This window comes from Centrocercus urophasianus, unplaced genomic scaffold (genome assembly GCF_019232065.1).
Source record: "Centrocercus urophasianus isolate 14NV4802_14NV808 unplaced genomic scaffold, USGS_Curo_1.0 seq_12, whole genome shotgun sequence".
Classification (NCBI taxonomy): domain Eukaryota; kingdom Metazoa; phylum Chordata; class Aves; order Galliformes; family Phasianidae; genus Centrocercus; species Centrocercus urophasianus.
This window is the reverse complement of record NW_024884364.1, coordinates 39,090,207-39,157,033: the sequence shown is the minus strand read 5'-3', so window position 1 is coordinate 39,157,033 and position 66,827 is coordinate 39,090,207. Positions and strand designations below refer to the sequence as shown.

Genomic DNA, 66,827 nt, shown 5'->3' with positions numbered 1-66,827 from the left:
CCTGTGCCTGCTGCTCTCCGTTTTAAAAGAGGACCCAAAATGAGTAGCTCTGATGTAGACATCAGTTGTGCAGCTATCCAAGCTCAGGTGAGATAAACGATACCATTAATGTAATAAAACAAGCAATGCCATCCCCCATTTCTCCATCTGCACGTCCCTTCCTTACCTGTTGCTTTTCATTTTTTCAGTCTTCCCACTGTTTCCATCCATAGGAAAGCAAAGCGCTTCCTGCAGAGACCAGCAGAGTCTCCTGCCTCTCGGTGATCTGGGGAACGCGTGCTCAGATGGCCATTTCAGAAGTGACAGGACTTGGCAAACACTTTGTTTCTTCAGCAGTACTGTAGGCTGACCTTATGTGGACTCCCTACCAGCTGTGGGGGCAGTAACCTCAGATGCACCAAACAGCCAAAGCTGGTACAGTGCTGCAGCACCTGTCCAAACAGAGTTTTTCTGCCAGTTGTTCCTGGTTCTGTTCTGGTCCTCCTTTTACCTGTAAATGAGCCGTTATGCATGAACCAATACATTCACAAACATAGGGCCATGGTTAGTGGGCACAGTGATGATGGATCAATGGTTAGACTAGAGGATTGTGATGGTCTTTTCCAACATCAGTGATTCTGTAGATCCTGTGGAGACTAGAAGGTATGCACTGCACCTTCATCACCACTTCGCATGAGAATACATCTGAAATTCATTTTACTTCTTTGTAGAATGTTTATGTTGTCAATGCCTGAGAAACATAAACCCTAAACTATCAGAAAACTAATTTGGTTGCAGTCTGTACCCATTCAGGTAGGGGGAAAAAATGAAGAAACTACAGTCAAGGTGATGAAAGAGAGAGTCAAAATAAGGTATTTAAATTGCTATTTATTGCAAATTAATATTAAAAGCAGATCCAAAAATTCTGTTGTGTGCAGCAACAGTCAACTCTAATTCTTTCAGCTGATCTCTCCTTCCCTGTATTTTTGTTTAGTAAGTAACCCGTCAGCTCTGATCAGGAGTGGGATTTGTTAGTGCTGAGGCAACAAACAGCCCCACAGCTAGTAGCCCTATGGGGAGAGGAGTGGCAAGCTGCCAGAGCCTAGCACTCTCTGGCCAGGCCTTTTCAGATAGTCCACACGTGGAGGGCTTAATGTTTCAATACTCATTTTACCTGCTTGAAGGTATTTGATGAAACAGAGGATCTTCACGTAGCAGATAAACTTACCCTAATCACAACTCAGTATAGCAATTGCAGTACGGATGAGTGACAGTAAAAACATGATTCCCATTACTGACCTCTATACACTCACTGTCAGGATGTCAGGCATCCTAATTGCCAGGAAGGAGCAAGTTGCTTGAAGCCAGCTCAAGCCTGTTGCTTTCTTCCAAGCTAATTTTGCAGATTGCTTGGCTTCTGCACTCAGTGTTGGGCTGAACCACGTAGCCACTTGGCCCATGCTGGTCTGGCTGTCACATAAAGACATTCATGTTCTTCTGGTGAACTCAAGTGAGGTTATTCACAGCCCATGAATAACTCAACTGACAGAGATACTTGTCTACACAGAAAAAACAAGCCACCTTCCAGTCCCCATGGTGCTAAGTTCGTCTTCCTTTACAACAGATGTGGTCGCTCCCTATAGTTTACACTTTACACAAGGAAAAGCACATTTTCCTTGCCCATATCCTGAAGATTCTCCATTGTAGAGGTTTGTTGGCCATTCACATAAACCTGACATAGCGCAGAGAAGCAGGGCAGATAATTTGAGTTCTTCAGATAGATGACAAGATTAGGAAAACATAAGATAAAAACTCTTTTATCTGTCAAGCTGTGCGTTTGGTCTTTGGTACAACGACTGGGAACAGCCATGCAGTTCTACCAGGCAAAGTGAGAAAATTAGGAGGAAACAAACAACATAAATTAAAATAAATAAATAAATAGTAAATATTTCAAAAACAAAACCATTTCTTCCATAATATAAGGAACATTCATAGAATGGTTTGGGTTGAAAAGGACCTCAAAGCCCACCTATCCCAACCCCTGCCATGGGCAGGGCTGCCCCCCACCAGCTCAGGCTGCCCAGGGCCCCATCCAACCTGGCCTTGAGCGCCTCCAGGGATGGGGCACCACAGCTTCTCTGGGCAGCTGTGCCAGCACCACACCGCCCACTAAGGAAAGAATTTCCTCCTTGTGTTTAATCCAAATCTACTATTTTTTAACTTAAAGTCATTACTCTTTGTTGCTACATTCTCTGAAGAGAGTCCCTCCCCAGCTTTCCTGTAGGCTCCTTGCTCTTCTTTTTGAGAGGTGTGTTTTTATTAAGAAGTTAAGCACAAAGTCTCGACGTCAAAAAGAAAAAGAAATACATCAGGGAGATGTAACATTAAAAGTATGATGAGCTTTGAGGTTGCTGAATTCATACGTGAATCACAGACTTGTGCACGTTAACCATCTCTTGTGAAAGGTCCTATATTGGCCCTTTCTCTCTGGCACCACCACAATGATGACTCTGGTCACTGAAGAAACTGAACCTCTACCTCTCTACTCCCAGAATTTGGGAAAACAATGAAAAGAGAGAATTTTAAATGCACTTGCATGAAGTGTTCAGCATGTTATTTGCTGTTATGACTGAAGAGTTAGGATTATGTTTTTCAAATGCCTTTAGATGTACATTTGTTGAAAACTTTGTGTGTGTGTGTTTGTGTGTGCGTGCGTGTTGTCATATAAAACAGGAGACAATAAGTTATTTCCTTGGGGTAAGACACAGGTCCCTGGATAGAGAACTTCTTTCAAAGTGGTTTCTCTCACTGAACAAATTTGATGTCAGCAGAATTTGTGAGCCAGAGAAAGAGCAACACAGTTATCTTTCACTTCCAGCTTTAAGGAACAGCTTTGAAAACCACTGGGAAACATTTATATTCCCCACATTCACTGCTGCAATAAACCCAGTTTCATTTTCAAAGCCAGGCAACAGCATGTGGGAATTTCACACCCTGGTGATTTTTATTGTTCATGAAAACATCTGTATTTCCTCCTTTGGTGGTTAGGTGATTTCTGTCACAACCAGAATACACTTAAATAGCTTAGCCATATTTAATGTAATGTTGTGCTATTACTCTGTGGTCAATGTTATCATTATGCCTCTTTCCCAAATTTTATTTGCAGTGCTCTTCCTGAGGTACTGTATCTTCTGATGTGCATTTTCACTGCTTTGTTACCAGCAGCCCCCTGGGGCTGCCAGACCCACAGCCTGGCAGAGAAGAGAAGCAGTGCTTTCATGCCCCAGATCTGCCCATGAAAGGCTCAGACACTCTGCAGCAGAAGGCCAGGACAGCTGCACATTTGCCTAGCACTTCAGTCAGTGTTTCTGCATCCTTTCTGATGGGTGCAGGCACCCTGGCTCTCAGGTCAAGAGACCTAGACAGGCTTCAGCAGCGGGGCCCAGGTAAACCTCATGAGCAAATCTAAGTGTAGTCTTGCACCTGGATTGTGGCAAGCCCCACTATAAGTTGGGGGATGTAAAGATGGAGCACAGACCTGTCAAAAAGAACCTAAGAGTGCTGGTGGAAGGCAAGCTGGACACGAACCAGCAGTGAGCCCTCACAGCCCAGAAAGCCAACTGTACTCTGAGCTGCGTCCAAAGAAGCATGGCCAGGAGGTAAGGGAGGTGATCCTGCCCCTCTACTCTGTACTAGTGAGGTATCACCTGCAGTACTGCATCCAGATGCGGAGTCCTCAGTACAGGAGAGACATGAACCTGTTGGAGTGCATCCAGATGAGGGCCACAAAAATGATCCAAAGGATGGAACAACTCTTGTATGAGGACAGGCTGAAAGAACTGGGGCTGTTCAGCCTGGAGTAGGCTCTGGAGAGACCTGAGAGTTGCTATTCAGGATTAAAAGGGGGCTATAAGAAGAAAGGGGACAGACTATTTATGAGGGTCTGCGGTGACAGGGCAAGGAAAAATGGTTTCAAACTAAAAGAAAAGAGATTGAGATTAGATATAAGGAAAAGGTTGTGTTTTTTATAACGGTAAGGGTGGTGAGGCACTGGCACAGGTTTCCCAAAGAGGTGGTAGAAGCCCTTACCCTGGAGACATTCAAGGCCAGGCTGGAGGGAGCTCCGGGCAGCCTGATGTAGCTGTAGGTGTCCCTGTTCACTGCAAGGGGACTTGGACCAGTAATCTTAAAGGGTCTCTTCCAACTCAAACAATTCTATACCATGATTCTCAATTCTTTATTGAAAACATGCAGCTGGTGTTTGAAACAACCTCACAAAAACAGAATTCCTACTAAGGATTTATTAGAAAAAAAGTAATAGATACTGTAAAGAATCTTAAATGCCAGAAGTTTGCACCACATTCTCACTGATTGAAGAATGGAATCTTTCAAACCAAGGAACTCACTAGCCACCTAAAAAGGATACAGTCAAAAAAAAAAAAAGCACAGTGATGCTGCTAAACTACTCTGCTTTTCTAAAGGTTTTAACTGGGAGAGGGAACCACACGTGACCTAGATGAGAAGATAGATGCTCATCCAGATAGATGCTTATGCACAAAACTACAAGCTGCCTCAAGCGTTACCACCGATGGAATAACGTCACAAGCATAACATTTCAATGGTGAAGAGTATTCTTCATGACAAATCCTGTATGCGTGCAGCTGTTAAGTGCTCAAATGCAGAGTTAGCAGATAAGGGCAACAAAAGTTCACAGTTAATCTAGCTGGACTGTTTCTCTTCCCCATCCACTTCAGTTACAGAAGTATTGCTCACAAGGTGATCATTTGCCCTAAGAAGTGTTACAGACTTGAAAAGTGGAAATTTGGAAGATTTTTGAAATCCAGAAAACAAGATCAGTCAAGGAACCATCAAATACCTGGGGAAACTGCTTCGTCAAAGGATATATTTCAGCTTGGAGTAGAACTAGAGGGCAGTGAGCCAGGAAAACATGATGGAACACTGCTATGAACATAGCATCATGTTTGGTAAGCTCATTATTGCTACAATTTAACATAAAAAGGTTCTTGTTACCAGTCTCTTGAAAAATCTGATGGTTGTCTGTTTTAATACTGTAATTAATGCATGAACAAATAGATGAGGACATTGTGCAGGCAGATTACACAGTATTCTATTTAATCAAATTGTGACAAGATCATTAGTTTGTTTTTTAAAGTACACATTATTTCATGTATTTAATGCCAGTTCTACAAGATAAGCAAATTTTGTTTGGCATCTAGTGTTGTACCTACGATGCCAATTCTTACCAGTAGCATTGATCTGAGCTCTTTACAAAGGCTACAGCACAGCCAGTCAGTCTGCTTCTCAAATAGTTTCACTTAAGTAATGGTCAAGCCTGAAGCAAGTTTCAAAAACGTGCTTATAAAGATTTACCTTGTGGGTTTGTAATTTATTTTTCTTGATCGTTCTGTGTGGTACAACAGTGACCTGAGGTATCAGTAACTGCAAAGAGTATCAGTGTACACTTACAGAATCACAGAACGGCCAGGGTTGGAAGGGACCTCAAGGATCATGAATCTCCAACCCCCTGCCACAGGCAGGGCCACCAACCTCCCCATTTAATACTAGACCAGGCTGCCCAGGGCCTCATCCAATCTGGCCTTCCATACCTCCAGGGACGGGGCATCCACAACCTCTCTGGGCAGCTGTTCCAGCACCTCACCACTCTCTCTGTAAAGGACTTCCCCCTGACATCCAACCTAAATCTTCCTTCCCTCAACTTCAAACCATTTCTCCTTGTCCTGCAGTTATCTACCCTTTCAAAGAGTTGATTCCCCTCCTGTTTGTAGGCTCCCTTTAGGTACTGAAAGGCTGCAATGAGATCACCCCACAGCCTTCTTTTTTCCAGGCTGAATAAACCCAGATCCCTCAGCCTGTCCTCATAGGGGAGGTGCTCCAGCCTCCTGATCATCTTTGTGGCTCTCCTCTGGACCCTCTCCAACAGCTCCCTGTCTTTCTTGTACTGGGGGCTGCAGACCTGGATGCAGTATTGCAGATGGGGCCTCACAAGAGCAGAATAGAGGGACAATCACCTCCCTGTCCCTGCTGGCCTCCCCTCTACTGATGGAGCCCAGGATACCATTTGCTTTCTGAGCTGCAAGAGCACACTGCTGGCTCATGTTAAGCTTTTCATCCATCAGGGCCCCAGGTCCTTCTCTGCAGGGCTGCTCTCAAGGACTGTTCCTTCCAGTCTGTATGGATGCCTGGGATTCCTCCGGCTCAAGTGCAAAACTTTGCACTTTGCCGTGTTGAACCTCATCAGGTTCACCTGGGCCCACCATTCCAGCCTGTTGAGGTAACTTATTACCAACGCCCAATAGCTTTGAGTTTTCAGTTTGTAAAAGTTCACGATCAGCAACAGAATCATGGTCATATTCCATTATTGGTCATAATAAAAAAGAAAAAAGGAAAGAACAAGAATATCCATTTGGTTTAAGAACAACTGGAGCAGCGACTAAACCAATCAGTAAGGCCTCCCTACCTGTGGTGACGAAAGATGACCGATGCCTTTCACTGAACCGCTGCTCATCCTGATGAAAGCAAAGTCTATACAGACATCTATTTAGAGGAAAGAACTCACAAATCATCATAAAGATACATCATAAAGACTTGGCTTACTCCAAAGCTATGCATCTGTCTGAGTGTTATCCCCTACATGCAGGATGGGTTAGAGGGCTACAAACCCATGGATCCAGACCTCAGGCAGAGTTGCTCTCATTAGCAGTGAAGCACTCTCCCAAGCACACTGTACATTCACATTACTGCCAAAGGTAACTTCAGCTTTGCTAAGAATGAATTGAATGGACTCATAATTAGAGAAGAAAATTTAAGGGGAGGTATATTCCCTAATATTCCCTAGTACCAGCAATTTGCAAGGCTGGTTCAGGACACTTCAGAACAAATCAGTAAATGAGGCCATGAAAGCTTATGATGAACATTCCCCAGGCTGTGATTTATGCCTTGACGTAGGGCAGCTTTGGCTGATCCAAGTCCTTGACTCCCAGGCAGCTCCAAAACTGTCCCTTCTTCAAGGGTGAGGAAGCAAAGCGTTTGTAGCTGAGAATTTGCTCTGTGTTATTGTGCTCTTTCTTCTAGTTTGGACGGAGGTATTACTTCTGGAGTGACCTACATACATGGCTGCTCAATGCTTCCCAAAGGCACTGTGTATGTCATTTCAGCCAAATCAGCCACCAGCAGCTGCAGGGACTGCTATCCCACACCTTTGCAACTTAACATCAGAATTTGGTACTAATTGTTAACAGCATATTGGTAACAGCAATACATACACAAAGAAACACCCACCCGCATCCCTCAACTTTTCTCAAAACACTTTTGAAAACCGTCGAGCTTTCAGTCGAAAATCATGTGTCACACGTACTGCAAGTTTTAAAGTGCTTTTGGCTTTGCTTCTAAAAGCAGTAATGTATTTACTTCTGTTTTTAAAAGCAAACCTATCAAGGTAGACTTTGCTGACATCAACAAGGTCATTATGGTGTGAAAATAAGGGATAATTATACTGTCAAAATCTTCAAAGCTGAATTTGAGAAATTACCAAGTATCTCAAATGTTTTAAGTTGCAAAATAAATTATCTGGAAATAAATTATCTACAGAGAGTTTTGACGAACAACTACTGTTTCCAAGGAAGAATACTGTGTAAAATAAATGGCACTTCTGCAAGAGCATTTTTTTACTATCAATCTAAAAATTAGCATAGCCCCTTCTCAAACAACTTCACAGGGTTTCTACAAAGTTTTAGCCAACCCATTTCATGTATTTTCATTGGAGACCAGTAATTAGATGAAATTGTTCATCCAAGCTTCCTCCTTCTAAACAGTGTACTGACAACCACAGTGTGCAAATTACACAGAATCACAGAATGGCCAGGGTTGGAAGGGACCTCAAGGATCATGTATCTCCAACCCCCCTGCCACAGGCAGGGCCACCAACCTCCACGTACAAAGCAAAAAAAAGCAGTACTTACCCAGCACTGTGGATCACCTTGACAAGTTAGAAGAACTGGAATGTAATTCCTGGAAGATGTACCACGTAACAGTAGAAATTGTCTCTCGAAACTTCACAGGTCAAAACCGAGCAATGTTTATGAATAACACAAACAGCTTTATGTAAAGATATAGATACTTCAGTGGAAAGAATAAATTAGCTGTCACAGTCTGTTGTTAGGTGTTGTTGTTAGATGTATGCCTTTCAGTTTGGACTTCTCTCTGTTAATACAGCATACTTTAAAAGGAACCTTAACATTTTAAAGCCTACTTCCAAATAAATAATAAAAAAAAGAATCTTTCAATTGCAGCGATTTCTAAAATGAAAGAATTGAATGCTTGATTCAAATACAAACCTAACCTGGAATTTATACAGAATTCAGTTTAGCAAAAGGAATGCACAACTACATTCTTACACACTTGTTGACAAAAAATTACATGTAGAAGTGGTTTTGTTAGATCAGAATGTGTTTTATGACTGAAATCGTAATGTGAATAAAAATACAGCTGTAATACAGCTATAGAGCTTTCAAGCTTTATGGTACAGTGAACTGTTACCATCAAGGTAACAGTTATTATTAAGAGTATATACTAATAAATTGGTATGCAGACAATTCTTTTTTATGCTACTCAACTTCTCCGCTCTGCCACAAAGCCTCTGTCTTAGAGACTGTAGCTGAAGACAGACTTTTGTTACCATATACTCAGAACTGCCGAGGATAAGCCAGAATGCCTGTAATCAAAACTGCAAACAAAAGCTGCTGTAGGTGTACAAAGCTATTCTCCAGTAACAATGTTCCATTCAGAAATAAGAAAAAAGTTACCAACACAGAACATGCTGAGCCCCGTTTCTACACCATTAACTGCACAGAATACTCACCATCTCAGTGGGACACCTGCTAGTACAACCTGACATTCAGAGAAACAGGATTTGAATCTCAGTTCAATATTCAGCCATTGCCTCATGAGAATCACGTTGACCACAAGAAGAAAATCCCCACCCCCTGAAAGAAATTTGCCACAGCTGCGGGATCAAGCAGAAGACTAGAGACAATTTGATGATGAAAGCAAAAAGGCTGTATTTTTTAATCTTCCCTATTATATACGAGAACAAATGCAGGATGTGATGTTTGCTTAGTTTTATTAATTTATTTTGCAGGAATCTGCAACTCGGAGTATGCACTTTCTGGAGGTACCATGCATGCATAGCCTCTGAATGCCTTTATACAATTTCATCTCTTAGTAATAAGTTCATTCACAGCATACACAAATCTAGAATGTAGACACCATATATACAGGATTAAACAAGATCGTGTCTTCTTGTTTTAATGAAAAAAATTTAACAGGGTTTCACACAGCAGGAAATATGGATTAGGTACACTGGTGCCACCATAAATAAATAAATTCCAAGAACACAATTTTTTAAAATCGTTTCAAATGTACTGAAAGTCCAGGATTATAATATTGCATTAACTACACCGACTTATGATTATTCAAATCCAAGAAAATAGTCGCATTAATATTGATGGACATAAACAGCAATGAAAGCCCGAAACTGAAGAATCTGGCAAAATTCAGTCATGGCCAGCTTCAAATAACGCTGACATTTTGAAACAAAACAAATGCAGCAGCACATAGAAACAGTACTGACTATGAGATGTGTAGTTGTGCACGTCTTCTTTCTTCACGGGATGGAGAGTCGTTGTGGTACAGAGCACATAAGTTCCATTGTGCCAAAGAAGCTGATGAATTGTTTATGTCCAACGGTCCACTTCTTGTAAGGATAGTCATTTTCACATTCTAGGGTGTATCACTGAATTTTAAACAGGAACTATCATCCCGATGACAATATTCTCACATTCTTTTTCTTAAAAAAAACATTCGTTTTTGTTTTCATTTTTTCTTGTCTCCTTTTCAACTCAAGTATTTTTATTTCAGTTTCAAAGGGTTTTTACAATCGATTTAAAATGTAAAAGTATTTGGAAATTGAAATGAGAGATGTATAACTGGGAGAGAGAAGGTAACTGAAGGGATATTTTTAAAAACGTGACTTAGTAGCATAACATAGTACTGAGACCAGCTCTTTTAAGAATTATTACACCTTTTCACCACACCTCCCAGGTTTCAAGAGGAACACACACATACCACAGACACACAGATACACAGTTCAATCTGATCTAAGACTACATTTTACAAAGTACTTCCTTTTGCTTGACTTCCCACCCCTTTCCTCTTCAGCCAAACAAGACTAATAATTACATCAAATTAAAAGTAGACTGAAAGTTCAGAATTCTTTTTTTTTTGTTGTTTTTGGTTTACTATACTCTGAATCATTTTCCACAAGCCCCACTCTAAATAAACTTTTAAGGAACTACAGTAGTATTCTATACTTATAGGGATTTCATCTTAATAGCACAGTAAATATAAAATTAGCTTTATAAAATTTCAGTGAACAATGAAATCACTTTGAATATTCAAATGTCCCAGTCAGTTACAAACTCTATCAATCTAGTAACATGTTTGAGGGAGAACTCTGTCATTAAGGAAAACAAAGAAGAAACAAGTAGTGCATTAACACAATGGCATCAGCATCCCACCATTCACACACACACACAGAAGTTTTATACAATACAGTGCATTTTTATATGCCAGCCGACATCAGGGTTTTATGTGCATTCAATAAATATTACACAAACCAACCTTCTTTTTTTTGGCATAATCTACAATTCATTTCGGTTGTGAAATCACCTGCATCACCTGCTTTCAGAAGGAAAATGAGTCATCATTCAAAATACAATTTACATTCTAAGAAATCAAAAATATTTAAGCACCATGAAAAGTTTTCACTATTAATGTCCCTGCAAGGGCATTTACAAGTAAAGGAAAACAATGGAGGGGTTTGTTTCGTTTTCTTTTTCTTTTTTTTTTTTTTTGTACAAACAACAAATGAGAGAAGTAAATGACTGGAATAAAACTGTTGGTACAATGGAATTCACTTGCATTTTAATGGCACTCACTCAGTCCTCCAAAAAGTATCTTGGTGTCAAAGCAGTCTTCTTTTCCTTCTGGTGCAGCTATGGCTAAGACTTAAGACGTCTCTGTTAACACCAGACACTGCGCACTTATAGTTATTTCAGTTCAGGGAATTACTGGACTGCACGCATTTTTATTTTTAACCAGAAGAAGCATCTACTCTGAAAATGACAACCATAATGATGCACAACACCTACTCTCATTTGCTGACTGCCATTTTAATTGCTCTCATTTTGTATTCCAGCAAACAAATGCTTCTAGAATTTCAACAGAAGTACAAATGAATAGAAAACTGAAGTAATACAAAGGCAAAGGCATCATGATAGAAAAGTCATGAAGTTACTGGTATTGTTCTGAGTAATTCATTATACAGTCAGTAACAGCAGTGGTATTGCTTATCCTAGATATAATGCTTCTGCTCATCTGTTTTCTCGTTATCAGTACTGTCAACACGTCCACTTACACGAACACAATTAATAGTTGTTTTCTAACTTTATTTGGACATTGATTCCCCCTCACGTGATGAGCTCCTCATGTAGCATAAAAGAGAAGAAGGGAGCAGAGACGAAACTATCTCTGATGCCTTTGACTTTGTGTTGCTCATCAGCAGTGCACACTGATTGCTGGAGTTCTTTTAGCTTATTTAAAATTATGCTGAAGATTTAATTAGTGCAACAACATACTGAAAAATGCCAAATACTGGTTCCTCACGTAAGGTCACAGTTTATTTTTTTACCATCATCTTTATAAACTGCGGGGAGAGAAGACACCAAATTGAGCAAGTCGAGATAAATTTTCCTCCACTCGCCTGTTACAAGTGCTGCCTGCTTTTAAATAAGGATTCAGACATGATTGTTCTACCACAGTTTAAAATGTTATCACACATCAAATTAATTGTGGTAATTAATCACATGGATAGGATTGCCATGAAGAATTTACAATTAAATAGTTTGAATCTCTCCTGGTGAGGTTCAGCTAGCATGTTTTGCCTCACAGTTGTGAAGTCAATTACCAGAACTCTGTTGACATGCTTGGTTTCATCTCTGATTCTTGAAGAAGTTACACCATAAAAACTCCAATGCACTCTTCTGGCTTCTGAATGGTACACAAAACATCCTATTCAGTCGCAGTTTTGAAACACAATCAATTCAGCTGCCCAAAACCAAGTTCAATTCCAAAAATAATGAGTGCTTTATTACAGCAATCTGAAGCATTCAGACAAATTGAAGATCACCTTTATAATACAGTAGATCGTATGCATGAAAGTACCAGTATGATTTTCAGTTGCAAGTCTTGTGTGATTCAACCTACGGCAAGTATTTCCTGCTCAAAATAAAAAGAATGCAGTGTGTAATTTTTTTTTCCAAGATCTGCCATCTGCTACTTTATACAGGCTGGTTTATTAACAATGTGCAAATAAACCTGAACTGAAGAGCTAATTGATTAATTAATTTTTCAGCTAACTTTGAACTGGGACAGAAGGTACCTTCTGTGCTGTAAACATCATGAATTCTTCATAGATTGGAAGCTGAAAAAGCCTAAGAAACTGGGTACAAACACTTCTCATACATCATCATGGCTGAGCTCAAGTCATTGAAACCAAATCTGGAGTAGTCTGTGTTTGGCATGTCACTGTGCTGCTACAGCACAGTCTTACAAAACTGTTGTATATAAAAGCATACTTTTCGCTTTTAAACACAATGGTCTAATGAAAGCATGCAGTAGCATTTTCATTCATAATATGGTAGAATTAATTCTTTGTTTATTACCAGTGTTGACACAGCCAGGTGAGCACTGTACAAGCAAAAGGGATTGTAAAAAATTACCTCTGATTAGAACTCTCTGTAACACTCACACAGTATCTCGTTTAGTCACCTTAGGTCACTATTTCAAACAGTAATTTTTTGTAGACATAAATTACCCTGAAAGCAGCAGCAATTACAAAAGAAAAAAAAAACACAAAAAAAAACACAACAAGGAGAGGGGTATTTTTGTCTTTTTTTTTTTTACCCTTCTCTTTCTATACATTGAAAAATTTATGTTTGCATTTACCTGTCTTCTTTTTCATTAGCTTACAATCTAGAAGCACAGGGAGCCTTTGTTTTCCAGCTAGCTGTAAAGCCAGGTTAAATTAACTCTGGCTCTTCAGTTTTTTGTGATCAGTGTAACATTTCACACCATTACTAAGAGTCCTATAACTTGATTTTTTTTTAATTATTATTATTATTATTTTTTTTTTTTAAGAGCTACTAAGCAGTAACTGCAACCACAGGACTAAACACCAGTAGTTATTTGCTTTCCTGCATACATTCCTCCTGAAATTAATCCTTTTACATTTTCAGGTTTTGTTTTCTGCTTTGCTCACTGTAATAGGATAAGAAAGAATTTCACCTTTATTTCTTTCTTAGTGTGTCACAAAGCAGAAACATCTTAACACATTTCCCCCACCCCTTTGCACTATGAAGATTGGAGACTAGCAAAGGCTGGGCAAATGGACTGAAAGGTTCCCCATGTTTCCTTCTCCTACAGCTGTTGGCTTGAGAGCCTGTTTTCAACCCAATGAAGCCCCTTCTTGATTTTCAAGTGTATCGTGGCATTTCACACTGCTCACAGCGATTTAGTGCTGGGTGATTTAGAAAGGTGCAGCTATCACAATTCCATGGAGCTCCTTCAAAGTCTTCATCTCTTGGCTGAGTCCGTGCAGTCTGTTTGGAATTGCTTGGATGTTCTAAAAAAAGAAAAAAAAAAAAAGGGAAAATTATTTTTTCTTATTTTAGAAGAGAAGGAGGATGGGTAATTTTTCTACATAGACAACACTATTTTTTTTTTCATATAGCACATCTAAAATAATCAAATTTCACAAACTGGTTTAAGTATTTTACTTCTGTAAAGAGTCACTTTAACCATACTAAATTAAAAACAAAAACAAGTCATTTCTGTTAGGCCCCAGATACTGCTGATGCTTTAATAGCTGAAAACATAATAGACTAAATTTCTTACTAGCACTCCAATATCATCCTGTTAAGAATGACCTGATATCTATATCAATCTCCTACCACATTTTAAATTCCAGTAATCTTACTTTTATCCAAAGTGAAAGATGACTTTAAAATCAGTTCCTTCAAATAGCTTGACAAACAATATACTTTCTATGTATTTTCTAGCTTTTATCCAGGAGGAAGAATCACAGAATCGTGGGGGTTAGAAGGGACCTCAAGAGAGCATTAAGTCCAACTCGCCTGATAAAATGACAGGCCTACATCAAAACAGGGTGATTGCTCTTTATTCACAGAATCACACAGCAGTTGAGTCTGGAAGGGAACTCTAGACATCATTTGGTCCAACCCTGTGCTCAAGAATGGACATCTAGAACAGGTTGCTCAAGACCATGTCCAGGCAGCTTCTGAAGATTTTTGAGGAAGGAGACTCCACAGCCCCTCTCTGCGCAGTCTATGCCAGTATTCAGTCACAGTGACAAACTGTTTCCTAATGTTTAGATGGAACACTGCCTCTTGCCTTGGCACCATTAAGCCTAGCTCCGCTTTCTTTGCACTCTCCTTTCAGGTATTTATACACATTGAGATTCTCCTGAGCCTCCTCTTCTCCGTGCTGAACAAACTCAGCTGTGTCTACCTCTCCTTGCAGGACAGGTGCTCCAGTCCTTTGATAATATTCAGTCTTACATTGCACTCCTAGTATTTTTGTTTCTCTTCTACTGGGGAGTCTAGAACTGGTCCCAGCAACTCCAGGTACAACTTCATTAATGCTGAGTAGAGGCGAAGGATCATCTGCCTTGACTTGCTGGTAAAACTTTGTCTAATACAGCCAAGAGTACTGTTAGCTTTCTTAGAGCCATGGGCACATTGCTGGAACTGATCACCACCCTCTTGCCCTGGCCCTTTAGCTAGTTTTCAATCTACTCCACTATTTCCTCAGGCAGCCCATACTTCATCAGCTACTCTATTTTGAGTATGTTATGGGGGGGCATTGCCAAAGGCCTTATTAAATCCAGGAAGACAATATTCACTGCTCTCACATCACCTATCAGGCTAGTCATGGTATTACAGAAGCTTATCAGACTGGACAGGCATCACTCCCCCTTAGTAAATCCACGCTAACTTACTTCTGATTATTTTCTTGTCTTTCAAGAGCCTGAAAAGGGTCTCCAAGATGAGATTTTCCATCACCTCCTCAAGAATTGAGGCCTGTAGTTCCCTGGGTCTTCCTTCTTTTCCCTCACAAAGACGGGAATGACATTTGTCTTCCCCCACTTGTTAGGCACTTTTACAAGTTGCCACGATCCATCAAAGATCATACAGAGCAGCCTCACAATCAAATAAACTGGTGAATTTTATCACTTATGAATGTTTAGCATGCTTAAGTACTCTGTGACTTGGCCCATTCCATCAACAGTACATGCTTCACTGCTCCAGCCTTTCCTCCCGGTCTCTGAAGCCTGGCATTCTTGAATGTTGGTCTTGCTGGTAAAGACAGAGCACATTCAGTACCTCAGCATTTTCCCCATCTTCTGTAATCAGTTCTCATGTTTCATTCAGGAGAGTCCATATTTCCCACAGTCTTCCTTCTGTCACTAATGTAGACTTTTCCAAGGCCAGATTGGATGGGACCTTGAGCAATCTGGTCTAGTGCAAGAAGCCCCTGGCCATGACATAGGTTTGGAGCTAGACAATATTTAAGTTCCCTTCCAATCAAAAGCATTCATTCTATCAAGTACACGCAGAAGCCCTTCTTGTTGCCCTTGGCATCCCTGGTCAAATTCAATTCCATCTGGGCTTTAGCTTCAATAACTTCATCCCTAGAGGCTCTGACAGTATCTCTATTCCTCCATGGTTACCAGTCCTTGCTTCCATCCTCTGAATGAAAACATTTTGTGTGTGAGTTTGGCTAGCTCCTTGCTCACTCACGCAGGCCTCCAGGCAATTTTGCTTGAATTCCTCTTTATTGGAAAGCATCGCTCATGAGTTTGGGAGAGGTGATAATTGAATGTTAAACTAGGTTTCTTGGACTCCAAGGCCTTATCCCACAGGATTCCACCAAGTAGATCCTTGAAAAGGCCAAATGGCTCTCTTACAGCTTACCAGCAGCCATGTGCATGTACTAAGCAGTACTTAAATCTGTTTTCATTCATAAACATCAGTACATATTAATACATGTATGATTATGCATTGGATTTTAACCCATGGAAGGAACCAAGATGTACCCTACCAACTCTTCAAGACCTCAGGATATCTCAGGTGAAAAAATGACCAAACTTTCTAAGATGGGAAAACCCAACATTTTACAAAACATTAATATTAATCTAACAACGTTAGAATTACTTAGAAGGTAAAGGTTAAGATATCCATCTGCTAAAAAGAAATCAACAGATTTAAAACAAACAAAATCAACTTATGTTGCTAAAAAAAAAAACACAGCGATTTGTGGTTCAAAACATAAACACTGATCAATATGTTCTGCTCAGAAATCTAACAGATGGTTGACAATAATGTTAGTGCAAATAACACCTAAGTTTGTTTTCAAAGACATACTTAAAGAGGAAAGAAGAAAAAAAAAAAAAAAAAAAAAAGTATCTTCCTTGCTTAAATATCCAGTCCAGATGCAGTATAATCACATTAGCAGTGTGGCCTGAACAGATTCTTGCTAAGCAAGCAAGTTGCGCAGGCACAAGCCTTCATTCTTGTTAACTAGCCACCCTGAAGCACAAAGTAGAACCTTGTATATCTATACCTTAATAACTGAGTATTAAGGAAATGCATTTTTCTAGGAGACAAATGAACTTGACAGATCTACGTTACAAGCTGAGCTCAAAATACAAAATACTGACCCTAACACACATCTCTGTCATTGACAGACAAAACCTTGAAGCTAGTCTTAAGTCATACAAATATCACATAATGCTGTTTCTAATTGTCAGTAAAATCATGCAAATCCTGCACATTATTTTGCTTAGAATAAATTAAATAGACTCGTGTAATTAAGAGCATCTTGCTAAACATCACTAAGTACCTTGAATCAATCACATGGTTACTGCAATTTAACATGAATTCAAGTAGCTGCTTTTGTGCCACTGCTCCCCTAATGCTCCACCTGTCTTTATTGTGCACTAGCACTTGTACAGGAACCATATCCAATTTTTTATTATTATTTTTTAAGCTGATATACAGGTGAGCAGTAGTTCTAGGCCTATCTTTTAAATTTCCACAGGCATTTTAAAACATGAAAGGGAAAAGTATTTGGTTTGGAAGATACAGGGAAAGGAGTGCTTACTTGCAACTAGATTATTTACTGTTATCATTATTATTAAAAATAAAATTTGGATTTTCAAGCACAGTACATAACTACTGTATCAGAAAAGTAAGTTTTTCCACTAGTAATTTTAGTACACACTACTCGCATTAGGAGAAGACTGTATTATAAGCTCATCACACAACATTTTCAGAGAAAAGAGCACAGAGCACAGCATCCTGGATAAGCTGTTTTGGCGGTAATATAAGGCATATAAAAAAATTTGCTAACACTTGAAATTAATTCTTTCAACAGATTTCAAGAACTAATTTAGAAAAAAACAAAAGCAGACAAACACTGAGCAAAATATAACTGAAACAAAAGGTAGGATTCTGCTCCAAAACCACCTCTGCTTACACTCACGTCCAGAGTGCTACTGAGCTATGCAGCCACTAGGTGTCTACTTAGTGTGAGTTGAATCACTGATGTACTGATTGAATCTCCACAAAACTAAGACTAAATACGTAGCTCCTGTGTGCAGATAAAACTCAAGTCCTAAGCTAGATAGAAATTCTATATGCTATTCAAACAGTACAGAAAATTTCTGAGACCTATAATGAACCTGTGTAAGTGGGACACTGCGGACCCATGTACAAAAACTTACTTCATCACAGTCCTTAAATTATGTGAAGCTCTTTGCTGCACTAAAAAGCACAAACTTCAGGGCTACTACTGTGAAACTCATATTCTAAACATGAAGTTAAAGCATAGCCAGGAAAATTAAATAAAAGTAACTATGCAAATTTTAAGGAGTTAAACTATTAAATCCTACAGCATGTATTAGAAGTCAGCTAGAAAGAACTCCTCATGTAGAAGTTTTAATCTAAAAAGTATAAAAAAATGGAATTAGGAAGCTCTAGCTAAAGCTTTAGGAGTTTGTGTACTTACAATGTCTTTTCTAACAGTGAATATCAGTCTTCACAAACACAGTAACAGAACTCACAATGGAAACAACTTGCCTGATGACTGCAGTTATATAAACAAGGTATGGTTTGTTTTATACAAAGAAAAATTAAAACACATTTCTCAATGCAGATAGGGCAAGTTTATGTTTGTTTTTTTTTTTTTTGCCTACCCTTTTTATATGGCTTTGGTGGCACAACAGGACCAGGCTCTATGTTATCATAGAAGTTACACGTGGCTTTCGGATCAAAGTTGCCTGTCAGAAAAGATAAGTATGAAAGCATAAGGTAAATGTCACTTACACGCCTAACCAGTGACATGAATATCTACAGTCTTCAGATTTTACACATCTTTCCACTATTACACTTTATTTCGGCCTTTTCCCCTTTGTCACATATCTTCAGTTTTGTGTTGATTCTACTAATTTTTAGCTCATTCCATACTGAACAATCAACTCCTGTTCAACATTCTGCAATGTTTTAAAAACCTGGGAAATCTCAAATCTTCTGTATGATAGTCTTAGTTAAAAAGAGAGGAGAAAAAAAAAAGGAGGTCTGTGCATTTTTGTTCTATTTGACTGTATTTATATCAAGTTTTGGTCACAGAAAGAATTTTAAATACCTAAACAGAATTGCCAACTTCCTGGTGGCCACCAGTATTTCTGATTTGTATCACTTTACCAGAGGTAAAGAAAACAAATTAAGTAAAGAACCTTCACTAAGTAAGGATTATTTTTAGATTCACTCTTGACAAAACCACTGTTTAGTTGGGAATGTAATTAAATTCGGCCAACAGAAAAATTTGCAATTCAAGTTTACCAGGTTACCAGAAAATAAATAAATAAAAATACAAAGTTCTATTTTAATTAAAGAGTCCAAGGATAACCTTATTTAAATATACACCATATTTAAATTATGTTTCTCAAAAATTATCAGTTCTGTACCTCTGGACTGAAGGAGGTCAACTTCTTTCAGTGTACAGTCAACATTTATCTGGAGCTGTCTGTTGAGGCTTCTCAATTTGGTCATTTCCTCAGGCTAGGAAGAAATAACCACAGCAATTGTAGGAGAGTCAGCAACTTATCCAGTGTATAAATAACATCGCAGTATCTATGTGAACAGCTTTATTGGAAACTGAGTATAGAGAAGGCATTGAACAGAACAACCAAGACTACAACGTCGACCCCTCCCTGCCACTTAATTTTTTTCTTCAAGAAACATTCTCCTACTGGCATTTGAAGAGGTGATAAGAAAAGAAAAACAAACCATCCAATCCAAAGAAAATGAACAATACTAAAATCCATTTGTAAAACACTAGTCTTGTGGACACAAGCCTAAAATAACCACACATCCATATAAAATGATGATTTGCTACATCAGTTTACATCACAAGTATCTGGAAAAGGAGTATCAACTGCAATTCACTTAAACTTCTGATCTTTGACACTCCTGGCCAGATTCAATTCTGGGCAGGCTGGGCTTTGGTTTCCCTAACCTCATTTCTGCATGCTCAGACAGTGTCTTCTGCCTGCACCATACCCAATAGATACCTCTCTGAATATCCAAGACAGATGAGACATACAGCAGCTACATAGTTCAGCAGCTAACAGCCTGTTACTCAAGCACAGTACGCTTTCCTGCCTACATCTGTCTGCATTGTTTATGAGAGCACAGTGAACAAGACTAAAGTGATTTGGCTAACAACTGCATACACTGAAAGCTATTTTTCAGTCAGATGAGCTCTCTTATCAGAGTCATACAGACGTCTGGGCTAGAGCCACTAGTAGTTAGAAGTCACAGAGATAGGAAGAAATAACAGAGGAAAAGAGGAGTGAGGTAGCAGCTATTTCAGTCAACACCACTACTGAACCGTTACTTGGCACATCACGCACATGCCAAATGGGAAATGGAATGTCTAAGAGATGCAGCTACCCAAAAAAAAAATTACTTTATTAAAAAAAATTTTTTAAAAAAAAAAAAAAAAAAAACAACCATGAAGCTCTGCTATGTCAAGCTGGATATACGGCTCAGACTCTATAATAAACAAATTTGGATGTACACTTCCATAGGTTGTTAAGAAAGTAAATAACTGTTCCATGGCCCAAAAAAGCACACAAACGATTCTCAGAAATTCTGTTGTGAAACCTGAAAAAGCCAGACACACATTTCTTAAATCACCATAACTGGTTTCCTACAAGCCAAGAACTTACAGAAAAATCATTTCCAAATACTGAAGATTTTGGGAGTATCTTACACGCTAGCTTATGAAAGGATAAGAAATAAATATGTACCTTGAATTAAAATACTAACAAATTGCTTACTGTTGGAATTGCAGTTGTACAGCTAACTCTTCGAAGTCGCCTCTGCATTAGATCATGCTCCATACCATTGACTTCAGCTTTCAGGCGTTCAAGCTCTTCTTTCTCAAGCTTCAGTTCCTTTGCTAATCTCTCCATCCTTGCTCGTTGATGTAATAGCAAGGCTAATTTTTCACATGGAAGAAATAGTAACATTTAAAAAAAAAAAAAAAACAACTTGGAACACTGAACTTCTAGTTTATATATAATATTCACGAGTGACCTTTCTGGAAAAAAAAAAGATAATGTGATCATAAACATGCAACCAAATACCAGTGTGAAGATGCTTTCATGCCAAATGAACTACAGGTTTGGACAAGATTCTTCCAGAATAAAAATTTGTTTTAGTAACTTGAAGTTGATATTACCATTTTGGTCAACGCTTCTTTTTTTGGTCTTTCTCTTCTCAAAAATAGAAAGGCACCTGTACAAGGAGACAGCTTCTCAGGAATGAAACAGCAATCTAGTTATGTTAATACTATACTGACAGAAAACTAAATACCAGATATAAGATCAGAAGATAACACACACTTCATAGCCAGTGTTCAGCAGTGTCTGACAGAGTAGCCTTAAGACATCAGCCAAATGGCAGTCCTCAATAGCTGATCAATATTATTTTTAAGTATTTTTAGCTTTTTAAAGTGTACAAAATTTCTCAATACTACAAGTTCACCACTGCTCAAAGGCAGAACTACAGAATGTCAATAAAAGAGACTAGACGTGAATCCTGAAGGGGAAACAAAAAACCATAGCTGGGGAAGAGCTCAGGTCCTTCAAAGTCATTAATTCTATAATTTGCTGCCCTTTTATCTCTCTCTGCTGAAATAAACAAATTTTTAATACCTAGAAAATGATATTCATTTTTTGCAGGAAAATATTTCTCAGCATTCCATCATGATGCAAAATTGGCTAAGATAATTATTGTGATTAGCACTTTCTGATCCATGTATTTTTACCTGATGAAAGCCTACCAGAACAGAGAAAAATAAGATCAATTTGCTGCCAGTATTCAGACCAGCAGGCTAGTAAAGTAACAATCTTTCAGCAATCTCATTCATTACACAAAGACACCGCAGAATCTGAAAAACACTATTTCATATTATGTACCAGCCAGTCAGATCTTTGTCCTTTTCTTCACTTCTATCCAAGCAAATTAAAAAAAAAGTACTTGCCTATTAGGGGGGAAAAAAAAAAACCAACAAGAAATAAAAAAATAAAAAATAAGCAATAGTATGGATGCAGCTTACTAGAGGAGGATAAAAAAGCAGGGGCAAAAAACGACAGTACTTTTATCAGATGTCAGTACTCTGCAAAACAACAGCACCTTACTTTTGACTTGTATGGATCCACCAATTCAAAGAATAAACTAAAACTTGAAGCATAACATCAGATATTTTTATAACACATGCTCCAAAATTACTGAACAAAATCATCATCTCCTTGAAGTCAAATGTATGTTAGTCATTCAAAAGAGAGTTCGAGAGATAACAGATACAAAAAGAAAAACAGATATCAGCTGTATGATTTGCCAATGTTAGAATGAAATCCTGTTTTTCCATGACTTTTCCAATTCAATAGTGATATGCATTTCATAGAGTGGCATTATGCCTTGATACAACTGATCAAACTTGACTCCTGCTGCAAAGAAACACTGGAGGAATAGACACCAGAACTGTTCTTTGGTAACTGTTTTCACAATGGTTCATATTCAGAAGGAAATTAAGTCTTGTTCCCTATAGTAAGCTTTCAAGGATAGTCCTCTCTAAGCCTCTTTGTGGTAGCAGAAAGTATAATGTTTATTCTTCTACAGTTTATTTCTATTAAGAGTTCACAGTGCATCAACACCAAATGCTAATGAAAACCTGGCAGTGGCATTACCACAAAAGCAGATAGCCCAAAGAGTACATACCAGCAAATCTCATTGTTTTTACAAAACACAGAAATCTAGACTAAAGCTTCAAAAGTCAAAAACAGATCTCTACATTTCAGAACATTTTTTACCTTCAATTACATGAAGCTACTTACAGTTTTCTTACATAATTGACTGCCTTTAATGAAGTTGCAATAGAAAAATTACCAAAGAAAGCATACAAACTATGAGGTACACAGCTACCAGTGTTTTCTCTAAGTAACACTTCTAATTGGGTCTAACCAGGTACAGGACAGCTCTGCTGACAAGATAAAATAGCTCAACAGGCACAAAGCAAAAAAAACAAAACAAAACAAATCAACAACTAAAGCACCGGATTTTATGCATTGCTTCAGATCTCCCAAATTGAGAAGGCTAAAAGGAGCAATATAGGAATAGATTCTTTTTCAAACACAGATTTAGAAACAAAGCATTCTTCAAATATTTGTTGCTGATAATCACTGGGTCATTAACCCAACTGATTGGTTTGAATGCTTGCAGTCTGATTCACTTAATTCCATTTTAAATGTTTCAAATCTCAAAAGCAAGTTACCTTGAGAAAAGTGGCTTTCAGCTAAAGGTTAAGTTTTATTACTGCTTATTTTCAACTACTTTTCTTTAATTCTTTATCTATATATGGCATTAAAGCTAACTACATTTTGTCCCTATGCAGCAGAATACACATCCTAAAGCCTGTCTGCTTAGCTTTTCTTTAAGATTTCTAAGTGCAAGAAGTTCATCAAAACAATTATATGTCCATTAAAAAAAATGATTTGTTTTGTCCTGAGAAGTAATTTTAATTGCAATTCTTCCTCTTTCATTTCATACTCTTCAACCTAAACCAGATAAATTGGATTAAAATTCCTTACAGAAGTTTGTGTTTCACCTTTTATGACGGACGCAGTACCAAACAAATCTATGTGCTGCAAAGTTCTTCAAACAAACAAAAATATATAAACTATGTAGTAAATAATAAAACTATAACATAGTTTTTCAATGCAGAAGTTACCAACCAGACACGTGGCGTATGTCAGCCGTAACATTCTCTTAAGGAAACCTATTTTGTCAAAAGCACAGCAATTTACCAAGCTTCAGAATTTCTTTATGCATCAGATCAATACTTGGTACCATTTTTTAAAAACAGAACATAAACTGATTATAGATTATTTTTGTTGTGATTTGTGTTTTTCTCTGTATTGGTTCAGTATTTCCCACTTAGTAAGAGGCAAAATCAAGCTGAAAATGCATTTCACAGAAAACAATGCGCAGAGTAGAACAATTACCTTGAGTGTAAGCATAGTCATCCGATCCAGAACTAGAACTTCTCTGATACTTATGGCTTCCTTTTTCTCCTCCAGATCCTGGGATTACAGAAATAGGCTGAATAGGTTCTGGTGCTGCAGTACGCTCTTCTTGGTCCACTAAATTTAAAAGATTCTCAGTCGGTGCTCGACCTACTGTGATTTTAAAAATAGTTGGGTTTGGCTGAGATACCATTACCCGAGGAGACTGTGTTGGTGCACCTGTAGGTCCAGTTGGTTGAGTGTAGGTAATATATACTGGATTAACACTAAATGGAGGTTTGGGTTGACCCGACATACCTCTTGATGGAGAGCTTGAAGGAGGAGTAGTGGCTGCATACAGTGGGTGCTGGTTTCGTTGAGATGGTTGATTACTTATCGGTGAAGGACTTCTGTTCATTGCAGTCCCAGGTCTTTGTGGTGGTTCAACTGTAATTTCTATTTTATTCATGGAACCTTTGGATAAACTAGGTCCAGCAAAAGGAGGAAGATACGATACAGAGTGACTGCCTTGCTTTTGGAAAGTCTGCGATGCTTGCTGATATGGATGAGGAGGGACATTTGAAGGACTAGGAGGCATAAAAACATGCGAACTCTGATGACTCAGCTGAGGCTGAACCTGGTGTTGAGGAGAGCCAAAGGGAGAGGGGCACTGGGATGCCGGTGGTGATCTAAAGGCTGATTGAGGGATCTGGGGTTGTTTAGGAGAATACTGAGAAGGTTGGTAGTTCTGTTGATGTGGATACACAGGTAGAGGACGGGGAGTATAATGTGGAACTGGGCCCTGTGGCGATGAATGCCACGGTGTATTCTGAGGAGTCTGTCGTCCTGAAGAACTTTGAGATGTTTGTCTAATATAAATAGAGCCAGGAGTCCCATAAAGATTGCTTGGAATCTGTGGAAGAATTTGTAGAGCTCTGGGTACACTCTGTCCAGAGGGGAGGTTTTGTGATACTGTAACAGTAATGGGATTTGTACTGTACCGAGGTATGTGCATAAACGTGGGAGGAGGGCCTTGCATAGCAGACGTGTTCATTCCTGGTTGTATGGAAGATGGCTGTGGAGGTGGCTGTGGAGGAGGAGTAGCTGCATTTCTATTCTGGTCATTCATGAAAAATGGATTGTAATTAGGAGAAGCTGCCACAACAGCGGGAGCAGAATGTGGTTCTTGAACTAAGCAAATCAGCTGTTTACCTGCTGTGCGTTGTGGATCAATATGTCCATCACTTGAACTATGTACCAGTGTACGACCACCATTAAGTTGAGCTCCATCCCCTGCATGATAGCTGGTATGAGGATGAATACCCAGATTAATGTGCAAAAGGCTATTTCTATTCATTCTGGTGTCATCAGGGCTATGGTACTCCATGTATAAGTATTTGTTGCTCTCCTGTGCGAGGGCTCGACAACAGGCATCCAGGTTGTTGTTGTTCTACAAATAAGAGACACTTATTACAATTTAATAGCAAGGGAAAAAAAAAAAAACCAAAACAAACAAAAAAGCGTTCAAAGTTCAACATACATTCAACTGGAGCTGCAATGAAGTCTAATATGGACATAATATTTCATTGTAGATGACACAGATAAGAATTTTCAAATAAAGATAATACCAACCAGGTCATAGTCTGCAAGTAGTATATAGCCCACAATTACATCTAGCAAAAGACTAGATGCAGTAACACTGCCTACAATATGACACCTAAATATCAAATCAAGTCTAGTTTGGGGGAAGGCAAAGAACAGGAAATGTACAATTAACTATTTTTAACAACACAGAATTAAATTAGACTAAAACTCTGCAAACTCTGGATAGTCCAAACAAGGACACAGATAACATTTTACTGTTTACTTAAGTATATTTCTTAACTTGAAAGTTTAGAACTCCAACATGTAAAGTCAGCTTCTCGAGATAGAATTTAGCACCTTAAAATGAACTACATCAAGCCAGAATTAGTGTTGCTTGAAAGCATACTGGCAATTCCCAAAGGCCCCTTACAATTATGACATAAATTTCAACAGTTTGATGAATTCCAGGCACAAAGCTAAAAATGGTTTATTCGTTTTAATCAGTGAGGAAACTAAATAACCCTTCTAAGGGCTTGATTTGTTCTGTGGTGCCAGCAATTGAATATACAGACATGAAATCACAAATCAAAGCAAATATAAAACGGAACACTCCCTTCCCCTTCCTGCCCTCTCTACTCATTTTAGCTTCATCTTCTAACCTACAGTGAAGATGACAGTGAAATTCTGTGAAGTTTTGAGTGTCTGACTAACACAGACATTCAGCATCTACTCAGATGAAAACATACCGCTGAATACAACAAGTGGGAACAGTCCTGCTTTTAATTTTTATTACATTCACTGTGCAGATACTTATACTAGCTCCTTTCTCCTCCATGCTAAGCTACCCTGCCAGACTCCAATGGTTGATGGGAATACCCAGATGTATCACACACTTTTAAAAACAGAACATTTGGAAATGTAGTAACAATTGGCACCACAGTGTCAAAACAGCCTCAAAAAAAAAAAAAGTTAGCTGTTACCATCAGCTCCATGCCATCTGAAAGACTTCATAAAGAGAGGACTTCATCTACGCCATGTAGACAAAAAAACACCTTAAGACTTCTAGATGAACCCAGTTCCTTATTATGGAGAAAGGTGCCACTGTGCTAAATCTCCTATTGATGCTACCATCAATAAACACCCTATTAGCCTTATTCCTGTGTGCATACAATCAAGTATCACATAGGCAAGGATGAATAATCAGCAGAAAAATAAAACCATAAACGCAAAGAAAAATGGTAACATCTTTGTGCATAAAAATTGCAAGAAGCAGAGTTTCCCATCCTTTCAAAATACAACCAGAAGAATGAAAACCGATGCTCTAAGTAGACTACTAGAAAGTTTTCAAACTACAATAATGAACTACACAGACTCTTTAAAACTCTGCATCATACCTGTAGCATGCACTGAGATACCACCCCTTCAGGGATCTCAGGGAAACGTTGTCGGAGATCATGGAGTACCTGCACATCGAGTTGTTGACTGCCCTGAGCCATGCCAGACGGATGATGTTCCAGATTATCAAAAAATGGAAGTCAACAGACTTTCCAGTGATTATGATCTTCTGAGGCTTCTGGCATTTTCTATAAGAAAAAAGTATATACATTTTTAAGCTACTGCAACAATTTTCCTTCCTTTCTCCAGTTGCATGTATAAATAAATGACTAGCACTTTTATAGGTTCAGATATATATAGAGAGAGAACGGCTTAAACATAACGGTAAGAATCATCATTTCTCAAATTCTAATCACTGAACAGTTAGCACAGGTTTGCCGACATGACATTTCACTGAAATGTGCTGGCTCAGGTCTTTGTACAGTTCCCTTGCAGTACCACACAGACATGGCTTAAATTAATCTGACCTGTACAAAACAGAACTGTCACAAATTTATTCCCAGTGAAAATCTGGAGAGGCTGCAGAACATTTGAGGTCACAAAGCATGCATGCCTTTGTTCTTTACAATAGGTCAGAAAAATAAGGCTGAAAAATTAAGTAGCATAATAATCCAAAAATAGTTTTTTAGTAATGGGACTTAAACACTTCTACATCGCTACAAATATGAAGAGTTGGGAGCATTTTTTGCAATACACAAAAGGAGTTAAACATAATTCAATAAGTCCTTTTTAGGACTATGATAATCCATTTAAGTTTTTTTTGTAAAGCAGTTACTATATTAATTACTAACACGATTAGTGACAAAAGCCAACCTCTTTCTTTTTTAGGATTCTCGTACTGTAGAGCAAAAAGATACCATCTGAACTTCAATACCAAAGGAAGGCAAAAATCATCTGAGTCACTGAATGCTTTTCTCATTCATGGCTCACCATCACAGAAGCAATTATCAGATAGCTTACAAACATACATCTTCATAGAAACACAGAATGTCAGGTTCAGGGTAAAAATACCTTTTTTTGGGGGGGGGAGGGAGGGGTGTGTGTGTGGTATTTTGAATATTCAACACTCACACCTTTCTTTTTTTCCCCCCAGCTCTTTTGGAATATTACTTCCCTGTATTGAAAAGGAGCAAAACAGCATCAGGAACATGAAATAGAAGCCCACTCCACCATTCAGCTAGTATGTATGTTGACAGCTCTTAGATGACATTATCATTTACTGAACGACACACATGGTTGGGCTGCTGTTATATCCAATCCATCCTAGTATCCAGTGTTACACCTGTTACATCATACATCTCCAATTTGAAAAACAGTGAGATATCTCAATTATCTTGTTGATTTAAGATACACAGCAATAAACGTACACTGTATCATCAGAGCATCATGTCTCTCTTCAAATGCAAAAGCAAGTGGAGCTGAGAGCCAGTGGCTAACATCATGGTGCAGACAATGGAGCTAAGACATGAATGGATACAACAAGCTGCTGCTGAGTCACAAGAGATTAGAAAAGCAATTCTCCAAACCTTCTCCTTCATAGCAAGCACAGACTGGGAACACGCTGAGGTACACTACACTACCATCCTTGTAATTACCAAAAGTTCACAGAGCAGTTCAAAAGACACAATGAAAGCAAGTCACCTCACCTACAACTTCCGAAAGTAAGTTGAGGATACTCAAATCCTAGCCATGTGAATTTACTTTCAGCCATGTACACAACAGTTACAACAGCAATGACATCAAAGGACATTGCAGAACTGGCCCTGCTGTGGTAAGACATAAATGACCTTGGCAGCCAAAAGTAAAACTGGGGATCTTGCAAAGCACCATTCCCATGCTATATAATTTCACCAATCAGTTTTTAACACATATTATATGATCAAGTTTTATGCACTTATGCATTAGTCTTAAATCTTTTTCCCTAAAGTTGAGTTGTGTATCTTATAAGCTGAGAAAATGAACTGAAGTCCACAGTTCCGTCAGTCAACTGACGCATCTCCTCTGAAAGAAGGAATGAAAAAAACCCAACATTTCCAGTCCCACTGCACCCCACGACATGTTCAAAATACATTTAGAAGGAGATCTATATTACTACTGTTATAAACTAAATCACCTAAAATAAAAATAAATGAAACATCACTAACGAGATCCAACTGCAAAATAAATTAGGTATATGCATACAGTGTTAAAGTTAATAAATTACGTGATGGCCAGCACTTCCAATGCAATTGCACTGCACAGCTCCAATATGTGTAGCAATTGAAATCATGACTGAGTAAAATTCCAGAAAAAAGGTTATCTGGGACAGTTTCTCATGCAGGACTCATCAGTTTAAAATGAATTGTTTCAACATTTGGAATAGCAGTAGGGCCTTGAAGAAAACTACATCCAAACCAAAACACAATAGTGAACAAACGAGTTTATAAAAAATTAACCATTTAAAGACATCATGAGAAAACAAGATTAATTACAGTTAGGTAGGTCGATTTTTCCTCTTTTCTGAGTTCTAATCAAAGGCAGGCTGACAGTTAAAAATTAGATTTGTTGAATGGCATTTATGTACACTTAACCCAATATTTGTAAATGTAATCTGTTTTTCCTCCTTTTTTCACCACTGTTGCTCAAAGCATCAAAGATAAGATTTGTATACATTCCAAATGCATGAATGCAGTGTGTACTGACTGTAATACATACATGTGTTTTTCCACTTAAGTGTTCATGGTGCACTTCTTTCAAACACCTGCACCAGACTGAGAGGCTCTTAACCAGGCTATAGAAGAGGATTCAGAGAAAGTGAGCAAAGCTGAATGCTGTATTTTATCTGAATGTTGCTAGAACCTGAGTACGGACCATGAAATTTCAGTGGACACAACAGCAAAACACCAAATTCTTGAACTACAGAAACTTTAGAACAAAATTAATATTAGATTAATATCAGGTAAAAAATTAATATTTGATACAGATCGCTATTCAAAAAGAAAATAAGCATAGATAACATCTTCAGCATTGTCCAACATCTTTTTATGTTGGACAGATAGAGAACTGAAAAGATAAAACAGGAACTGATGGAGCAAAATAAGATAAAAAATTCTAGAACGAAGTTTCATTAACTTAGATTAGTACAAGAGTTTATTTTTACACAAAAAGAAAATGGAAGTAAAAAGAAAAATGGGATTATGTTGAAAAGAAAAAATATAGTTATCTTTAAATGAAAAACAGCAAAGTTTCACATTCATTTCTAACGACTTCACTAAAATGCACTTTTTTTTTTCAAAGCCATGCTAGATCAACTTTACACAATGAGTTGTGCTAGTTTGAATTATAAAAATCTGAGTGACACTTAAAATCTGTTGTACTTATGCATTTATGTATTGTACTTACATGGCAAGTTCTGGCAGTGTGGGAGCTGCCCAGTTGCCTCTATGAGCAGAGCCCAGAGCCCCTTGTCAGAGCAGAGCCATTCCAGGGGCTCCAACAAGACTCACCACTGTGAGAGCTGAGCCATGAACAACGCTGGGTACGCACTGGGAGAGTAGTAAAGGGAAAAACTGCTGCACAAGAGCAGCTGGGAGAGGAGTAAGAAATGGGAGAGAAGCAGCCCTTCAGGCACCAAGGGCAGTGCAGGCGGTGCTCCAGGCACACAGCAGCAGCTCCCTGTAGAGCAGGAGAGGCACACAGAGGAGAGGCCATCCCCCTGCAGCCCACAGGCACTGTGTGAAACAGATCTCTACATACAGCCATGGAAGAGCCCATGGGGCAGCAGTGGATGAGGCCTGAAGGAGGCACAGCCCATGGATGCCCCCACAGGAGCAGGTCTCTGGCAGGGAACAGTGACCCATCCAGAGCAGCTCAAGGCTGGAGGATCTGCCACCCTTGGGGATCTGCGTGAAGCAGTGCCCAAAGAATGGGCCGTGGAGCTGTGCTGGGAGAGCTTCAGCATATCAGAAGCCTAGAGGGGATCAGTTCAGGAAGGATGGCATCCCATGAGAAGCACCTCACATGGAACAGGGGCAGTGTGACCACAGAGGAGCAGCAGAGACAAAACATTATAGGCTGACGCTGTTCCCCTGAAGTGCTCCAGAGGGAGGAGGCAGACAAGGGCGGATGAGAGGAAGAGTGTTTTTAATTCACTTCTCTCACTGCTATCCATTATTAATTTGCAATAAATTAATCTTCTCCAAGCCAAGTTTGTTTTGCCCATGATGCTAACTGTTGAGTGGTCTTCCTGTCCTTACCCCAACCCACAAGCTCCTCCACTGTATTCTCTCCCCACTCCTGAGGAGTGACAGAGCAGCAGGGTGGGCAGATGGCATGTAGCCCTTCAACTCACCACAATTTGTTAAATGGAAAGAAGTTCTGAGCATATGTTATGTATCACATTCCCTCTTCTTGAGATGATTTCAACCTGTGAGATAATTTCAAACCATGTTTCTCTGTTAGGTCATGATAAATGAAGAACAGTTCTTGAAATTATTTTTGTTGTTGCATTTTCCTTACTTATTTTATTCCATCTTAAAAAGAAAAAAAAAAAAAAAAAAAAAAAAAAAAAAAATCAACCAAACCTGCTCTAATCTGAAATGCCTTTTAGAGGAACTCAGTATTCTTAACCCTAGAGCACACGAAAAAATAGGATTATTACACTTAATCTACATGAAAGTAGTATTACTAAAGTACATGGCAAGCTTCTAGCACATAGAGTGCGTAGGAATAAACAAAATATATATTTAATATAGATAAAAGCATTCAAAACTAGAAACAACAGCTGCTTATAAAAAACATCTACATTCTTGTTTCATGACTATTTCTTTCTAGCTGCCTAAATTCAAGATGTCTGATGTATGGCAATAAACCTACCCAAAAGTCATCCAGGTACTGAACTGTGGAGATCACCTTCAACAGTTTCAGTGCATAACAGATTTTCTAAATCATCTATAATTTTACCAACACTGAGAGACTTATTACCATAAACAAAGATATTTAAGGTGCACTAAAGAGATTAACCTACTTACTAGAAGTTTCTTTATTAAAACCTAACTCAGAAGATAGACGGTGAAGACGTCCCAGGCGAAAAACTTCCAACATCTTGTAATAGTAAAACATCACCATCTTCAGCACTCAAATTCAGCATTTAGTGCAAGGCTTTTTTTTTATTATTTGGGAATAAAAAACATGGGCAACTTCCCAGAGACTGCGTTACTAGTAAAGAATTGTAAAGCTTTTATTTGTAGACGCATAACTAAATTGAAAACTCTTCAGTGAATTATACATTTGCTACAGTTTCTTGAGAGAAGTCACCCTACATGTAGAGTGCTTACTGGTAGATATCAACTTAGCTTCCAGAATAGCTATAGGCAAATCACTGGACCCCAGAGTCATCTGCAGCTTTGGTTTCCATCCTTTAAGTTTGCCAAGATTTACTGTTTGCGAGGCAGCATGAAAAAGCAGTGAGATCAGTGTCACTGCACTATGTTACAACTCATTCACAACAGCTTTCTGACCACACTGGAATTAGAGAACATGGTTGTGGTGCTGCAAGACAGCTGACTGGCAGCTCAACTCATAAGGTACACTATAAGCAAGAGGTCAGAACCAAAGAAACTCTGCTTCCAACTCCATCACCCCATGGTCCTCTCAGTATTATTCTGCACAAGCAGTCTTTCTGAAAATGACAAAGGAACAGCTGATCACAGGCGGCCAGCTCTGTACTACTGCCATGATTATACTTTCTTCATCTCTGTTACCCCACTGGTTATGTGATTTCAAAGCCTAGAATACTCTCCAGACACTGCATGCCAATAGTAAATCATGAGAAGACAAGAAAGGAATTAGCTCACAGATTTAGAAAGCAGTGAATTAGACAATGAATTATTACATCTTGGTTTTTACCTCACAAATTAATGGTGTTAAGAAACAAATGTGGTTTTGGCAAGTGAATTCTACAGCGGTATGCGATCACATCCCTATTCCACTTCTGTATTTCAATACTCAAGCAGATGCTGAGGTATATAATTACAGTGGTGCTTCCAACAATGACATACCGTAGAAAAGCTGTCAAGTAACAACAATTTTTTTCCCCAATAAGTAACACGCTTTGCATAAGAAAAGACCATAAAGTTTTCAGATCATTCAAACTGAGTTTCTTTACACCAAGGATCAACATTACAAAAATATGTATTTTAACAGCATCCATCCCACACGTACCTACAGTTCAACAGGCATGTGTACTCAATTATGGCCTTGTAAACATGCCTGGCATGTGACCCAGCTGCAAACGCAATCATGTAATCACACCTCTAAACCTTGAGCAGCCTCCAGAAGTACAGTTATCTTAAAATCAAAAATGTTTGCAGAATATTAAACTGACTATAAATGGTTTAAAGTCGTCATACTATACTGGTACTACTAATACTACTACTACTACTACTACTAATAGGAATAATAAAATGAACAATTTTATACACTAAATTTCCATCTAACTATCCTAATGAACTAAAACAAGTAACCCATCCCACAGCTGTCACCAATCTAGCTAAGCAAGGCAAGTACTCTTATGGTAATGTGACAACTATGAAGATTTACTAGCTTAAATATCTCAAAATCTCAGAAATGAAAAAAACTAAACTATTACAGCACTGCCAAGACAGCATTTTTTCTTGTCCAGGCACAAAGTCACACTGTTAAACCATACTGCATCACAAAAGCCAAGAATTACTTTTCCCCACAATAGTCCACCTAAATTAATTTTTAGGATTACGTATATCTAAGAGTTTCTCTCACGCCTCACAAATCACAATGATCATTAGTAACAGAGATGCTTTTTAGTTACAGTATGAGACACATCACAGCTTTTGGAGTATGTTGCTTCACGGTCTGGAAGCAGAGCTGGAAATAAATATAATGCACAACTTCAAGACATTTCATCAGTTCATAAAGATGTATTAAGCTCAACAAAACCAAAAGAAAAGTAGTCTGTTTAAAGCTGAGCTCAGCTTGCTGCTGTCATTTGATCTGAAGTGACTAAGTTACTAAAACCACAACTGAGTAGTTTGGCAAGCTGTCTTATGAACATTCATTCACTAGTATAAAAGATCAACAGATTCCAATGCTGGATAACAGGAAGGCAGTGGGAAATACAAAGGAGTTTATAGCAAACTAAAACTAAAAATAGAGCTGACAAATTACTGACCACTTGGTTTCTTACACTAGGTGAAGTTGCACAAGTTCACCTGCCACTTCTTGGCTCCATTTCCTTGTGCAGTTACACAGGTGTGTCACCTGATGGTCTACAACAGCCATGCATACCAAGATGGAACGTAACTCATTAAAGCAAGCACGACAACAATACTGCTAGCTCACACTGATGAAACAGGAGTGTCAAACAATGAAGACATTCTTTCTGTGCTTCTTTTTTCTTTTGCTTAAATGTAGGCAATGATCAACTGAAAACAATTTTAACAGTTTCTGTAGATGAGGAACACAGAGATGCAACATAGCTTGCCTTCATCGCACAAGGGCAACATACAATCTCAAGGCAGGAGAAACCAGGATAGAGGAGATCCTTTATACACAACAGTGAGACTGCCACAAAATAGGACTAAAGTGCAAGGCATGGGCAAGCAAGTTAACAACATCTGTTGCTACAAAAAAAATCAGGAGCTATAATCAATGCAATTTCCTCTTAGATACGTCTTGTGCTGCTCTGTGCACTTTGGTATTTGCTTTGCTTTATTATTTGCTCTTTATTATGGTCTGTCATCCTTGTAAAGCACCAGATAACACCAGTCCATTTAGATGCTATCTACTGTTCTTCCTCTTCCATCTCCCATACAAGGCATGAAAAAAACAAACAAAAAAAACCACCTGCCATGGTGTCTGCAACAAAGAAACAAAAACAATAGACACCACATTGCAAGGAGGAAAAGGACTTAGTTTGTACAGAAAAGTATTTCCTGCGAAGATCGGACAGTTTCAAAACAAGTCACAAGTTATTTTATGGCCTTGCTCACAATCAATTTCTGTCCTGTAAGGCAGCATCATTTTCTGACAACTGGAGAACTTACTTGTTCCACTGTTTTGGAAAGAAAAGGAATAAAAAAAATCTCTCTATATAGAAGTAGAATCTCCACAGAGTGGAGTATACTTATTGGTACTCCACAGAACACTGCAGCAGGAGATGGTAAAAACTGAATGATAATGAGAAGTCTACAGAACTGTTAAAGTGATACTTTTTTTAGCAAGCATCCTTTAAGTAAGCATCTTGGCTACTAATTCTATTAACAACTAAGTATTACTAAGTGCTTTATTAGATATCTATGGTTCTCTTGCTCCACTAAGCAACTGGATGCAGCTCTCACTACATGATAAGTGTAACACAGCAAATTCTCAATGCACCGATGCAGTTAGGAATGGAATTACCAAGCAGCAAGTACAAACTTCACAGGAGCATTCTGCAGGGTATCAGGTGAAACTAAAAGCTGTAAGCACAACTGAACATGTATGCCAAAAAGATAATCTTGATCATAATTATGACATTAGTAGCAAAAGCTATGAGGATGATGGACTGACAATCTCGCAAGGAAATTGTGATTACTGACTATTTGTGAACTGTAGGCTGGCTGTGGCTTAAAAAAAAAAAAAACCTTGAGGTAAACCAGTTCACAGATTTCCTAATTCACAAACTCCAAACGTTAGCCCTGCTAAAAGCAGTTTGATAATGCTGCATGGTTGATAACACATGCACGGTTACATCCTACTTTGAGAGTCAAAATGAGTCAGAAGGGATATATATTCCCTTAAGAGGATATATTAAATCAAACGTACTAAGGAGTATGGAAAAAAGCATATTACAAATCCATGGGTTCACTAAAGTAGCTTGCCATTCCTACTTCCAAGTTTAACAGCTACTGAAAGCCAAGATTTATGCTGAGAGAAACTTTGCCAGTAAACTGAAAAAATACTGGAACATTGTTTAATACACAATTAGTCCAGAAAGTGAGCCTTCTTCTCAAAAGTGACATTAAATTTTCTCACAGAATATATGTTGGAGTACTGCAATAGAGGGAGAATTACCCACAGCTTACCAATTTGACTCTATCCAGCATTTCTCTCAACCAGAGGAATTTAATGCTGTTCCAGCCAAAGAGATGCTCAACAGCTCCTACACGGAACAAGTGATTTTCAGATCAACTCTTGCTCCTGCATCACTAATGGATGGCCACACTGAATTCGCTTGTAAGACGTTCTGAGTGGGCTTTGTTGTAAGATGCATTTACACCTGTCAAAATACAAGGAGACCTCCTACAAGACTTCCACAAAATGAAAACTGTTCTTTCTGCAGGTGCTCATAGTAAGCATTCACCGAACCCAGAAGTTTCAAGAAGACTGAAGACAGCAGCCGCAATTGAAAAATACCGGTGTATCACTTTGTCACAAAAAAAAAAAAACCCACGAACAACAAACAGTGATATATTAGAGTTAATCACATTCAGAAATCAAATGCTTGACATGCAAATTGATATTCAAACAATAACCCTAAATGCCTCATTCTTCTACAACTTCACTGTTCCTCAGCCTCCTCCCTACTAAAACGGTTGCTCCGCTCTACGTAAATGAGCTGCTATCAAGAAATCTGAAAGAAGCTACTGTCCATTTGCTGAGTAAAAGCTGCATAATCAGGTCAGTTGTCTGAGACTGCTTTTAGTTCCACAAAGGCACACGGCTGCACTTCATGCATTCAGCGGTATAGCGTCAGTTATTTGATTTATTTGGGTGGCTCACAGCAAAAAGCTTCACAATGAAGTTAAGATTTCAACCATTTTCTCTTCTTTCTACCTTAAAAAAGTTCTAAGTCAACTGTTTTACCTAAATCATCAGTTTACTGCTTCTGAAATAGCCATAATAAAATTCTGACTGAGGTAACAGCAAGAATGTCATAAACTACAGTTAAAAACAACCAGATGAGCAGAAGTCTTCTGATAAGTATCCCGGAGGTTTCTATATGACAAATCTTGAATATATTCTGTGTTAAGTACACCAGTTGAACTCAAAGACTATTCTGTTGAAAACTACATCTATAAGAACACTACAGGACACAATGCAGACAACTTTTTTTTAACAGCACCACACCGCAAAGAAACTGATTGAAAAACATATTTATACTTGTGCAGAATATTCCTTTTCATGCAAAGATAAAACAAGACACTAACTAGCACTAATTTCAACTTAAATGAGCTGTCTTATAATCAGCTCATATAACTGGCAATAATGTCAAGAGCAACATCTATTATAAATGCTGCCTATGTACTGTATTTGCTAGAACTCTTACATCCAGAGGAGCAGTTAAAAGACTACAAAGCAGAAAGAGAAAAAAGTGCTACAAACACTAATGGAATGCTGTTTCAGGCCTGCCTGCTTCTAGCCCTGTCTCACTCTGGCCACTTGAAAGTAGAAGAAAATCTTAGATTAGAAAAATACGCAGTCAAGTGAGAAGATAAGAAAATCTCCTTTCAGGATCCACAGCAAACACACGCTAATGGAGGATATGACTCTACACAGAGGAAACAGAGGAGGGAAGCGGAGAAGCACACACAAACAGGAACAAAAAATAAGACAGAAATAGGGAGGGGGCAGACAAAGAAAAAACAAGGAAGAGAAGAGGCAATACGGAGCAGCTCGAAGATTAACAACAGTGCAGAGAAACGTGAACTCTCTAATCACCAGAAAACATAAATGTCCATTTTTGACGTTTTTAATTAAGCTTCCACCTCCCAAATGCAGGAATTTCTTTGACACATCTAATTGCTACAAACTACAGTAGAGAAGTTGCACAGCATGCCTGTCTTTTGCATCATTGCAGGAGAACTGGTTAAGAAACCAAAAGACTTTGCCCGTTCAGTGATGCACCCAAACAACTCTTTGCATGAATACCCTCAAAGTGTCACAAAGAGATGCCATGCCAGAGATTACATAATATGCAGCACCACATTAATTATATTTACCTATTAATTTTCATTTTTGCGTGATTATAATACAATAATAAGTATAAGCATATGTATAGATATGATTATAAATACACATGTATAGGAATGCAGATGCTTGAGTGTGTGTTGCAGATGAGGACCTGCTCTGCCCAATTTTCTAGTGGAACTGAAAAGACACCTTAAAATAAGGCAAGTCTTCCAGCGTTTATATGCCTAAATAGATAGAACCAGATGTTTTATGTTTGTCATATAAAACTCCTGATCAAACCTTTTAAAATGTCTGTATACAGAGATATCTCCCCAGAAAGTCTGTTGGGGGATAAGCTGAAATAATTTTCATCTTAAGATAACAGATGAATGTGACCATAGCAGAAAAAAAAAAAAAAAAAAAAAAGTCTTGCACAAACAAATATCTAATACTAAGGCACTCCTTTTCACTCCTTCACTAAAACAGCAGTTTCATTCTACCTCCTCTTCAGCCTTCTCTATAATGAATATTAACAAGATACAAATAAGTCGGTGGATGCAAAGCTTTAAGAGTTTTCCTAAGCAAGTTCTATACCCAGGTATCAGAGAGAGAAATCTTGGTAGTACAGGATAATGTTTGACTAATCAACACCCAGATAGAGCTGTAGGTGTCTTATTTGTGGAATTGCTTCAGTGGCAAATCTCTGTAAGGAAGTCTAGATACTTGGGACACTCTTGTTCCCTAATCACAGGTCATAAACAGGAAAACCAATACAGATAATGGAAAGATCAGACCGTGAATAGAATTGTTCATCTTAAAGCACTAATGCATCCCTGCCAAAATTACTGTACAGCTTCAAAGGACTTGAACAATATCCAACAGCTTTCCCTGATTCAAGCTTTGGAGCATCCTTTTCCATACAAAGAGACTGGCACTAAATCAGGTGTTTTAATATCAAAAAAAGGCATGCCGAGAGACCACAGATGGCAGCAGTAAAAGGACAGCAACCAATGCTGAACTTTTTCCCAAATGATGTTTCCCATTTCTCATTGTAAATAACTTTCCCATTCAATTTCCCATTGCAAATAACTTCTGTGCTTTTCTGTGCGCTCCAGCCAGAGCATAGGATTGGAAACCAATTTTTTCTGGCATTTCAATAGCCTCTGTATTAGAAGCTTTATGAATTTCAGTCACTCTGCTACATACCAGCATGAAGAGATTCTGAAGACCATGCGTGGCCTCTCATTTAAAACACATTATGACTTTGGTAGGTCAAGAAAATTTATATTTGCAGTATAGTTTGATTATTCCCTGACACTGTATGCAAAGACAGGTTATTAGTAGTCAGGCCACGTTTGTTTCTGCTGGGCTGGTACAAGGCCAGAAAATTTCAAAGCCAGAAGATAAGATTAACACAATTCCTGGCTGAGGATGCATGACTTTTTACGAATAGCTGAGTATAAAAAGGCCAATTATGTGATGATACAGCTTGAGTCCTCTGTCTGTAATCATGAGTTTTACCAAGAAAATTTCAAACAAATGTCACTCTACACCTCTAGGCTTACAGGAAAACATCAGAAGGAAAGAGGTCCCTTCCTAGTAGCCAGTCTTTCAGCAGTTGACTTTGCATGGCTGCCTGATGGCAAAAGTTATGAGCAAATTTCACTTTCATCAAATCAAGCTATGGGAAAGAATCTAATACAAGACAAATGGATAAAGTGCATTTTCTGAAACTTCCAGTAGTAGTAAAATAAGTAACTGATCAGGATAGTCTGCATTCATAATTTCAATTTTTATAGTATCTTACATTTATTCTACATCAAAAACATTCTTCCAAACGTGAGTTAAACATGCATATTAAACACTTCAAGCAATCGGTACATCTCTAAAGCTAGACTGTTTTCATGCTGATCTTCCCTACTGTACTCCATTAAGGCTGGTAGGATAAACTGCTCTGATTTCATTTCCCCTTGAGGAAGCTATCCCTATAATCCTGCTTTAGAGAAAGAGAGAAAAAAAAGAGGGGGGGGGGGGTGCTCAAATACAGTTCAAAGTTAAAATTGTTACTAACACATTCTATTCTTCAAGACGTTTAGATTATTTCACTTTGCTACAACAATATGGTGCGGTCCAGCATCTCAAGGTAGGTGTGTTCTCTAAATGTGACACTTGTTTCTGTTGTGTCAGACCTCTCCATTCTTCAATGTTAGGTTGACAGATAACTTAGTAAAACAATAGCAAAAGAACTGCTTGAAACATTCCTTACACCACCCTAAAATTTGTGTTATGCTTAGTGCTATTCACTGTCAGAAGAATACCAGAATGAAACAGATAACCAATAGTTTGAATAGTTGCAGATGCAAGCTACAAGAGCTTAAGTCTTTCACGTGGTGTGGGTTAGTGATTTCTTCACTTAAATGCTAAGTGTCTAAGTAGTTCTTTAACCAACCTCCCTATTTCTTTACTTTTCTAAAGTGGCAGCATGCATGTTTTCCAGAGCAAAACAGCATGGAACATATCCAGCTGTTTACTCAGATCCAAAGAATTTGAATCTGAAAGCCAGGTCTCTTGGTCTAACTCCCTAGAGTCCTAGAAAAGCATCATTTGCTGAGGATGCAGACGAAAAAACGTCAGTGTCATAATTGCCCACAAGACTAGTGTAGTCCTGTATACAGCAGAAGCCAAAGCATCAGGAAAATCCAAGGTTTAAAATAATTTGCAGTCACCTCTCTTCAGCCAAACACACTGCCACCAGTATTCCCCTGCAGCCAAGAATCAACAATGTCTACCACAGAAACAAGCAGCATGAATCACGTAATTGCTCAGGTTGAAAGGCCACCTAGTTCCAGCCCCACTGCTGTGGGCAGAGCTGCCACTCTCTAGAGATCAGGCTGCCCAGGGCCCCATCCAACGCAGCCTTGAACTTCCAGGCATGGGGCACCCACAGCTTCTCAGGATCACCTGTTCCACTGCCTCACCACCTGCAAGGTAAAGAATTTCCACCCCACGTCTAACCTAAACCTACTTTCTTTTAGCTTGCCACCATGTGCAAACTATCATCCTATCACTTGCACATTTGTAGATTTCAGAAGCAAAAGAGCTGAAAAAGCAATAATACATAAAATTAACATTGTAACCTACCGTTTTGATTCTGAAATCACAGTGTGAATAATCACACACCCTACTTAACCAAACAGCCCCAATGACTTCTTCAGACACTCACGGCCACTAATTCTCTTCTCTGTTAAGTGAACAGCTTATCCTTCTTACTATGTATTTTGCCAGGTTTTCAGGTTAATTCAACAGATTTCACAGTCATTGTGAAAATTCGCAAGGAAAATATAAGCTGAACTCTTTGTACATACACGCCCAAATACAGGATACCAGTTACTTTGCCTGATAATTGTCATATTTCCATAACCAATCACGCACTTCAATCAGAACTGCTTTCCACATACATAAAAACTAGAGACAAAAAATAATTCTAGTGAGTCACTGCCCTAACAATCAACACACTTCCAAATATGCATAAGAGTAAAGACTTTCTTCATGCAGTTACATGCACTCAGACCAACTGATTCAAAAAGAAAAAAAGCCACACAGTGCATACAAAGAAAGCTCAAACACCATACTATGGACTACTCCTTTATACCAAAATATTTACTACATAACAGCTGTCAAAAATTGAACACTGTCAAGAATAACGTGTGTTTTTAAACTGGACTCAGGACGAGGACTTTTAATAACATGAATAATTTTAATAACATAATACAGCAAACAACTATTAAAATTCAAATGATTACCTTTAACTTTTAAATGAAAGGAATACTGAACATCCAAATGTTTTTATTTTCTCTCTAGCATGTGTTATCATAACTGAGAACAAAAAATGAACAAAGCAAACAGCGAAAACCACAGAAAAATTCCAGAAAAGGAGATGGGCTTCTGCTGTTGCTGAACTCTGGAAACATTATAGAATCACAGAATGGCCTGGGTTGAAAAAGACCACAATGATCACCTAGTTTCAACCTCTCTGCTATGTGCAGGGTCACCAACCACCAGACCAGGCTGCTCAGAGCCACATCCAGCCTGGCCTTGAATGCCTCCAGCCATGGGGCATCCACAACCTCCAATTGCTACAAAACAATATTTGAGGAATTCAGTTCTGGAGTGAAAAAACCCTTTGTCTCAGCAAGTATTTATCAGCACAAAATACTATAGCATAAGCTAACAACTGAATTAGGTGCTTGCACAAGAGCCAACTATCACATAGGAAGTCTGGTCTGACTGTTTCATAACAACTTTAATACAACAATTCTGGAAAGAGAATTTGCTTCTCCTTTTTCCTGTATGCTTACTCCTCCCAATGCACAAGAACAGATTTTGAAGATCAAATAGCGAACTGATTCTTAAACTGATTACTAAAGCAAAGCTTTTATTTACAGACACCAAACACTACATGGATCAGCTCCCTCATTCATCTCAAAAGCACACGAAACCTTATGCAAGAATAGATACAAAACGCTGGGCCAGAGGCAGGTGGCCGTGGGTGAGAAGAGGCAGACCAAAGCGATCATGAGGAGATCTGGCCAGGAGTATCTCAGAAGCAGACTCCTCCCTTAGGTAAGACAGAAAGCAGGGCAACAAATGAGACTATTTCAAAAGCCACACAGTTCTCACTCCTTGTAGCAGCTTTCTGTCTGTTTGGGATTGTCATCTCATGGTTGCTGTAGGTTTGAAGAGAGTGATGTGACTGACTGGTTATACTAGTGTTTTAGACACAGAAGAAAACTGGTAACTAGAAATCTTATTTACAAGGCTAAGTGATAGAGCAGTCAGTATCCTGTGACATCCAAATGACCTACATTCAGCCAAGCCAGGAAGCCAAGCTTGCAGAGGGACTGATTGCTTCCAGCTCCCTTAAAACTTTCTGTTCTGAGTGATCGTTTTCTTTTGTTTGAAAGAATCAGGAAGAGGTCTTAGCTTGATTTTTATTGTGGTCATAGCTATCTACCCAGGTGAGTTGAGAAGGAAGTAATCAAGAATCACAGAACAGAAGATAATTTACACAGGGGGACAAACTGTACAAACTATATTGCTGGGAAAATGTCAGTATTTTTATGAGATACACAGAAGTGAAATGAGTTTAATCTAGAGCCATGAAAGAATTAAACACCTAAAAGCATGTTTGCAAGCCTCAAATATCACTGCTAAAAAGGTACTCAATAGCAAGTGTTAAAATTACCTTAAAATATTCAGGAATTATCCATCATGTCTAACATATTTCATAAAATTACATATGCTATAATCTGTTATAATTCAATCTTCAAGTTTGCAACTTAGTAAGCTCATTTCATGTTAAGCATTTTTTTTTTTTTTTCCATAGTCACTGACTCAAATAACATCCACAGGAACTCTAGTTGAACACTGTTTAATGCAATTGTAATTCCACTGTTTCACCATTTTCTCAAGATATTGCTGAAATAACCACAACAACTGCAACAAATGAGTACCTGTCTACTGAATAGCCATTCTGTCATGCTGTATGCACACACCAACAAGGATATTCTAACTAGATAACATAACTTGCAAATAAATAATCAGAAGTATCATGGTCAGTTTTCTGATTGCCTGCAACTTCTTACAGTTTAATAATAATTAAGATTATTTACAATTACATAATGTTTACCTAACTCACATATTTTACAATACTTAGAAATGATTTGCCCAACACTTAACATTGAAAAACAAAGATAGAAGAAAAAGATTCCAGACTAAAACAAAAACAAAAAAAACAAAAACAAAAAACCAACAACCCAAAACAACCCAACAACAACAAAATAAACAGGAAAAAAGACCAAAAGACTCTGCGAGTCTGCATGCGTTCCCCCCTCCAACCAAAGCATGTGGAATTCTCATTTTCTGAGTAGACTAAATAGCCTGTGCCATAAATAGTTTCACTTAAAAATGAGTGCAGCTTACGTAAGCACGTGGCACTCACCATAAGCATTTTTACTGATAGCAAAAACACAGGCCAAAAAAAAAGTATATAAACATAGTTCAGAAAATAGCATCTAAAAATTAACTCAAAATACCAGGGGGATTTACTATAAACTGCTACTGACAAATCTTAAATAAATACTCTGCAAATGGACAAGAGGATACGATTATCAAAGCTACACCAACGATCTCACTCAAGCAAATTTATTCTGAGTAGCCCCAAAACAGAAATTTGCCACTGTTAGAACAGTTTTCATTGTTAAGACATGCCTGTACTCCCTGGATCTTATATCCTACCACATAACGAGAGAATGAGACCAAGAGCTAAAAAAACTTTTGAGTCAGAACTACTTTTCCTTCCTCCTCAATCAAAGACCATGATAAACATTTTAATCTTTTCTTTCTATAGTATTCTATCAATTCTTTCATACCTTTCAGAAACTATGAGATATTAAGGCAATTTGTTAGACTTCATTACAGAACAAACCAAAAAAAAAAAAAAGACTAAAAAGGACTAAAAATATGTAGACTTTAACAGGAATGCAGTGGAGGGGGAAAGAAAATCTTATTTAGTTTTGTCTTAAATAGAATTTATGCAAGATAAGAGTTGCAAATTCTTCTGATACTTTCCTGTCAGCTCCTTAACACCACTGTCCCTCCATCCAGTTCTTACAAATCTTAAGTCCATAAACAGCAACCCCCATGGGGACGATTTCAATGCGTACAAGACTAGTAATTAAAAAATAAAATAAAAAAGCTTTTTCTCTCAGTCCTGAAAAAGAAATAACCATGCAGAAAGCTCCCTTTGAGAAAAAAAGAATTACTTAAAATATGAGAAAAGTAGGAGCACTTCTGCTATCTTTTCAGTTGCTTCCAAGAGGGAAATCATCCATCAGACTTAACAACCTGGCCAATTATGCTAACTAATTCTTGACCTCCTGCTACCAGCCATTCATGAGAACAAACTGCACCAGGACTTCTGCAAATGAAGAGCAGAGACCTCAGTTGCACACATACCGCAAGCCGTCCTCTCCCTGCCTAGATCACAGCTTGGGTAACATATGCTCTTCAGAGATCTGTCAGGCATTTTTGTTACAACTTTTACAGGAAGTGGTCTGAGCTTTAGGGAAAGCAGCTTTCAAGTGACTGGGTGGCTCCTCCAGAAACAGAAGTGCTTTTTGTCACACTACTAGCAATGCCTGCGCAGTTGGTTCCAACGTCTTGCTGAGCAACGACAGGAAAGACAGTGATCACTGAAAGATCAGTGAAGATCCCTCAATGTCCACATCAGTACAGGGAGATGTTATCCATTCAGTGGTGCTAAAAACATCAAGCCAGATTGCTCCAAACTTGCTAAGAGCGAGTTTCATTTCTGTAGTTGGTAAACTTGAAGAATTAGTGACTTCTGTAAAGGACAACTTTAACTCCCCCTCTCACGGAACCCTTCTTCACAGACGAAACTCTGGTTTCAACACAGCTTCGCTTACTTTCTGACCCTTTAATTTCCTCTCTCTCCTTTTTTCTCCAATATAGGAGAAGGTCACTTCTGAAGACTGATAAGAAAACTGACCTTACTTAGGTCTCTTAGCCTGAAGGCTTTCTTCAGCCTCATTCACCTTAGCTCCCAAATCTAAAAAAAGACTGGCAGATGGAACATTTACTTGACTTGGAACTTTCTTTAAAGCAAAAGAAGCATTTTTTCTATCTAGTGAGGGCTTCAGAAGCAAAGAGGTAGATTTCATGTTAGAGGGTCACTCTGACATTTTAAAAGTTATTCCACTGCAGAAGATAACTTAGAGACTTATTTCTCACAGACCTTTCTTCCTGTAAACTGGACACACAAAGAAAGCAAAAGAAAGAAAAAGAAAAAACTCAAACACAAAAGGAATCAAGACATGAACAGAGACTCATCTGTCGTTACCTGCTAGTGGAACAGGTACTATGACCACTTCTTTCACAGTGTTATCATAACAGCAGGAAACAAAGCAGAGATCCTCACTAAAAGAACAGTTGCCCAATACTGCCCACTTGATAGCGAGCTACAAACACACATCAATCTACAAAAGCATTAAAATATTTCTTTTTAAAATCTGGGTGTTATGAGTTCAATTAAAACGCAGCCAACAATGCCCAGGTTATTAAAGTCACATCTGTACACCATCAGATCACCCAGAAGCAAAAACCTGGTTTTGTACAAGTGGCATTTTTGTAAAATTGCTAAGGAGAAAAGAAAAAATAAAAAAGAGGTTTTAATGCCTTCATGGCATCAATGGAAAGAAAGATGATATTTGACATAGAAATGTTAGTTAGTAACAATATACTCTATTAACCTTTTTCTGAACAACTGTGAAAGAACAGTGAAATTGTACAGAATTACCACTTTGCCTTAACTACATAAGTCACTTTTGATTCGACAATAGCAAGAATCACCATTCCATCAGGACGATCTTAAAGAGTTTCAGCAAAGAAAAACAAGCACATTACAACAGCAATGTTCTAGCACCCAGCCCACAGCTTCTGCAAGCTCATCTTCAAGAACACACATACAAAAGGCAAATTTTAAGTTCCTTTCAAAACTTGCACAAAATCCAGGTAAAGAACAACCCTCTATGCTCTCTTACGCTATTACTTATTGCATGCTCAATACAAAAAAAAGAAAACAAATCCCTGACTCTTCCAAGTGTTAGGAGTAAACATTCATGCTTGAGTTAAGCCAATACAAGCTCCCCATAGAACAGAAATAATCACACTCAAGGTTTTATACACAGTGTGACAAATTCAATGACACATGAAGAATAAGAGAAGCCTTTCACAAGCTATTTTCAGTAGCCTAAGACATTGTAAACCAGTAAAAATGCCTTTAACAGATGAGACTTCAGGACAAATACCTCCAAATATAACCAAGGAATGGAAAAAGGAAAGCTTAAAGTCACAACCAGATTAAAACATGAGCATGGCTGGGGATCTTTTCACCAAATTTGAACGGTCAACACTGAAAACATTTTAGAAAAGTATCCATATTTTTTCTGCCTCATACATGAGACAAATGCTGATAGCATTATTATTTTTTCTTTTTTCTAAAAGTATCCTTAACTCAACTATGATTTCACAGAAACCAATCCACTTTTCAAATTAACATCCACTTCAGTGGACATACAATTTCATTTGACTGCAAGCATTTAATTAAAGCATATTGACTGCGGAACATGATTGACTGAATGTAATCAGCCAAAAAATATTTTTAAGAAAATATTCTCAATTATCCATCAGCAAGCATACACTAAATAGCAAAACATACACTCCAGCTGTGATAGGCTACTGAACACTGCTATAGCACAACGACCTTTTAACTCTGTAGCTTTACTGTTTGCTTACTGCTTTATACGACTTCTGAAAAGAATGAAAGGAGAAGTAATTTTCTTATGAAAGAGTTATGTCAGGACAGAATCTGGTAACACATTAAAGATGTTTTTCAAATACCACTACTTCAAATTCAGGCCCTGGTAAAATAAAGCCCACTAGAATCCAAGAACAATTGCTTCTTAAGAACAAAAAGCTGTGCTACAAAAACTTACTGGGGATGAAATTCTTCACTTTGATACTGTACTGATATGCTGGCTGTTACAAAACAGCACTTGAAGTAGGAGAAACATTTGAAGTCATAATCAAGGAGATGCACAAACACTGAAACATTAGGTCCACTCTGTCATGAAACTGAGACTCACCCTGAGTGATCTATATAATATAATTTATCCTTAAAGAGAGAAAAAGAACAAACATTAAGAACTCCCTGACAATCTTGATCTGTATCGTTTATGAGCAACACTACAGTTTGTCTCACCATCTTATTACACACTGAATTTTGCCAGATGATTGCAGCTTCTCACAACAATAAAAAAGGTTCAGCATCCAAGAGTCTTCTGGATACTGATACTACAGTGCCATCTTTTAAGCACTGACTGACACAGCACAGGACTTGCTGACAGATTCTGTACCTTCACAGAATAAGAGATCATAAAGGATACTTTATACCACAATACCTCCTACCAGAGCAGCATCAGGTCTAACATTTTGTGCCTTAAACTGGAGATGAATTTGCAGACTGCATATTTAATTTGAAAGCCTTTCACATGGGTAACTCTGAAGGAGTTCAAGGTTTGGCAGAACTTAAGAAGCTGTTCTGGAAATTTTTTTTAAATCAACACCTTTAACATTTTCATAAATGACTCTAAACAAATATTTCTGAACTCCCTCTCATCTTTCCATGTAGAAGAAGTTGCTTCCCATGTGCAAACTGCCACTGTGAAATTACCACACATGCGATCTCAAAAATATGATACTTGGTCTTTCACAAGCCAGTTAACATCACCCTTTAGACAATATTTTATTATATTATGCCTTCACAGAAACAAGTAAACAGAAAATCCACATTACATAGATAACTACCAATTCCCAGTTTAGGCTTTGGACCTCCCTGTTTGTGTAAAGACAGTAATAAGGCAGGAAAACACACTGCAAAACCACAAGTAGCAGATATTTCTACCTTGTAACTTGAAACACCTGCCTACAAAAGCAGTCCAACAGATGTTTCTGAAAAAATCTGAGGCTATATACAAGTCTCTCTTAGTTTCAGCTTGTCACCTGTCATTCAAATGCAACAAATAAAGTCCTTCTCTGTAGATATATTTACTTACATTTATGCGTGTAGAGACAACTACATACACAATAGATACTGCACTTGCTTCAGCTCACAGTAGTGGAAAGAGTGTTACGCAGACACTCCTAGAGCAAAATGTGTCATGCTATAGTAGAGTTGGATGACTAAGCAGACATGATAGAAATATGCAAATCTACATCCAACCAAGAATATTTTTGGGGCTACGTATCCTATTTCAAATACACACTATAAATCATTACAGGATCAAAATTAGGAGAAAGCATCTACAGCTTAGCTCAACCAAAAACTTACTTTTGTTTCAGATCTATGTAAGTAGCTTTCAAGAAGTGACAGAGGCAAGCTGTTACCACTCAACATTAAGAACTGTGTATTATCCTTTTGGAAGAATGCAAAAGAATCATTTACAATTAAAAGGGTTACTCCTCCGCCACTCAGCAGCATCAGAACAGACATACTGCAAAAACTAGGTGGAAAAGAAGGTAGGTTTTCACAACAGCTATTCAACTCATATTTCTCACGGTGATGACTAACAGAAAGAAGGAGCCTCAATGAGATCTAGGAAAGAAGAAGAAAATGGACACAGATCGCACAATATCCTCTTCACGTTTATCTGCAGTCACCTGTATTAAAAGTTATGATGTGAGCCAGATGAAAATAAACCCTGAAACTGCAGTCAACTTACGGAGTGCATCTATCACTCTTATCCATCTCACCGTGCTTAAGACAAAAGATTTAAGATTAAAGACAGACAAATGCTGGTTGCATATTCCTTTACTAACACATGTAAAAATTGATACATTTTATAGAGGAAATGAGACAGCCTATACACACTTTGTTAGATGATTATTTACACCGCAGCCCTCAGCCAACACTAATTCACAGGGCAGGACAAAGGGCTGACTTTAAGAAGTGTTGTGAAATACTTAATTTTTAAGAATGCTGTTCCTCTCTCATTGTAAGAGGAAATGAATTTGACGTTTCTTCTTTTTACATTAAATATGCTAACACATCATATGCTTGGACAAGGGGCAGAAGATAGCAGTGCTCTTCTCATGAGTCTGAAAGAAAAAAAGAAAATGTATATATACATATATCAAAGCTATCCAAGCAGTTATCAACCTCTGATCATTCAGGCTTTCCTGGTAAGTTTTACACATATTTCTATTAAGTCATCTGAGAACAGCCCCGATCAAGTGAATCTTACAAGCCTACAAATGAACACTTACTACTCAATTTCAATCATAGTAGATATCAGCACTAAAAATAATGGGCACCTATCAGCACACCAACAAGATTGGTCAGTCTATCTACTTTTAGTATCTGTGTGAAATGGACAAAGAGGGAAAGAGGAAAACTGCTACAGACCTCAAGAGAAGACTCTGGACAGAGCATAGAATCATAGAATAATTTATGGTTGGAAAAGACCACTAAGATCATGTAGTCTGACTGTCAACCCATCGCCACCATGCTCACTAATTGGTGCCCCTCAGCACCTCACCTATCCTTTCCCTAAACACCCACAGGGACAGTGACCACGCAGTCTCCCTTGGCAACCTCTATCAATGGCTTATCACTCTTTCTGAGAAGAAATTTTTCTTCATATCCAACCTGAACCTCTCCTGGTGCAACTTCAGACCATTACCTCTCATCCTATCAGTGTTACCTGGGAGAAGAGGCCAACCCACACCTCACTACAATCTTCTTTCAGGTGGTTGCAGAGATTCTCCCCTCAGCCTCCTTTTCTCCACACTGAACAATCCCAGTTCCCTCTACTGCTCACCATTAGACTTGTGCTCCAGACCCCTCACAGCTTCACTGCCCTTCTTTGGACACGCTCCAGGTACTCAATGTCTTTCTTGTACTGAGAGGCCTAAAACTGCTAAACTGAACACGGTACTCAAACCAAGGCCTCACCAGTGCTGAGTACGGAGGGACGGTTGCCTCCCTTGTCTTGCTGAGTACACCACCATAAGCATAACCACGGCCCTGCTACCTCCAGAGCCAAATCACCACAGCAGCAGCATCATGCTGCAGTCAGCCCGTCCAAGAGACAGCAGCACCCCCTTTTACCCGCGCTCCCATTTATTTACACCCCTATATCTCACACCAGGAGCAGCCCACGCAGACCAGGAGTCCCTCCTGGAAGCCGCCCACCCTCTCGCCCCGGCACGAAGAGCCCCAAAAACAAAACACAAAGTTCTCCCCGCCGCCTGCGTGGGTGCACGGCAGCCAACGCCGCCTCCCGCAGCTCCCGACGCCGCGCCCCAGCGGCCCCGACCTGACTTCCCCGTACCCCAACCCAAGCCGCGGGCAGCCATCCGCTCCGGCCCGCTTTCACCACGTTCCCCGGGCCGGGGCGGCGGCGAGGCGGCGCGGAGGCCTCGCCCCCGGCCCGTTCACCAGCCTCCCCTCCCTCCCGGCCGTTCCTCACCGTGTTGCGCTGGGAGCTCGGCTCCAGCGGCGGCTGCATGCCCACCCGGCCCCTCGCTCTGCCCCGGGCCTCCGGGACGGCGGCCGTTGGAGTCGGGACGGCGGCCGTTGGAGGGGGGCGCCCCCCCCGCTCCTGCTGCGGGTGCGGGGGCGCTCTCCGGTCTGCCCCGGGTCTCCGAGAAGGGGGGGAAGGAGGGAGAGGGGGAGGGGGCCTGGAGCGCGGCCGTAAAGCGCTTCCGGGATGCGGGCGGCGCCGCACGCTCAGTGCGCGGCGCTGAGGCCGCCGGCCGCGCGGCGGAGGGGAGGGGCCCGGCCCGGTTCCGGCATGGCGTTCGGTCTCGCGAGATTTGGCGGCGCGGGGCCGGGGTTTGAACGCGCGCGGGGAGAAACGGACGCGGGGGTGTGGGGGGTGGTTGGTGACCGCGCGGGGTTCCCTCGGAGCTGCAGCCGGCTGTTATCGCCGTCCTCTATGCACAACCTTAGGGCAGCGCGGCCGGAGCTGTAAAAGGACGGTTCTCACCGCCGGGCGGCCTCGTTCACGCCCCCATCCTAGTCGAAAGTAACGGGAGCAGGCACAGAGCTGCCTTGTTTCTCTGGAAAAGCCTCTGGAAAAGCAGGGCGAAGCGGTGGAGGGAGCGGGCACGCACCTTGTATTGCCATCACTCGCTGCTCACGTCATCTTCCTTAGGCTTGAGGCCTTGTTCCTGTGTCAGAGGTTGTGTAACGTTAATTACGGAATTCCTGTGTTCTGATTCCTGCGTTGGAAACCAGCCAAATCTGACCGGTGCATTTAGGGGGAGGCAGAAGGCAGAGGAGTAAACAGGATCTCAGTGCAACCGTATGTGAGACTTGTTCTTTCCCTTTGGTTGGACTTCAAGATCCCGAAGTGCACGTTCCTCAGCAAAAAAAAAAAAAAAAAAAGAAAAAAGAAAAAAAAAAAAACTAAATCCATAATAAATAAATATAAATGAGCGCTTCCGGACCTAGTTAATCGTTGTGTGTCACTTTCTTGAAATGTAAGAAGAAGCCCCGTGGGTAGATGCTGATCTTTAGTTAGTGAAGAGTCCGTGCCCTGTATTACACATACTGGCCCTGGTTTGTTCAACACTTTTTGTGTTGTCCAGCTCCTTCAAACCCACGTGAGTCAAACCTCCCTGCTGCTGTTTCTCTCTGTCCGTAAGCTCACTGTGATGCAGACAGTCTAGTCAAAGAGTAAGTTCCGCAGCTCCACTTTGGCTTAGCAGCCACCAGTCCTTTATTTTTCTTTGAAAACAAGGATTTTTCCTCTGCATGGACTGTTGTAGAAGACTGTCATCTAGCAATTGCTTGATTTATCTTTCCCTGCATCACTCTGAGAGCAGGAGAGTTCTGACAGAAACTGTGGAGACTTGGTATTGTGTTTTCCATCAGCCTTTAGATTTCAGAGTGGGATTGCACTACTGGTGAATTAATCAGCTTTGTAACTTCACAATCTCAGCAGATCCAATGCTTTGCTTAAGAATTTGGAAAAAAAAATATCCATATGATTCTTAGGAGTCTGCAAACCAAAGAAATCAAAGATTGTGCATGTTTTAGCTTTGCTGAACGCATCTGTGAAAGTTCATTTTATTGCTGATTCAGTTCTTTCGTCTCCTGTTATCCACGTGGCAGCTGCAACAACTGATTATATAAAAACATACTGTTAAGAATGTATTTAAAGTATTTTTAGCTGCTTCTAATGGGGCTTAGCAGCTGGAAACAAGGAGAAGTTGCACTGAGTAATCAGTGCAGTTCTTAGACAGCTGTGTGAGAACCACTGCATCACTGTTAAAAGAGTTACGTGTGATGAAAAAAATTGAAAAATAGACCTCAATCCTTGCTGCTGTAACCGTAACTCAAAGTAGAATGGAATTCATTGTTAAACTCACTTCTGTAGTAACTTGTAGATGAAAATGTCTCTTTGTTTCATGAGTTTTATTTATTTTTCATTTTGTTTTGTTTGATGCTTGTGGCATTTATTGTTAGCCATCTTCAAAAGACCTCAAGTTGGGATTTAAAGACTGTGCTACATTCCTTTTTAAACAGAACGGAACTATAGTTAGTTCTGCTCCTCTTTGTCTCTTTATGAGCAGCTGTCTAGGAGATCAATTTTCTTATTTTGGAATTAGGCAATTTTCTGCAGTTTGAAGACAAATAAGGCAAAATTCTGCAGAGCCTAAGAATTGCAGCCAGAAAAAGTAACGTGATAAAGTGATCCTCTAATATTCCATATTTTTTTCTGTCTGAATTATTTCTATGCTGAATTAGTTCCATTTGCAATTTGAAATAGTGGTATTTTTTAATGTAAGCACTATAAACTTGAGTCTTGATCTAAAAAGGCAGAGTTCTTTTTCCCTATTATGTGTGGTCAGTAATGTCACTGAAGTATGCTACTGGTTTTAATTGTAGATGCATAAGGAAAGGTACACATTAGGCACGCATCCATTTATCATAGTTTTGTTTACAATCAGAAGTAATACGTCTGTCTTTTTAGACATAGAACCAGACAGTATTATTAAAAAAATCCAAGAAACTGTATCTAGAGTAAGGAGGTACCATTTTTCATATCATTTTTCACGTGGAAAGAAGTTGGCTTGGGATGAAGTCTGAGCAGAGGAATCTGTAATAATACCTCATGTTAATGCCAAATCCTGCTGACTCCTGTTACAGTTTACTCTTACACACAAAGCTGCAGATTTAATGTAGCTAGAATCCTGTAGAAGCAAAGCTCACAATGGAGAATGTCCTTTCTGCAGTAATTCTACTTCCACCCACAGAATTACGTATAGAACGTTATGGTCCTGATATGTCAGTTTAAAGGTCACAAACTACCTAGCTGTAAATCCCACATCACTGGTTTATAGGATCACCTTGCTTCTCTCACTTTCATTATGTTTTAAGGAATATATCCTTAGTTTTTCCTCATCTTAAAGTGAATTCTATCCCCTGAAAACTGTATGTAGAACAAAATTCATCTACTAGGTTCCAAATTTAATTAAAACTTTTGAGACCTATGCATCACCCTTTGTGCTTTTCCTTTTGTAGAGAAAGGATTGTTTTGACTCTGCTAGGGACACTGGTTGCTCTTTTTATTTCAAAGATGTGTCATTCATGTGACCCTGAGAGAACAGAATAAAATGTTCATTGTTTGTTTTCACAGTGATTATGGATGAAGAATTTTATTTCCAAGTGAAGGTACTGTGGCATTAAAAATCAAACACAGCAATGCTCAAGTTGAGAAGTCAAAATAAACTTGCGAGAAGAGAGCACTCAAAAATTGTATTACTTCGTCTTAAATTGGGTTTTTTTCTTCTTTATGAAATACAAACCCAAGCAACTGTCACTTGTAGTTATATCCTTTGGAGGGCGATAGCTGACATGGTCTGGTGAACTGATGGGCGTTGGGTATATGGGCAAATGGGCACGTGTCCAACAGACAAGGGGGGGTTATCCCTCAGTGGTAATTTCTGAGTGTCTGTTGTTCCCCTCTTTTGAGGTACAAACACAATTGCATTTACAATGGAAGTTTTTCAAGGCGTGCCTTAGTATTCTCAAGTGCTGTGGCTGATTCTCAGCAGAAAGGGGCAGAATGCTGCTACTGTTTGGAGAGCAGTCTTTTGTCATAGAGCACAACAGTGACAGTGCAAATAGCATCAGAGCTAGTGCCAGCGCACACCTTTGGGTTGGCTTGCATTCTTGTCAGTTTTTCTCTTTGCAATTTCTTTAAGAAGTTTTTGCTGCTTTTGAAGTTTCTAACCTGTGATGTGGAAGAAGTAGATTGTACAGAAATGCAGATTCTCTGCTAGCATGCTTAAAATCGTATGAAGATCTCAAGTGTTCCTTTGTAGAGTCTTCTGCAATAGCTGCAGTTTTGGCACAATCTTTGGCACCAAAACTACTTGGAAGAGACAAGTCAGTAATGTATATAAAATCAGTGTCATAAATTGTTTTCTGACTCTGAATGGCATATAATGTGAGAAAAGTGAAGAGCTATGCTTGTATATGATCGTGCTTATTTTATATTAAACTTTAATGATGCACTTAAAAGAGAATTGGTGATATTTTTCTCTAAAGCTACAGAAAGACCATACTTTTCCATTTGGTGATATGTAGGAATAATTCCTCTAGGGCTATTTTTCATCACAGTTAACTCTGATGCTCTGGTCAGTTTCTAAACATGTAGAGTTCCCAGTGTAATAGCAGGAATTTAAGTTAACGATGTCATTTGCTCGTTCTGTGCCAGTGCTGTTGTGCAGAAGTAGAGCATTCTGTAAATTTAGCTGTCCTTTTTTTTTTTTTAATCTTAGATGTGGTTATACTTCTACAGAGAACACAACAACTTCGGTAAGTTTATTTTACTGACTTGCACGACATAGACACACCCAGGTTAGTGAGTATGTGGCACGTAAAATGGCTGGTAAAGGATTCTGAAAGGTCTACAGATAGAAGACACATCACAACAGAAGATTGCATATGTGTTTCTAGTTCATTCAACATGGGAGTAATATTTTTGCTGCTACCTGATTGTGTCAGAGTGGTATTTCCAGTTCCCAGATTTTTCACTGGGGTGTGACATTTGAAAGGGAGATAGTACCTCTGAATTGCACTGACTGCTTGTCTAAACTCATCATCACGTACTGCCATTGGCCAGGTCATTGCTCAATGCCAGTTTTCCTGTGAACAAGAATATGGGAGGTAGCAGATTACCACATCGCATTAGATACGGTTGCTAGTAAGTGCAGACAGAGTGATTGGGTCTAAAACACCCAATCTGTAGAAACAATATTCCTTATAGGAATGCCTAAGTCCTGTGCAACATGCAGGAAGCTATACTCTCTGATAATCAGATGTTTTGTATGTTTTTGCTTGCTTGCTTTCCTATTCGTATTTGTCAGACAAGAGAGACCTAAAGGGTATCAGAGCTCTGTGTTTGTTCTGGAGGGGAGAAACAGTATGTTCTGACTGTGATGCAAATGCTTCCTTTCAATATCTGTTGCTATATTCCTTGAAAGATACACCATTGTAATAAATTACTTTTAAACCATACTCTGTATTACTACTGAAAGTTGCAACCATGCTGCAGAATATGAGTGAAAATGTAAGTATTTGCATGCAGTTTCGGGGGGTTGTTCTTGCTCAGATATATCATAGGGCATTAGATATCTGGAAAACACATTTAGCATTCAACCTTTTGAGCTGGCACTTACACTATCTTTAAAAAAGTAAATGGAAATGATTGAGTATAACTGAACTAGCTTTAATCTAAGTGGTGTGCAGTTCAGCAGTCATAAAAACATATTACTATAGGCTGCAGTGGGGGGGAGGGGGAGGCTCACAACCATCACACACGTGTACATCCAGGATTTTCATCAGGTTTGTACAGTCCACAGAATATGCTGCTGTCTGCATTACTCTTGTTGCTATTATAACTAGTTTAAAGGGGAGCATTGCCAACTGCACTGCCACCAAGTGTGCTGTACAGACATGAAGAGGCTGCAGCGATGGTGTCAGAACATGGCCTGTGTTGATAGACAGAGGTGAATTTAATTTATGACCTGCATATGTTGCTGAGTAGTATGGAGGTTTCTGTCTCAAGTTACTGGACAAAGTTTATAAATTCTTGGACCTTGGAAAGGACAACTCAAGGTAGACCCCCATAAATGAATAGTTAAAAAGGTCATGAACGTTGATTTCAGTTCATTATTACCTTTCTAGTACTAAGTAAGTCCTTACAATCAGAGTAGTTCTGTACACCAGTAGGACTGCTTGCAGGTGAAGGCTGGAGTAGTTGAATACTTACTGGTAGGAATTGAAGCTGCAATATTTAACTGAAATTGTTCTCTCGATTTCGAAGAAGATAAAACTTCACAGTTGCAAAGACACCTGTAACTGTTCCCTATTCCAGTCTTCCACCTCAGGAGAACCGTCAATAAAGCACCAAGCTCCTAGTAGCCTGGTACAGCTGCAAATATTTAAATGTCTAATGACTATCTAAGGTAAGAGCAGAGCATGTGACAGCACTGGTGATTCTTAAGGACTGCAAGTAGTATAACCTCTGTGTCTTTCCATGGCCTTGGTATTAGGATGTGACAGCAGGAGTTTTGCAGTGTCACTTACAACCTCATGTCTCATGTAGAGCTGAAAGCATGTAGCTTCTATTTGTCAAAGTAATGCCTAATCACACATTGCATCTGACTTCTTAGCAGACTTGCTTGCTGAGTTGCTTTTGTTTCCAAGTGAGATGCCTTTCATCTCTTGCCAGCTTAGAAGTATTGTCACTTCTTTCTTCCTGATGCTGGTCAGTAGCAGCAAGTATTTCCACCACTTCTAGTATGGCTTACACTAATTGAAGTGAATGTGAAGACAGCTGTTGCAAAAACCATCTCCACTTCTCCTTATATCCATCTTTCATCTCCTTACATCATCTTTTCCTTTTGATAACTGTTACATGTTTCTTGGTCACAGTTTGAAAGCATTTGATGAGTTAAGCAATTATGATTGTATTGTGATCCATGAGCCTCTGTTATCTTGGGAAAAGCTGGTTGCAGGACCTGACAGTGTATGAAAGATGGAAGCAAACACTGCTGTCACAGTCTTTTCACCGAGACACTCGTAATAAAGATATTTATCTCCTTCCTCTCTCTAAAGCAAAATACTCCTCAAACGTAGCCATTTTTCTCCTTAATGAAAGGAAGCAAAAATCGTTGAAGACAGAGAACTTACTGCTAACAGTTTGGTATGGAAGAGTCAGACTTTATGGAATTGGGCAACTTTTCTAAAATACGTAGCTTAGATGCAAATCTGATGTTCTATTCAAGGCTGTCACAGCTGAGCCTCATGTAGTTTTCTCTACAACAGTTATCAGAGTGTAGAAAATACTTCTGATTAACCCTCTATCATACTCCAGAAATCAGTACAAGCGAAAGAAAGAGAATTTTAACAATTCTCTTCAGTTGTATAAGTGAGTAAAATTAAGTGATTTCCTTCATGTCAGTGGTTTCAAAACCTAAGCAAGATTCATGGGCATGGCAGGATTGGAGGATGATCATTGAGACATAATTCAGGAAAGGAATACCTTTTAAATAACCTTTTAATCTGACATGCATATTTCCACTGGAAATTGGAATATTCTTTCCAATGCGTTTTTGCTTGTGTCAAAATCTGTGCTAGTGCAATAGCAAACAGTGAATGCAAATTAAAAGTATGAAAATGTTCATTATTGCTTTGCAGTTCATAGAAAAAAGCCAGTCAATACTCTGTATTCAGACAAATAATATCAGAAATGTAAGTGAAACAATAAACGAAATTTTTCACTCGTCATTAATGATAGGATTGGTGTTATGAATTGCTAGAATTGCTTTTTCCACACATCCTTTCAATTTTGTGTGAAATGAGGTGGCTGCTTATTCCAAACACAGAAGGCTGTATATTGTTGATATGCACTGCCACAGAGGAGACACGTTTCTTTGTTTCATTAAAACACAACATTATAGACATGGGTTACACTTTTCACCTTAGACAGTGGCTGATGGCACCACCATTGAGGCACCACCATTGAGTGGTTTAAATGGTCTTTGAGTACAACACAGTGGAAGGAAGAGATAACATTCAGAGGAACCTCAGCGGGCTGGAAAGGTGGGCCTGGGTGAACCTGATGAGGTTCAACACGGCAAAGTGCAAGGTTTTGCACTTGAGCCGGAGGAATCCCAACATCCATACAGGCTCGAAGGAGCGGTCCTTGAGAGCAGCCCTGCAGAGAAGGACCTGGGGGTCTTGATAGATGAGAAACTTAACATGAGCCAGCAGTGTGCTCTTGCAGCTCAGAAAGCAAATGGCATCCTGGGCTCCATCAGAAGAGGAGTGGCCAGCAGGGACAGGGAGGTGATTGTCCCCATCTACTCTGCTCTTGTGAGGCCCCATCTACAGCACTGCATCCAGGTCTGCAGCCCCCAGTACAAGAAAGACAGGGAGCTGTTGGAGAGGGTCCAGAGGAGAGCCATGAGGATGATCAGGAGGCTGGAGCACCTCCCCTGTGAAGACAGGCTGAGGGAGCTGGGCTTGTTCAGCCTGGAAAAAAGAAGGCTGTGGGGTGACCTCATTGCAGCCTTTCAGTACCTAAAGGGAGCCTACAAACAGGAGGGGAATCAACTCTTTGAAAGGGTAGATAACTGCAGGACAAGGGGAAATGGTTTGAAGTTGAAGGAGGGAAGATTTAGATTGGATGTCAAGGGGAAGTCCTTTACAGAGAGAGTGGTGAGGTGCTGGAACAGGCTGCCCAGAGAGGCTGTGGATGCCCCGTCCCTGGAGGTATGGAAGGCCAGATTGGATGAGGCCCTGGGCAGCCTAGTCTGATATTAAATGGGGAGGTTGGTGGCCCTGCCTGTGTCAGGGGGGTTGGAGATTCATGATCCTTGAGGTCCCTTCCAAGCTGGGCCATTCTGTGATTCTGTGAACATCACTTTTCTGTCTACCTTGTCCCTAAGAAAATGTTCTGTTTGTTTCACATTCTGCTTACAACTTTGGAAATGTACCTCCAACCATATAATAGCTGCAACTATGTTATTCATTCTTGTGAACTGGCACCCTGCTCCAAAACTGTCACACAAGTCAGCAGGATATACTGGGTCTGGATTTGAGTGAGGCCATTCAGTTTTACAGTAATTAGTATACTGAAGTCGAAAGAAACTTAGAAATATATAACTATTAAAAGGAAGATAGATAGGCAAAGATTTAAATTAAACAATCTTTAAGGAGGACATCAGCACTGATGCTCTTGTCTTCACAACAGAAAACTCTGAAACTCACCATATTTAGTAGGTCTCATTCAAAAGTTCCTAAATAGCTGCTTTTTAAAATTACCATTCAAACCTCACAGAGGCTCTGACATTTGTTAACATTCAAGTCAAGGCAAAATTATTTGTGCTTACTTTGGCACAGAAGCTAATCCTCATGCATCATTTGCATGGGAAGGCAGCCAGCTGCAGAGTGTAGACAAAACTCCTCCCGTCTCCCTGGAGCTGAGCCTCTGCAGGACTCCTGGCCCTGGACCTCTCATAGCAACACCACAAATCTTCTGGGACCTGTCAGTGGAGGGGAGGATGGGTCTGATTTTTACCTCTTCTGTTTCCTATCTTGTTGCAGTCTTGTGGCCAGCAGATGTGCCTGCCAAGGTATACAGAGAGAGGCTGGGATGGATCCAGGAGTGAATTTGTCCTATTGAATTCTGTCAGCCCTGCGGCTTCACTCAGACAGCAGTGCTGCTGGAGTCAATGAGCTTGCAAGGACTTGCAGGAGCTGTGGGATTTGTTGTTTTGATTTGTCTAAGGATCAGGCAGATTTTAAGACAATAATCAAATGGGAGCAGCACTGATTATTTTTATTTTTTATGTAACTATTAAAAAAAAATCGTAGTCTCCAGAACTTAACTTTTACACCTGCCACCTATGAGTTTGCCTTTAGATTTTAACAGAGCACGTTTAAACCTGACAAAACTGGATGATTTCCCACTGAGCAGGTGTATGTAGGCTCACAGACTCTTACTGTCTGAGAATCAAGAGCAAGACACGTTCACTTGAAAGTGTATAAACATGCATACCTTTCTTCCTTAAATTACTTCTTTCTGTGCTTTCTCTTCCATGAGTTATGACAGTGTGCAGATTTCCATTGCTGTGCGGCTTTTATTTGTCAGTGTCAGGATCCCCAGCCACACGGGAAGCCTGTGCCATCAATTTCCATTCCAGTACTCTTGGGAAGAGCTGTCAGTCGGCTGAGCCTAAACTTTACTAGATGGCAGGCTAGATCTTACTAGATTTACCTAGATTTTACGAAGCCAGGCCAATTCCCTTGATACCAAGTGACCACCCAGACACTCTTACAGGAACAAAACAGTCATTAAAGATTATTAATAAGCTAAAACAGCATTTTCTTTTGAGGTCAAGGTGTCCAGCGGTTATATTATTTGCAATTTGATTCCACGTAGCCATGTAGCAGGAAACGTCTCTGCAATGAGGTCTGCTTAGGTCACTGGTCTTTTGCCATCATGCGTGCGGCGCAGCAACCTGGAGTGCTGGCTGAAAGGATGGTTTTGTCAGCTCTGTTTAGACGTCTGTTTACAGGACAAGCTTTGTCATTATACCTTCTTCTTGTGTGTGTAACATTTTCTAGAGCTTTTTTTGTTTGTTTGTTTGTTTTGCCCAAATTTTGTCTTTATTTGTCTCAGCTTTGACCTTCTCCTATACTACACTATCACCATGGTAGAAGAATCACCACTCCTGTGTGCTCTGTTCTGCACAGCCCTTGTTGCTGGTGAGCTTTAGCACCTTTCTGGGTTTTCTTAAGTCCCAGCTCTGTTATGCAACTATTTCCAAGGTGAAGATAAGGATATAATAATGCTGACGTCTATCTGATGTTTCTGCATGTAAACTCTTGCTGCCTTGAACTATACCAAGAATCATAAAGCAGAATCATTTGAGTTGGAAGGCACCGTTAAAGGCCACCTGGTCCAATTCCCCTGCAACAAACAGGGGCAGCTACAGCTATATCAGGGTTCTCAGAGCCCTATCCAGCCTGACCTTTAATATCTCCAAGGATGGGGAATCCACCACATCAGCTGCATCTTGCAACTTCAATGGCATCGGAGTATATAGATCTGAAATATATGTCACTGGGTCCAGAATTTGACCTACAAATTGTGAGTCAGTTTAAATTTTGTCATACACATGATTTTGCTGCTACAGTCATAATGTAGCGATATTTAGAGATTTTCTCTTGAAGTTGCAAAACACCCTCCAAGTACTTGTTTAAAATAGGTAATTTAGCTCATAGACTGCAATTGCTTCCTGAACAACACACAGCCAAAAAATAGTTCCTAAACGATCTCCTATGTGTTCATTCTCCCCTAAGTACTTTAAGGAGATAATTAACACTGGGTGATTAAAAGCATCTTTGGTCTGTGTAGTTCTACAGCCTATTATTTTTCAGAGTAATTAGATTCATTTTATCTAAAGTTGTTCAACACATATCTTTATAACAATTTAATTTGCATGCCTTCTTGGTACCTCCTTCTCTCAGTCGCTTTCATTTCATGAGACACTCAATTAGCCACATCAGGCTATGTAGAAAGATCCAAGAAGATTCAAAGCTTGATTTAAGTATCCTTTCCTCGCTGAAATCCTTTATAGCACTTCAGAAGTGCACTATCCTTAGGGCTGAACCTGCAGTGCAGCAACACAGCTATCAGCTTGTACGTGGCACACCAAAGCGGAGCAATTCCAGGGGAATTACTTGGTATCAAACAAAAGCAAGTGCCCTCGAAGAGGGAGGAATGCTGTCTGTATGCATCTTTTTCCACAGCTCCACAGAAAACACAGAGTATCAGCAGTGCAGTTCTCCCTACCACAGGCTTGTTATTTGAGAAATTCACTCCTAGTACTGGGCGGTGGGGCAGCGGTGATGTTGTCACTGGTGCAGCATCAGTCCCAAACAGAGGCCCTGCTTCACTCAGCAGTGTTGACCTCAAAGTAATGAGCAGCCACTATATTCTGTTATGTATGGAAGTATTATGTGAAAAAAATAATCGGTTTGGTCACGATTGTGAAATGTTTAACAAGTAAGCAACTTAGAGATCAGCACCCATTTTCTCATACAGTTAAGGTGAGCTCAGACTAAAGTAGTTATTGTATTAGCATATTTATGCTACTACTGTTGCTATTGCCATAATATGATCTTTTCAACAAATATTCCTGGTAAGAACAATTTCCTAAATGAATGTCAGCTTGATTAGCTGACCAAGATCAAGTCCTGTAGAAAAATGGGTCATATTTGTGTTTAGCTTTGCAAGAAGCGCCCACAGAGAGTAAGGTGAACAAAAGTAATTTGATGCTGTCTCTGTGTTGTCTGAATTTTGGGCTTGATTGGGTCTGTGTGCTTCAGATCAAAGAGCTCAAGGGTTTAGATTCATAATTGTACAGAATTCAGGGTCCATGTAAAGAGAACTAAAACTCAGCAAAGCTTGGCACTAATGAAAAATGCTTTTATGATAGAGTCAAAATCACTTTGGGTTATATTTTGATAACTTACTGAGGTGAACCATATTGCCCCAAAGGGAAGAGAAGACCATTTATGCTTGGAAAAACAATAGTGTTTTAGCCATGTCTCTCCACTCTGCCAGCTCATGGCATGTGAAATGATGTCTCATGCCTTTGATGCTGACTGATTGTCGCAGTAAACCTTCGTGTTCTTCCTGGCTTTAGTCAATTTTTTTCTGTCATATGATGGATGCTGTGCCATTCCATTGTCCCATGGTCATTTTCTCTCTGCTTTAAGGAATCGGTGAATTTGGTTTTCTCTTCTGTTAGATTGTGTGGTGAAGTGATTGAGTCTTTCTCCAGTATCATAATTACATCTTTTCTAAGTTCCTGCCACATTACTTCCTACAGACACATTTCTTTCCACGTTCTTTCTAATCCACAGTATCTGAATGACCAAAAACTAGAACCTGTCAAGAAGTTGCTAGAAGGATTCAGCAGAAAAATAGCCTAGAAGTATGCTGTGTTTCCAGTGGACAGGAAAAGGCTCAAATGCCAGTCTTAGTATGTTGCTATAGAGAGAGACATTTCCTAGTGATTTTAAATGTTTGTATGGAGGAAGGATTGATTTTTGTTTATTTGTCATTGCCCAGAGTCTCTTGGCAACTAAATTCCTTTATTTTGACTTTTAGCAGCCTATGACTATTCTGACAAGGAGGAAGACTGGAAACAATGATAGTAAAGGTTAGATTTTCCTTAGCACTGCTTGTCGTTCACATGAAAAGTGTTATTTGGCTATGAAGTGTAAGACCTCAGGTTGTCTATGGTCAGTTTTGCAAGAAATTTGTGTGAAGGGCAAGAAGCAGGATCAGTACGGAGTTTCTTTGGCTTTTTCTTCCTTTTGGGAAATTCTTAGCTGCTAGAGATCCTAAAAAGGGGAGATAAATGTAAATGGCTGAAATGTACATTTTCCCAATGAAGGTTGTGAGGCTTTGATGAATCAGAGGACATGGGTTTGTGGGTTTGTAGAGAGTATTTAATGGAGCTTTTTTACTGCCAAGTGTTGATAATACTTCTAATAAATTAAATATATACAGAGAAATCTGAGCATATTTTGGTGAAGCAGTATCCCCACCAAAATTAAACTAGCTCCTGACACAGCACACCTAAATGGCGTAACTTGCATGTGTCTGACTGTTGACAGATTTTAGTTACATTTGGTTCTCAGTTACCCAGGCAAACGTAGAAACTCATCTCTGTCTTTGTACATGTATTTCTGGCCCTGTCCTACCAACAGCCCTTAGAGTATGAGCAGCAGGCAGGAAGATTGCTACTTGCTGTAGGAAGACCTTAGTCCATGGCTCTCTGGCAGCTCTCAGTGAGCAAGCCTGCAGTGATCAGCTGAGTCTGCTCTGGTTTGTTCGTTGATCCTGCAGCCGCTGCGCATGGCATCACTCTCACATGACAAATCTGAGACAGAGATGGCTTCCCTGCTATCATTAACTTTCGTTCATCACGGTGCTTCAGCAGCCTGCCAAGCTCTCCAGTAGTAATGTGATAAATATAACTGACTGAAGCAACAACACGAGTGTAAGCAGGACTTTATCTTGCCATTTCCACTTTATGCTTGGAAAAAGAAGTGACCATTCCAAATAACTGTCGCAGTACTTGCTGATAGTAGCCTGAGCTATTAATGAAGACAGGGCTTCCAAAGGGGACTTAAAATGTCCCAGTGGATTCACATATTATATATGTCAGCTTGTAAGCGAGTGGAACTTCCTTTTGGCACTACAAGGGATCATAGTAAAGGAGCTGCATATGCTAAATTCTCTTTTGCTATAATTGATGCAATTGACTTTTCAGAGGACCTGGCCCCAAATATTACTTTATCCTTTTAAAGCTAGGTGTTTTTAAGTTATTATTTATGTTAGTGAAACAGCTTCCCAGGTTTGCCCTGGATTTATATTGTTACAAGTAAACAATGAATACAAAATCAGGTTCCTAAAGTGACCATCATAGTACTTAGTGCTGTACAGGAAGGCTAAATATACTCCTCTCATCTACACTGTTGTAAATCCAAAGAAGCATTGACAAATCAAAATAATTTAGTTTGACAGAGAGGAAAATTCAATACCTGCTATAGAATGTAGATAGCCCTCAGAGCACATAGTGGTGGTAGATCTGTGCTAGCAAACAATCCACCTGCATTGATGAGACATTGCAGTAAAAAAAAATCCATGCAGTACACTAGGGAGAAAAAAGGCAAAACAGTTTTAACAGAGTATTATGAGAAGCTTTCCTGCTGAGCAAAGGCAAGTGATGTAGGGGAGTTTCCGGTCTGTCCTGTCACTGTGTGTGCTACATGTACAGGCAACTCTACAAACTTCACTAAGTGTAACAGAGCCAAATATGTCCAGTACAACTTTAAAATAAACCAGGAATTTAAGGAAAGCAAATGAGCCTTCATGTGTGTTTGTAATGAATCTGCAGCCTATGTGTCATGTGAACCTGACTTTTTAACATCCTGCTTATAAGAATGCAGTAGCAGGAAATTTCAGTATATCTGTGATTCGTGTTTTTAATTCAAGGATGATACCTTATGTTATGCTTGTTAGTGTTATACATTAACCTTCTTTGCAGTTGTATGTCAAATACCCTTTTGAAATCCAAGTAGATTATGTCCTTTAATCACTTTGCCCAGTCTGTGTTCCTTGTGATCTCATCTCTTATTAATATCTTTAGGATTCTGCCTAACACCAAGGTCAAACTGGTCTATAATATCACAGCTCCACCCTAGGTCTTTTTAAAGAGGGTCATGTTTGCGTAATTCTGCCTCCAGTTACTGCTTCATCTTCAGAAGGCTGTGAAGAATCTTTTGACTGTTTTGGATGCTTTTATATTCTAAAGTTTTATAGAAATCCTGAAAATGCTGCTTTGCGTGTTCTGATCTGCCACAGTGTTAAAATATACATCTGGATTTCTCGCTGCTAGGTTGTTTGTTTTTTTCCCCATGTTTGGCATCATCTCATCTTTTCTTCCTACATAGAAAGTAGCTCACTTTCTTTTTCATTTATCTCCTGATAGAGCAAGGTTTCTGACAAGTATCCATCTAATACAGAATCAAAGCTATCTTTGTTTCTTCACTTTTGTGAATGTAATGAATCTTTTACCACCAGCATGTGGGCAGCATACAGGATTGCCTGGTTTATAGAAATGTTCTTGATTAGATTCTATTTTCATAGATGGAAATCCAAAATAATTGCTAGGAAAACAGTAAATATATATATATATATTTACTTATCTACTGAGAACAGAATCATACTTACAACCAGTTCCCACTGTATCCTCTCATCTCTATCACAGTAGAGGATCTATAGGGACAGGACCATTTGATTTTGTAACCTCGGATATCTCCGAGCACAGTCTTGAAACTTAATAAACAAAATGAAATAGAAATAGCAGCACAATAAAGAACAGATTACAGCCTAAAGTTTGTCGTGATGAAGAGCAGCAATCAGATGGAAATAATGCTTTAAAAAATATTTTTAAATTTCTGTAGGTTTGTACTTGGTCCAGATTGAATTAATCACATTTGCATGGATAAAAATTAAGTTAATTAAGTTAAGTTAATTAAATAAGCAGCATCCTTGCCAGCAACTTCAACAGAAACGCAGATAGGCAAGAAGTCCTATCCATCAGTGAAGGCTATACTGGTCACAATTAGAACTGTTGCTTTTGGTAAAGCTTGACTACAATATTGAGACACCAGAAGGGATTTTGACTTTGTATTGTTAAGTCTATGTGTTTTTCAGTTTGAAGTTACTTCTCTTGCCATTTTTAACTTTATCTTAAATAATTTATGTCCAAATTTTAACTAGATATACTTTTACTTCTTTTGGATTGGAACTTTCTATCTGAGAGATTGCTCCTTCATTTTGTATACAAAGCAGTGCAGATAAGG

The 66,827-nt window shown here is 39.2% G+C and overlaps 1 protein-coding gene across 4 annotated transcripts; it reads right to left on the bottom strand.

The window, feature by feature from the left end:
* Positions 1-9,122: 9,122 nt before the first annotated feature.
* TAB3 (TGF-beta activated kinase 1 (MAP3K7) binding protein 3) lies at positions 9,123-50,912 on the bottom strand. 4 transcript variants are annotated; one of them, XM_042809787.1, is made up of 8 exons: positions 50,824-50,912; positions 26,767-26,955; positions 24,107-25,238; positions 23,789-23,962; positions 20,561-20,721; positions 19,184-19,277; positions 18,413-18,496; positions 9,123-13,759 (listed from the first exon to the last, which is right to left on the bottom strand). In XM_042809787.1, exons 2-8 carry the CDS (start codon positions 26,866-26,868, stop codon positions 13,611-13,613), a joined length of 1,896 nt encoding a protein of 631 aa, XP_042665721.1. In that variant the 5' UTR covers positions 26,869-26,955; positions 50,824-50,912; the 3' UTR covers positions 9,123-13,610. The 4 variants fall into 4 exon arrangements, with proteins under 4 accessions (XP_042665721.1, XP_042665722.1, XP_042665723.1 ...); XM_042809788.1 differs by having other exon boundaries at positions 23,789-23,926; XM_042809789.1 differs by having other exon boundaries at positions 23,789-23,866.
* Between the last annotated feature and the right edge of the window lie 15,915 nt (positions 50,913-66,827).

Bases quoted from the DNA above. Each gene is read 5' to 3' on its own strand.
- TAB3 (XM_042809786.1), bottom strand. From the start codon at position 26,868: ATGGCTCAGGGCAGTCAACAACTCGATGTGCAGGTACTCCATGATCTC. The intron at 18,497-19,183 runs GTACAGAACTGA...CTTTTCTGACAG, and splicing joins TGACCTCCTTCAGTCCAGAG to GCAACTTTGATCCGAAAGCC. The intron at 13,760-18,412 runs GTAGGCAAAAAA...TTCTTTTTTTAG, and splicing joins ACCAAAGCCATATAAAAAGG to AACATCCAAGCAATTCCAAA.